Source organism: Pelobates fuscus, chromosome 3, assembly GCF_036172605.1.
Source record: "Pelobates fuscus isolate aPelFus1 chromosome 3, aPelFus1.pri, whole genome shotgun sequence".
Lineage (NCBI taxonomy): Eukaryota > Metazoa > Chordata > Amphibia > Anura > Pelobatidae > Pelobates > Pelobates fuscus.
This window is the reverse complement of record NC_086319.1, coordinates 306,876,613-306,948,701: the sequence shown is the minus strand read 5'-3', so window position 1 is coordinate 306,948,701 and position 72,089 is coordinate 306,876,613.

Sequence of the window (72,089 nt, the reverse complement as noted above, 5' to 3'; positions counted from 1 at the left end):
CCACTTCCTGGTTTGTTCAAACAGCTGGAACAGGTAGTTTAGAGACAAAGATTTCCGTAAAGAAATTAAATAAATTAATGTTTTTGTGCATATAAAATGAATGCATTGAAATAATGCACTAGAATTAGGAGTAAGATCACACCTTGAAAGAAAATGTAATCTTTGACTCCACATTTCAGTTTAAAACATAGAAGTTTCCTGAAACATAGAAATGTCAAAATCTATTGTTAACACATGTGTTGCCAGCAGAACTGAAAATGTAATATATTCCCATCATCAATTTGTTACTGTGCAAATCATGCTATCCCCCTCTTCCTGGACAGGACAGGAATTTTTATAACTTCCATTCATCACCCTGTATAAATATGCAAGTAAAAATAGGAATAGCACTCTCCGTGTCTGAAGAGAGAAGGCATAATGAGTTTCAAATAAACAATACAGATTCCCAAGTGGGAGTAATAGATCTTCAATTTATAAATGATGAAGCGACATGTGGGAGATAAACATCTAACCTTTCACTTGCGTCTGCAAGTTGTATATCCCTTTGTGACCTATTATATATTCTTATAAATTTCACTCGTGTTTATTTCCTTATTTTACACATAGTACTGAAATACATGAAGTTCTAATCATGTAGCAATGTCATTATTTTGACAAATATAAATGCTCAGAGAGTATTGTATGACTAATGACGAGTTTCTAACAGGCTTTGTTGGATTAGGAACATGAACACTATATTGTATTTAAGTGAGAAGGTTTTGTAGATTATGAACTGACATTGCTCTACTTAAAGGTAAAATTGGGAATTATTGAAAGGAAATTTAAGGTTCGGGAATTAATAATGGTACAGTGAAGGTACTAATCAAAGGACAATTAAAATGCAAGGATTAGTTAAGGAACGTTGAGGTGCTAGAATTAGGAAAGGAAACAATATGAATTATTTGTTAGGGAAATATTTGTGAGGGAAATATTAAGGTACATAAATTGTTGAAGGAAAAGTTTTCCCTTCTACTGAGGGAAAGTTAAAGCTGCACTGTCCCCCACCCCAAGGAAAAAATAGTATTTCATAAATATAGAATCTTTATGAAATACAGTGGGACCTCGGTTTACAAACGCCTCGGTTAATATAATTTTCGGTTTACAAATGAAAATCCATTGAAAATAATGCCTCGGTTTACAATTTTTTTTCAAAATACAAAGCAAGTTTCCCCGGGATGCATTGCACCTGGGAGTTTTATAGCACCGCCCCCCTGCATGCTGGAGCCTGTGGGTAGCACGTGGTGTCGAGTGTGGAGGTGTTGGAGCGGCTTTTGCATCGAGTTTTGGAGCTATTCTGGAAATTGTTTGCAGTTGTTTTGGGACTTTTTGGTGCATTTCTCAAGCTGTGGAAAGGTAGGGAGCTGAGCTTCATCATTTGCATGCCTTTTATTGTGTGTTCTGCATTGTGGGTTGGTTTCCATGCCAGCTCATTTTGACTTTTTTCTGACCTCCAGAACGGATTAATTGGTTTTCAATGCATTCCTATGGGAAACCGCGTTTCGGTTTACAAATTTTTCGCAATAAGAAACGTCCCGGAGAACGCATTAAATTTGTAAGAGGTCCCACTGTACTTATTTTGACTGTGTTGTCATTTTACTGAATTTAAACCCAGTCAAGAGATATACAGAGACAGAGTAGGGACTACTCTAGGGAACTGGCTGTGTCAAAGGAGGATCCTGCAAGATTCCCTGTTGAGCAACAAAGAGGGCCAAGGGACAAATTCTTGTAAGTAAACTCAACTTTACCTGCTTTCCAGGTCACTGGACCAATGGCAAGGATGTCACCATTGGGAGTCTTTGTGAATTCTGCAAAGTTCCCAGATGGTGAAAGTCAGCTTTAATATGTCTTACTTATTAAAGGAGAAATAGTTTTTGGAATAAGAGTGTATAAAAGTGTACAATGTAATAACAAAGGGTATACAGGAACTATTGGTAGTAGTGAAGATCTTCAAAACAAATTAAAGAAAACTTGAAGAACCATAACCACTACATGGTACTGTAGGGCTTATTGTGTCAGCAGTGCCCTGGAGAGTAGCTTCTACGGTCTCTGATTGAATGTCTTTTTCCTTCGTAAAACTCAATCTTTATAAAACTGAGCTTCTCATCTTCCCTCGTCCAGGTCCTCTGGTACAAAAACAACCTCAAAACATTAAAGAGCCACCACCATATTTATCCGTGGGCATGAGGTAGTTTTCTGTATGGCTACCTCTCTGTGTGCACCAAACCCACCTTTGGTGTTCAAAGAACTTTTGCACGCTGTGTAAAATGACACAGAGCACTCTGAGTGGGTGGATTTCAAGCCACCCAATCAGGGTGCTCTGTGTCATTTTATACAGCATGGGAAAGCTCTGTGGAATTTTCCCACGCTGTGTAATTTGACTCATAACACTCTGATTGGTGGATTAAGTAACCAATCAGAGAGTTAGGAGTGAAATTACACAGCGTGGGAAAATTCCACAGAACTTTCCCACGCTGTGTAAAAAGACACAGAGCACTCTGATTGGGTGGCTTGAAATCCACCCAATCAGAGTGCTCTGTGTCATTTTACACAGCGTGGGAAAGTTCTTTGGAATTTTTCCACGCTGTGTAAAATGACACAGAGCACTCTGATTGTCTTAAACCAACCAATCAGAGTGTTCTAAGCCTAATTGCAGGGCGTGGCAAGGCTTTATAAGCCTTGACCCGCCCTGCGGAGCTCAGTACGCGGCGTGCCCTCGAAGGGTGAAGAAGGATTAATTTTTTTTGTGCTCGTTTTTTTGGTTTTTTTTTTCAAAGTGCGACGGTTATATTGGCTTTTTATTTGGCCCTTTTGGGGTCTGAAGAAAGAATATTTTAGAAAAAAGAAGACATCTAATGGTAAGTTTATTTTTATTTATTTACAGGTTTTTAGCTTTATTGACTCCCCCCTCATTATTTTTAGGGTGAGGGGGGTAGGTAGGGGGACCATTTTTTTTTGGGGGGGGGGGGAGGGGGTGACTAGGGGTTTGGGGACCCCTAGTCACCGGGGGTGACATTTTATTTAGGGCCCCCACCCGCCACTCAGGGGTGGGGCCGGTGGGGAGGACAATAGGTCCCCCCTATTGGTATTTAGGGCCCCCACCCGCCGCTCAGGGGTGGGGGCCAGGGGGAGGACAATAGGTCCCCCCCTATTGGTATTTAGGGCCCCCACCCACCACTCAGGGGTGGGGGCCGGGGGGGAGGACAATAGGTTCCCCCCTATTGGTATTTAGGGCCCCCACCCGCCGCTCAGGAGTGCGGGCCGGGAGGGGAGGACAATAGGTCCTCCCCCTATTGGTATTTAGGGCTCCCACCCACCGCTCAGGGGTGGGGGCCGGGGGGGAGGACAATAGGTCCCCCCTATTGGTATTTAGGGCCCCCACCCGCCGCTCAGGGGAGGGAGCCGGGGGGAGGACAATAGGTCCCCCCTATTGGTATTTAGGGCCCCCACCCGCCGCTCAGTGGTGGGGGCCGGGGGGAGGACAATAGGTCCCCCCATTGGTATTTAGGACCCCCACCCGCCGCTCATGGGTGGGGGCCGGGGGGGAGGACATTAGGCCCCCCTCTATTGGTATTTAGGGCCCCCACCCACCGCTCAGGTGTGGGGGCCGGGGGAGGACAATAGGTCCCCCCTATTGGTATTTAGGGCCCCCACCCGCCGCTCATGGGTGGGGGCCGGGGGGAGGACATTAGGTCCCCCCATTGGTATTTAGGGCCCCCACCCGCCGCTCAGGGGTGGGGGCCAGGGGGGAGGACAATAGGTCACCCCCTATTGGTATTTAGGGCCCCCACCCACCACTCAGGGGTGGGGGCCGGGGGGGAGGACAATAGGTTCCCCCCTATTGGTATTTAGGGCCCCCACCCGCCGCTCAGGGGTGGGGGCCGGGAGGGGAGGACAATAGGTCCTCCCCCTATTGGTATTTAGGGCCCCCACCCACCGCTCAGGGGTGGGGGCTGGGGGAGAGAGGACAATAGGTCCCCCCTATTGGTATTTAGGGCCCCCACCCGCCGCTCAGGGGAGGGAGCTGGGGGGAGGACAATAGGTCCCCCCCTATTGGTATTTAGGGCCCCCACCCGCCGCTCAGGGGTGGGGGCCGGGGGGAGGACAATAGGTCCCCCCCTATTGGTATTTAGGGCCCCCACCCACCGCTCATGGGTGGGGGCCGGGGGGAGGACATTAGGCCCCCCTATTGGTATTTAGGGCCCCCACCCGCCGCTCATGGGTGGGGGCCGGGGGGAGGACATTAGGTCCCCCCTTATTGGTATTTAGGGCCCCCACCCTCCACTCAGGGGTGGGGGCCGGGGGGGAGGACAATAGGTCCCCCCATTGGTATTTAGGGCCCCCACCCACCGCTCAGGGAGGGGGACCCTTTTTTTTTTTTAACAGTGAGCAGCCACAGGCTGCTCACTGTTTAATAGACATGCCCCTACTCGCGGTATTGGGAGTAGGTGCACAATTTACTAATACTAAGTAATTTTTACTTAGTATTAGTAAATTTGGCTGAAAGACCACAAAAAAAATAAAAAATAAATTGGGGGCGGACCGAACATCCCATATTTTTGCCATCCGTGGTGAACGCGAACACGCTATGTTCGCCAGGAACTATTCACCAGCGAACCGTTTGGGACAGTCCCCTCATGCCTCCCTAAATCTTACTTGTATTCAAGTCTGCAGCTGCTTACTTTGTCCCTGTTTCCTTAAGACCTGCCCACTGCCTGCTAACATCAGCAGAAGTGGTAGCCTGATCCAATCACAATGCTTCCCCATAGGATTGGCTTAGACTGACAGGCTTAGAGGCAGACCAGGGGCAAAGCCAGCACAATTCAAACACAGCCCTGCCCAATCAGCATCAATCAGCATTCCTCTATGAGGAAAGTTCAGTGTCTGCATGCAGAGGGAGGAGATACTGAATGACTTGATGCATTTTAGGCAGCAATGACCCATGAAGGATCTATTACAGCCATCTGAGGATTGGTCTGTGAAGTTATCACTAGGCTCAGGGACGTTTTAGCCACGAGGCAAACAAGGCATCTGCTTGGGCGGCATTTTCCAGGGGGTGGCAAAAAACATGCTGGGCTAGCGGGCGGCGCTGGCGGGCGGCTGGCAAGGGAGCTCTTCCTCTGAGCTGTTTGCTCAGCTCCCTCGCGTGCCACAGAGTGTGGCTGGAAGCCGGAATATGACGTCATATTCCAGCTCCGCCTCCCAGCCTCACTGCGGCGCGCGAGGGAGCTGAGCAGAGTGCTCAGAGGAAGTGCTCCCTCGCCAGCCGCCCGCCAGCCGCCCGCCAGCGCCGCCTGACCGCCCAGCAGCCACTGGACCACCAGGGAGAAAGAGACCCCCCCCAGCATTCTCAAAGGTAAGGAGGCTGGGGGTGAGGTTAAATAAAAAAAAATGTGTTAGTGTGTGTGTGTGTGTGTGTGTGTGTGTTTCTGACTGTGTGTGTCTCTGACTGTGTTTGTGTTTGCCTGTTAGTGAGTGTGTGTGTGTGTCTGACTGTGTGTGTCTCTGACTGTGTGTGTGTGTGTGTGTGTGTGTTAGTGTGTGTGTGTGTGTGACTGTGTGTGTCTCTGACTGTGTGTGTGTTTGCCTGTTAGTGTAAGTGTGTGTGTCTGTTAGTGAGTGTGTGTGTGTGTCTGACTGTGTGTGTCTGTTAGTGAGTGTGTGTGCCTGACTGTGTGTGTCTCTGACTCTGTGTGTCTGTTAGTGAGTGTGTGTGTGTCTGCTTGTGAGTGAGTGTGTCTGTTAGTGTGTGTGTGTCTGTTAGTGAGTGTGTGTCTGTTAGTGTGTGTCTGTTAGTGTGTGTGTCTGTTAGTGTGTGTGTGTGTGTGTGTCTGACTGTGTGTCTCTGACTGTGTGTGTGAGTGTGTTTGCCTGTTAGTGTGCGTGTGTGTGTGTCTGTTAGTGAGTGTGTGTGTGTCTGCTAGTGAGTGAGTGTGTGTTAGTGTGTGTGTGTCTGTTAGTGAGTGTGTGTCTGTTAGTGAGTGTGTGTCTGTTATTGTGTGTGTGTCTGTTAGTGTGTCAGTGTGTGTGTGTCTGACTGTGTGTGTGTGTGTGTGTGCCTGTTAGTGTATGTGTCTGTTAGTGAGTGTGTGTCTGCTAGTGAGTGAGTGTGTGTCTGTAAGTGTGGGTGTGTTTGCCTGTGTGTGTGTGTGTCTGTTAGTGAGTGTGTTTTTTTGTTAGCTAGCGCATGCGTATCTGTCAGTGAATGTGTGTGTGTGTGTATTTAGAAGGCGGGGCGGGGGGAAGGGTTGGGTGAGGGTGGCGCGGGGGGGGGGGGGGGGCGCCTGAGTTTTGTCCTGCCTAGGGAAGCACAAAACCAGGATACACCACTGACTAGGCTGTAATGTACACACTGCTTTTTCTCTGAAAAAACAGTGTTTACAGCAAGGTAATGATTCTACTCACCAGAACAAATTCAATAAGCTGTAGTTGTTCTGGTGACTGTAGTGTCCATTTAGCTCACTGCACAGAAGCAGAGAAGACAATATAGACTAACTGATATGTTGAAGTCAGAACAAGTATTAGATCAGGGTGCTCCCTGGAGATTTATTTAACACTTTTACGTTTCACAGTCCTGGCTCCCATCTGGCACCATAGGAATTTTAAGAACCTTCCTGTTTTTTTTTTCTGTTCTACCCATTGTCACAGATACAGTTTGAGAGGCACTGGATCAGGGGATAACTTATATTTATTGTGCATATTATACAAGCTATTTACACAAGTGTCTGTCAATAAAATGTCATCCATTTGAATCCAGGTAGAATTTGTCAAATGTGAATTCTCCAAACACACTGTTGGCCATAAATAATACACCTTGAGAAACACTTCTACTTCACTGTGAACAAAAATAGTTTATATGTCTGACGTGAAAAATGTCAGTGAAATTTTAAAAGTGTAAAGCTAACTGTAACCATTATACAAATTTTATTGTCGTTTTGGGGATTTGGGAGGATCACAAGTCATTTCAGCAGTTATTAATTTTAACTGCAATGTACTGAACACGCAGTAGTGACATATCACAAAAGAACAAATTTAAGGTTCCCACGGCAAACCACCTCTGCCAATGTTCTACCAGCCCAGCTGGACAGAATTTATCCTTGGCTTGTTCAGTATGAGGCTAATGAAATCCAGACAGAAACCGAGACAAAGGGAATTATATTACCAAAACAACAACTCTCTTAAAACCCCTCATTAAAGCGCTTAGCTAATTTATCTAGACAAATATGGTAGACATGGGATCTGAAAGGGCTGTTGGTAAAAGATAGTGTTTGGCCCTTAATGCCTAAATCCCTAAGTGACACTAAAAAAAGCCCTAATGTGTTACATTGTTGCTGTCTAAGAACATTTATTTTTATTATTAGTATTATTAATATAATTAAACATGCTCACATTTTTCTTTTTAGGAATTATTTGAGTGAAATAATATGCAAAAAAAGAAAAAAATGGTAGAAGATCTATTGGTTAAGGTTTGCAAGTATCCAGGCGAAAACTCAGAGGTTTGGATATACTTGGAAATTTTTTGTTTGTTTGTTTGTTTGAGGGGATTATTTGAATCAGCCTTGAGGTGTTCTGAGCCTATTTACACAGACACTTAATGTGGGTTAATGGATTTTTTTTTTTTTTTTAAAGCTCATTCCTTCCCTAATAGTAAAGATAGTGAGAATGGCCTGGCCACAGATTACTTGGAAAATGTTGTTCCTAGTGATGATTTGCTTTAATCACCCATGATCATGTGGAATTATTATAAGGAAGGGTAGTTAGTGTAAGGCCCAAATAACGTGAAAATATCTGGTTCATTATTATATCTGTATGCTTCAATCTCATAGCACCAAGGTTATGGGTAAGGAAGCAGAGGGACTACCGCATACTGGGTGGGACCATCACGTGACCAATGCATTTAGAGTTGCACAGGGACCTGGTCATGCATCGCAGCCTTTTAAGAACTTGATCGGTACCCTGTATTCTTGAATGCTGGTAGCAAGTGTGTGCAGTTAACTTCCTTCCAGCTTATATAGAAAGTGCCACACAGGAGGGAGGAGGAGGTGGCCACATAGGCAGTGGGGGAGAGGAGCAAGGAGTGAGTTGCTGTAGACCACACAGCATTACAAAAAATAAAAATCCAGAAAGACGCATGTCACATTTAATTTTCCATAAAGGGTAGATCTCCTATTGTCCCTACGTGCAACTACATAGATAAAAACATAATATACACACAACCTCCACCCTCCTTACCATTTCACCTAATATAGCAAGGCGTCACGTACTAAAAATTGGCAGGGAATACCATCTCTGGTTTCTCTAATAAACAATAATTAAAAGGAAACCAACAGTTAATCAACAAATAACAAATATTACTATAGAAATACTGTTGACTAGGGTGATGGCACTGGGGCCCTAACTATATGCCTTAGACCACAAGAGATGGGGCTCCCACCTAGTCCTGCAACAGCGCACCCAGTGCTTCCACCCAAACAGATGATAACCGACCACAGGGGAGATCTTTGTCTTAGCCCCTCACATAGATAATCTGGAAGGGCCCCCACACCTCCCAACAACTTGAAGGAGAAACAGCCCAACCAATACTTGCCAGAACTCCCATCCTTCATCTCTGCATCAGTCTGGACCCACACACCCTCACAGGAGAGGTAGACAAAACAAAACTCTTGCTCAACAGATGCCAGTCCAAATAATCTGACAGCTACCACAGTAGAGTTGAAAATTAAACGGGCAGACCGGTGAGCTCTACTGAGCAGGCCTTTCACCAGACAACTAACCACTACAACTAAAGTGAAGCTAAACTAAGTGTCACCCACCCCCAGTAAGGTAGTCCTCCGCCAAAAATCCAGGATGGGAAGGGCAGGAAAACCTGCAGAGGAGAAAGCAGAGAGAGACTGGCAGGCTGGAAGGGCCGTCAAATAAGGTAAGAAGAGGCCCTTCTCTCCTGCCACACAAAGTATCTACTTAGTTGCACTTACCTCCACGGTGACAACTCTTTAATTTGTTACCTGTCCACTATGGGGCTTTCCCCTCCCATAATATATATTGACTCTTTACAATGAGGGGATGGGAGGGGGCCAAATGTGAGCTTCTTTAATGTGAGCAAATGCCTACCCATTACTCCATCAGACTAGGACGTTGTCCACTCTATACAATAGCTGGGTTAAATAGGAACCTCTCATTCTCATATATGGAGTTTGAACTGCTAGACTTGCTTAAACAGCAATATAGGAGGAAGGAACTGATTAGCAGAAATCAGAGCTCTCTGTGCACAGACTTAGTTCTGTTTAGAGCAGGGGCTTTTGGAACTTGTAAATCACTGGTTAGCATTCTACCTTTAAAAGCTATTAGATGAGCTACAACTCCTGGAAAGTTTCCCTGTGCTTTCCGATGATGTACAACTGTGTTATTGGATATTGCAGGCTGTTATACAGAAAGGGAGCTGTGTGCATGTACTATTAATATAAGAATGATTTTAGAATGGAAGAGGTAGGACAAAGGAAGCAGATTTAAAGGACAACTGTCACCTTAAAACTGCTTAGTGAAATCATAAAAAGATAATGGAATGTTAATGCAATAATACACAACCATAATAAAATCGCAGCAACACCACATGAATACATAGTTCATTAAAATTAACAAATAGCCAAAAAAAAAAAAAAAAAAACAAAGACATAAATATCAAATAATCAAAATATGGCAGAAAAGGAGATTTTGCATTAAAAAAGTCTACAAGGGCAAATGAGTTGAAAATTATTTAAAAAAGCATTTTTTAAATATTATAGGATATTTTGTGTGTACCTGAAAGCTTTTTTTCCCGATAATAATAATTTCATCATAAATAGATTTTATTTTAATTACCGGTAGGTATTTGTAAAAAAGTTAGAAAAACGTAATCCTAACTTTAGTACATTACAAGGTCCTTCAGCCATATGCATATACCTTGGGTCAGACAGTGTGTGAACATAACAGATACTCTCTGTAGTGTCCGTAGTCTGAAGCAGGTGAAATCATGAAGGCTGTCAGTTTTCAAACACTGTCTAACCCAAGGTGTATGTATACAGCTGAAGGATCCTGTCATATACTAAAGGGAAGAGTTTTTATTTTTTACACATACCTCATTTAAAAAAGCTATTTAATTTCAAATCTTGATGAAAGGATTATTATAAATCCACTAGATTGTAAGCTCATCTGAGCAGGGTCCTCATCAACCTATTATTCCTGTAACATCTTGTAATTGTCTCATTTATTGTTTAATTTCCCCCTTTATAATATTGCCAACTGCAGAATAAGTTCGTGCTATATAAATGGCAATAATACTAACAATTAAAAAAAATAGTATGGCTGGGGCAGTGGCACTTTAAGATGCAAATGCTTCAAAACATTTGGCCAATATTTGTAACTAATTACCAGAAACAATTTGTGGAATTTACACACAGAGATGTACACATATACAAACACACACACACACACACACACACAAACAGACAAACTTAAAAAAATACAAAGACATGCATACAGATAAACACACCTACAGATATACACACTGACACACACATATACACGCACAATGACAAAACGGACACATAAACACACAAGAAAACAAACATTCTAGCCACTTTCCTGACTACACTGGCTACACCACCTGAAGTTCTGTCTCTGGAATGCAGAATAGGTCTTGGATTAATTTTTACTGCGACAGAACTCAAAACATGGGACTGTCTCAGCAAATGATATAATATACACATATTCATATATACATATTTGAGTCTGTTAACGAATAAACAGTACAAAAGTTATAAATTATTATAGAAAAAAATATATCAGTCACATAGCATGCGTTGTTATTTCCAAGTCTTAAGCCAGAAAGCTTTGTAAGTATGGCACGTTTTTTTGGGGGGGGTTTAAGTCGCATTCTTACAAGTCCGGTCCTAGATGCCAGAAAATGTACTCCGTACTGTCTGCTCATCTAACATGACAGAGTGCTCACAAAGGGTCCATGCAACACAACACACACAACCTGACCTTCAAATCCTGTGAATCTTAAGTTATTAGTTACAGAATGTTATAGCTACAAACCCAATGCCCTAGTGTATGCCATCAATGGCTGTTTGTCTGCTCTGACCATGAACACATAACAGTGTTGTTTCCTGAAGGCTGATAACATCGGCTTACCCCTTCTCTGCGCTGAAAGCAGAAACAGCTGAATTTAAACCACAGCAGCTTGTCAGAAGCCTCAACATGAAAGAGATTTAGTTCCCAAACCGATGTGGTATAAAGAGGATATGCAGCGGTTTCCAGAGAGTGGCAAACACAGATTTCTTTGCTGGCATTTGGGCCCAATGCCCGAAAGCTTTTAAAATCCCTTGCACTAGTATATGGAAGTCAATATGTTAAAACCCTTAATATTTCAATAGCGAATATGAACATAGCCAGATGTAGAGAAGAGATGAAAAATCAGCAAACACAGCTGCATTCCACAACATAAAAAGATGAATTTATAGAGGTTAACTGGACAGCTGTTCAGTAATTCCACCAGTTCCTATATTTAGAGTATTCTCTGCAAGCTATCACACATTAAAAGACTTACTCTCTAAAAGCCATAGTATGTCTGTGGGGAATAAAAAACATCTTGTTCAAAATGAGGATCTGTGTGTCAGAGCACTGAGGTACCATTCTAAGAGCATTTTACCCATTGTTTTATTAGCTGTTTGCACATACACTTTATTCTTTATGTGTTTGTAAACAGTTGCTTGTGCGGAGGTAGGAAAGATGGACTCGGAAATTCTCTTGATAACAAAGTTGTGTTGTTTGCCAGAATATGCACGGAGCAATTAGCTCTCTGCTCTATTTCCAATCCCGTTAGTTTACTGAAATGAGATATAAACAACAATCTAATGGCACAGTCTCTTGATAGCTAATAAAATGGTTTAGTATTTTTTTTTTTTTAGCAGCTTGCAAAAGTACGTTCTCTGAGACATTTTCAACTCTTTCTTTAATGAACTAGCGATGATATTCAATTATTTCAGGGAATCCTCTTGGTCTTTTCAAAAATATATAATTTGACTGGCAATCATTGATACTGTTAGTACTGTTGGTAATAAAATAATATAACATGGACATAAATATGGCATGGGGTCTATTCACCATATGTTGTATTGCTGTGTTCAGTTTGCAAACTATTTATTCAGTAAGATTTGTAATAGCCATCTTACAAGTAAATAAATAAATCTACTATTAAAAGCAAAAAGAGAGTACTGAGAATGGACAACAGCGCAGGTAGTCTGCCCTTCAGTGGGTCCCCGCTCAGACCTTAAGCTGTTTTTTTGCTCATCTGGACCGCTCTTTTCTGGATCTGGACTCGCATTATGCTCAAGGCATTAGTACCCTACAAAGAGCACTGTTTCACTCTCTACCCTCAATGGGCTGGCATGGAGAGGAACAGATAGCCTGAGCAGGGCAGACCCTTTCTTTCCCCCTCCCGCCAGCATACCGATTCAAAAGACAGTTGGGAGGTATGTTGCATGCATCTATTTTTATGTGTGCGGGTGGATTGGACATGCAAGTCATATGGGGGAGTGGGCAAATTCATGTGGGCAAAGATAGCAAACGTCTTTGACTCCAGTTAGGCAAAGTTTAAAAAAGTCAGTTTGATTTGAGTTGAAATGAGTGTTTTCAACAGAAGTACAACTTAAACTTGATTAATAAGTCAAAATGTTATGAAGATACCATGCATCTTTATCTGACTTTCATCTGTTTGATAGCCCTCTTCTCTATAACGTAACCATCATCTTATTACTACAATATACCTAAACTTATATCGATATTAATTATGTAGTACAGTCTCATGGCTAACTCACTATATTGGCAGTAAATCATTAATAATCAATTCTTGCCATGCTTGCTCCAAAATAAAGCAAGGATCACAACATATAGAGCACTCTATTCACATTATAACATCCTTAGATATAAAGGCAAGATGTACAATACTAAAGCGGGGTCCAGATATAAAGGCAAGATGTACAATACTAAAGCGGGGTCCCTAAATTATGTGGATTATCATTAATAAAGCAAAACAATAAGCAAGAGAAATAAAACTCATATATGTGACTGCTTCCCCTTAAACTGAGATAGAAAGTAATTCTCTGCCTAGCTAATTTGCTATCTTAACATCTTATAGTAAGCTGCTGCAGTTAGAATAACAATGTGGTTTTGGAATGGGCTGAGAGGAGAGAGCATTCTGTCAGCCCTATAACCTGCAGGCACACACCTGGCACTGGGTCATATTACAAGCAGGTTCGTGCACTGCAGGTCAGGACCTATATGATGATAAGCCTCTGGCTCTCTATTTAGCAATCCAGTTTCTTAAATGTTCGTGTGAATATTAAATGTCAGTCTGTATGCTTTAAACGAAGACCGCATCCTTTGTTTTGCTAGTCAGTAGAGACGTGTGTGTTTACACCATATATGTATGTGTGCATATATCAATGAGTATTTAACATATACATAAAATAAGTATAGCATTCTATTAGTAAGCAAACGTGAATGGTTAGGTATGCTTGCAAAGCAATCAATGTTTGTGATTGTGGATTGAAACTGTTCAGACCAGCTTTCTGTGTTCCTAGTAATGTGCACACCATTGTGCTCCACTACATGTCGACTTCCTTGACCCAGTCTTTTTTATATAGGAACCTCTTCTGTCTGGATACTGACCTTTTGGAACAGTTAAAATTCCATATTTCACATTTCTCCTTTTGTGCCTTTGTATTGGACCACTTTAGTCTTGACTTGAATATCAAATACTGCATGTGTATGTATGTATGTGTGTATATATATATATATATATATATATATATATATATATATATAGGGGGAGAGAGAGAGAGAGAGAGAGAGAGAGATAAAGTTGATTTTTTTCAAAGAGCAAGTAGGGTGACTTTAAAACCATTTTGTAAAATTAAAGGAGCACTGAAGACACTACCACAACTTCATTGTTATGCTCTCAGACAATTAGTGACTCCCCTTTCACAAAACTGACTTAAAATGAAATGTACCTTTTTCAAGCCAGTTTTGTGAACAGGGAGTAACTAACTGGCTGAGAGTGTCAGCTGACCATTGCACTCAGTCACTGCCCAGCGGCACTCTGCACTTCCTGTAACTAACAGTTCAGAAGCCGGATGCTGCCTCGGGGGAGTTGAGATCGGCGCTGAAGGCAACTTTAGGGTTACACTGTTTGAGAACGGTTAGAGATAAGAGTGCACCTGGGGGCCTTCTGGCACCAAAAAACTTTATTTATATTAATTTGTTATGGTGTATAAAGGTGCCAATAATGTCACTTTAAGGCTGAAATAACATATTTGAAAAAGATATCCAGCTTGACTGAATTGTAGATTTTATCCATCTAAAATATTTAACCTACAGTTTTCAAATATTTTTTTAAATGTTTAGTGAATAAACATTTGTGCAGTATAATCACTGATAATATAGTAAGTATTTCATGAGAGAAATATCCAGTAATTTATTTCCAAATTAATATTAATAATTAAGGGTAGGTATCTCCCCACTGCCTAAAGCAGGTTATTATGTGATCTGCCAGCTTTATAAAGCATATATATTTAATTACTGGATTTGTATCTATTAGCATCTACAGCACGCATGTCAAACTCAAAGGCTAGCAAGGGTCAAATAAACAAGGATTAACTTAATGTGGGCCGCAAAAAAAACCCAAACTTAAATTTTCATTGAAGCGTAGGTTTGTTTTGAAAAGTACAGTATAAAAAAAAACAGCAATCTCTCTTATAAACCCCAGCAGTCCCCCCTGTATACTAAATCCCAGTCCCACCCCTCTACTAAAACCTGGCCCCTGTTTAAAAAAACAAACAAAACAATATTACCTAACAAGCAGACTCCACTCACATTGCCACTGCCAGTATGCGACTCCGGAGTCCAGGCTCTATTATACCCCCAATGGCGCTGATGTAGAATTATTAAAAAACCTTATTGTACTTGTATTCAATTATTGCACTAACTCCATTTTAACCTTATACTGTGACAATCCTCCATTTTGTCCTCCTAACCTGACTTGTTCATTTTAAAACTACATTACATGACAGTATTTCTCAGCACATCTAATACAATAGACAAAGACTGTATTCTCCATAAGGATATGACTAACCCAGGAACAGTTGAATTTCCCCTAACTCGCAACATAATATAATTTAAAGGCCATGAGAACACAGTAGTAATGAAATGTTCTATTCATAAGAGACCTTGCACCTAACCACGAGATTTGACATCACCGACCGAGTAAAATGACGCTCAAGACCCCTTGTCCCCCACCCGTGTCCGAAAAAGTACCACCTCTTGGTGGGTGGACACGGAACTAACCACTTAGCTTTTGATCCAATTAATTATATTGATAGGTGGACACTAACCCAGACACTTAACAATTAATCCAATTAATGATGTTTATTCACTGATATCTTGATAATCAATGATGACGAAAATGTCTCTTAAAAGGGCCTGCGCGCCCGCTGATTCTGCACTTGCCAATAAATTTCCTCGAAGTTATTTTAACCTGAACTCCGTGTGTCAGACTGAATTACTTCAGCGTATATACGCAATTCAATTCTCTTTAATTCGGACAGGAACAGATAGACACTTAAACATTTTGGTTTACTGAAAAAGTACCATAACAACTTTGGCGCCCGAACAGGGACTCCGGGCTATGTCTGGCCGGTGAGCCGTCCTAAGGAAGACAAGGGTGGACGGAGGAATCCAGGGGGAAGGAAAGGGAGACTGATCACCTCCAGTTACACGGTAGAGACTTCTGCAGAGCCACCGGTACGTTCCGGCCCCTTTGATTGACCCGTCCACGTGTCTGTGACTGCTTCCCGGGAGGACATCAAAGACAGGTAATATCTTGCCCGGAGTCTTATTACCCATTTGTTACCTGCATTTAGTCTATCTGTTGCCTGGGTGTGTCTAGTTTGGTTGCCCGGGCTGAATGTTTATTTGTTTCCCCTTTTTGGGATAGAGGGGGGGGTGGTGGACCAGTGGTAGTTTGCTTGAGGGTCCTGTGTTTGTCTGTTTTCCCCTTTTTGGGATAAAGGGGGGGGTGGACCCGAGGGATTTGCCTGAAGTCCTGTTGCCTGTTTTACTCCTTTTAGGAGCCACGTGTTTGTGGCTGTAGGGAAAAAGGGGGGTTGACCTGTGGATGTGTTCCTGGGGGTCTTCTTTGCCTGTTTACTTCTTTTAGGAGCCTCGTGGCTGTGGCTGTAAGGAAAAAGGAGTTTGTGGAATTGTGGGATCTGTGTAGAATCATAGTTTCCTGTGATCCAATTTTGTGTCACTTTGATAGCCTAGCTAGCTTCACTGTGCGCTTCCGGACCATCCAGCTCTAGTTGAGTTGGGGACGTCCTGACCCGGACCATCCAGCTCTAGTTGAGTTGGGGACGTCCTGACCCGGACCCTTCGGCTCTAGTTGAGTTGAAAGGTCCACTGATTATTTTAACTGTGATAGGAGACTTAGCCTTGTGGCAGGGGACTCAGTTTCCTGGGGGGATTCAGGCAGGCATTGCTTGTTTTCCGCATCACGTGGTAGTGAGACTTATAGAGTGGGTTTTATAAGGGCACTACGGGAGTGAGGGTGGCGTGGCCACTTTAAGTGGACTGCTGTAACGAGGGAGGCTAGAAAGGATTTCGGACCGGTGTTAGCTGTTATCCTTGGCCGCTGGTAGTGAGACTTGAGGAAGTCATTCTCCGAGCGGGGACACTACGAGGTTGAGAAAGGTGACTTTGGAGTAAGCACATGTAGAAGGAAAGGGATTACTGTTGATTTCATTTGAACTGTGATGCATGCACTGTATTTCAACTGTACTGTTGTCTTGTTTGTTTAATGTGGAGTCATTTAAACTCCTGTATCTGTCTCTAAGGATTTTCCTTCCCTTACTCTTTACCTTTTCTACACTTCCTGTACTATTGTACTATCCACTCCCATTCCTCTTAATAGAGAAGTGATTGGTCACACACTTCTCACCTCGCTCCAATCCGTGTCTACCACCCCGGGTAGGCGGATTCAGTGACTAGTCTACGTTTTGGGAAGACGCACTTGAGAAAGACCCACGATTCTCAGGTGGCAGTCGAGCATTGTAGACGTTCTGGTTCAATTTTCCTTATCTTTCCCTATATCTGGGACGCTGGTGTAGGGGAAAAGGGATCATGGGGCAGGATTTAGGTAAGCCCAGTAAGGGCTGGTTAGCATGTGATTTAGTTGATGACAGAGAGGGTGAGGAGATGGTTAAAGGTGTTGAAAAAATTGCAAAAGTTTGTAAAATTGCTGTGCCGACATGTGGTAGATTACAACCAGAAAGTTGGCGCAGATTGTTGATGGAAAAGAAAGGCAAGCTTGCAAATTATAATTTATTAAAAACAGCTGAAGCATGGTACAGAGTAGCAAAGGCTATTCAGCAAGAAGGTTGGGTTGAGGAAGAAATAATTCACAAGGGTGTGAAAATGTTTGTGTACCATAATAATTGTGTTGCTGGGGCTCTTCCTCAGCCAGCGCCCCAAAATGGCGCCCGGGGGATGTCTATCCCAAAGATCCAGTCAGTAATGGGAGATTGCCAGCTGATTAATCCTCCCAATCCCCATCCCGTCACCTCTCCCGTTTGCCCGGTCCTAAATTCTGATGGATCCTACTTTTCCCCTTCTCCCTCCCTAACATTCCCATCATCCTCATCCATCCCCAAGCCACCTTCTGAGTCTAATGCTAACATCTCATCTGCCATTCCTTCCTCACACTTTGTCTCCGTAGATAATCCTACCCTCCCATCTGCATCTGCCCAGTTCACTAACCCCTCCTCTCCTACCACTGTCAATCTTGCTGATCCCACTCCGGCTCCTCCTTCTTCACCCGCCTCTACTGACTCTTCCCCACCCTCTCCCTCGCCCGCCCCGACCACAGCCCAGTTTCCCACCCCCCCTGCTAATCCCTCCCCAACCTCACTGCCCACTCCAAGTTCCGCCCCGGCTCCCACCCAAATGGCCTGGCCATACCCCTTCCCATACCCCTATCCTCACTGGCCATACCCCTTTCCCCAAGCCACTCCCCAGGTTCCGGTCATGCCCAGTCCGGTTCAGTCTGCCCCGGATGTGCCCACATCCAACATGGCCGCCACATCTTCCCTTAACCCCAATGCAACTTCCTTCCCCGCCTCCAATATGGCGGCCCCCAGCCATTCAGCACCCCTGATGCCGGTGCTTCCCGGTGATTACCGGTCCCAAGATTATGACCCAATGGCAACTCCCGCCTCCGGAGCTCCCTCCTATCCCCCGGCCCTGTCTCCTCAGGTGATCCCCTCACGCAGAAGGTCCCAGATAATAGAGCTAGATGAGGGAGAGGATGACAGGCTGTCCCAGGTTTCAATGGAGGCTGCGAGAGCCCACCGTTCTATTGAAGATCCCTTCGGCCATCAGGGTCGGGGAGAACAGGCCCCTCCTAAATATGTCGCTTTTAACCCCACACAAGCTAGTGCTTTAATGAAATCTCTCCCTGACCCAGAGAAACAGCCTATGCCTTTTTACCGAGGGATAGTTCAGATACAAAAGACTTATTCCGCCGCCTGGCGTGACCTACTGAGCATTTGTGCTATTAAAGCAGGGGATGCATATTGGCCCAGCATGGCCCGCCACCTCAGTACAGATCTGCTTACAAGTGATGTTGATTATCCCTCCGGAGTAACCTTTTGCAATCAATTGAGAGATTGGGCTAAGGATAAACTTGCAGATCAAGCTGCTGGCCTTACTGATGTTGTGCAAGACAAAGGAGAATCAGTGGAAAGGTTTCATGCAAGATTATATCAAATGTTTACAGATTTGGGATTTGATCTCACTGACAAAATTCATTCACAAATGCTATCAGGTGCGTTTGTCCAAGGTGTTAAAGATTCCATACGCAAGGGAATCATTGCTGCACGCCCTGAATACAAGGTTGTTCCCCTAGATACGTTACTCCTAGTTGCTAGAGGTTTGGAATCTGCCCAAACCCCCAGAAGACCCAATTCAGCTCCTCTCATGGTGGCCCGTGCCACCCCCATCACCCCTGGCACCAAGGGAGTCAAGTTAGAGGACGTATCATGTTTTAATTGTGGGGCTAAGGGACACTACAGAAGTGACTGTCCAGAACCCAAAAGGGAACCGGGGGAGCCCAAAAAGTTTCCTACAGGGGAGCCCAAAAAGTTTCCCAAGCCTGCCCCGGCCCCTAAGACCATGAAAACGGTTCCAATTGTTGAGGAACCAGATGATGATTAGGAAATTGGCAAACCTGTGTCATTAACCCCTGTCATGGCAGTGTTTACAGGGGATAAGGGAGGGGGGCCACTTGCCACAGTAACTTTACCCATTGAAGGCCAACCTACCACATTTCTTATTGACACAGGCGCAGCCCGAAGTGTTCTCAGAGAACAAGACCTGCCAGACCCATCTTTCCTGTCAAGTATTGATGTCTCCTGTGTTGGAGTGGATGGCCAACCGAGACACAGTCCTCTAACAACCCCTCTGCGGGTTGGCACAAGCTTACTTGCTCGTTTTGTAGTTTCCTCCACATGCCCAATTAACCTGTTAGGCGCTGATGTCCTTTCACGCCTGCAGGCGTCTATAACCTTCACTCCAGGTGGACAGGTAGAAATGTCTACACCTCTATCTGTTTCTGACACTTCAGCCCTGTGCTCCATACCTTTGATGCTGCAATTAGATATACCCAATGAGCAAGCAGCAGAACCTAGGTCCAATTTCCCAGATGAGTTAAAAACTCAGGTGCCTGCTAAGTTATGGTCCTCAGGTCCAGAGGATATAGGTCATCTAAATGTCCCACCTGTGGTGGTTAAGCTCATCTCAGGAGCTAAGTTACCAAGGAAACCACAATATCCTCTAAAACCAGCACAGGCTGCAGCCATTTCTATTCACATCAAAGCGCTCCTGGAAAAGGGTGCTTTAGTGAAATGTAAATCAGAATGTAATACTCCATTATTTCCTGTGAAGAAGAGGACTCTAAAAGGTGAGCCAGTAAAGTACAGGATGGTTCAGGATCTCCGTGCAGTCAATGAAGCCACTGTCCTGGACACCCCTCTTGTACCAAACCCCCATACCCTGCTCTCTGGCGTCCCACCTTCTGCAAAGTATTTCACAGTCATTGATCTAGCTAATGCCTTTTTCAGTGTTCCTCTAGATCCATCCTGTCAATACCTGTTCGCTTTCACCCATGAAATGCAACAATATACATGGACTGTCATGCCCCAAGGGGCACAAAATTCTCCAAGTCAATTTGCCAAAGCCATGTGTACTATTCTTGACCCATGGCAAGCTGAACATCCAGAAGTTGTTTTACTCCAGTATGTGGATGATTTGTTGCTCTGTGGAGATGATATACCCACTACTGAAAAATGTTCAATCAGTCTGCTTTGCTATTTGGCAGAACAAGGATGCAAAGCTTCACTTCTCAAGCTGCAATTCTGTCAACCTTCTGTGATTTTCCTTGGACATTGCCTATCTCAAGGTACCAGACATCTCACTCGGGACCGAGTCAGAACAATTCTGGACATTCAACCCCCAAGGACTTCAAAATCTCTTCATGCCTTCTTAGGCCTCATTTCCTACTGCAGAGCATGGATCCCAGAGGCCTCTCTGCTTATGCAACCTCTCTACGATGCACTCAAGTCAGATCCATTCGGCCTGACCAACGAAGCTCTGGACAATTTCAAATCTCTTAAGCGTGCCATTGCTTCTGCTCCTGCCTTGGGCCTACCTGATTACTCCAAACCTTTTAAATTATTTGTCTCTGAAAGACAAGGCCACGCAACAGGAGTTCTCACCCAAACTAATGACTTAAGAGGCCGCCAGAGGCCTATTGGATATTTCTCATGTCAACTGGACATTGTGGCCAGAGGGACCCCTTCCTGTCTCAGGGCTGTTTTTGCTGCAAGAGAGCTCATAGAAAGAACCTCAGACCTGGTCCTTGGCCACCCCCTGGTTGTTTTGGCCCCTCATGACATTTCTGCCATCATCAACCAAGTCCAGCTCAAGCACGTGTCTCCAGCCAGACACCTACGCCTGCAGTGCCATCTTCTTCTACCTGACAACATTTCCATCCAAAGATGTCAAGTTCTTAACCCATCCACTCTTCTTCCACTCCCTGAGGGGGGTATCTATTATGGATTTATCACAGATGAAACCTACATTTACCTGCTTTGTGGATGTATCAAGAAAGTCATGCATCCACATTTGACATTTTATGAAGATGAAAAGCCTCTCTGTGAAGGCCCAGATTACGCCTTCTGTACCATGTGGTACAAACCAGACATTACTCCCGAGCCTTGCTATGAAGATGAGCTCTACCATTGGACTGATGTTAAGCTCACTGCTCAAGATTTCTATTGTGACTCTGAAGGCAATAGCATGGTCTTGGTCCAATTACCTCAACAACTTAACTACCTTTACCGCCATTGGGATACTGCTATCCCACATATTCCTGTTACCAAATTGAAGACAAAGTCATGGAATGATCTTGGGCCCATGGCAAAGTTATGGGCCACCATGGATGAAGAACAGCTACAGGAAAATGGTATTGTCAAATACCCAACAACTGACCTTCTGGAAGCATGGCCACGCCACTTCCTAGAAAAAGAATTTAAAGACCTAGTTATAACAAATGACTATGACCCAGAAACTCCTCATGACTGTTTCGAACAGATGAGAATGGAAACAGTACACTTACCAACTGTGCATGAGAATCCATTACCGGATCCGGATTTTACTCTGTTTGTGGACGGTTCAAGGTATGCTGATGAAGAAGGAAAATACCATACAGGATATGCCGTAACCACAACAGGGGAAGTTCTCAAGTCATCACCTCTACCGCCAGCAATGTCTGCGCAAGAAGCTGAATTGCAAGCCCTGACTTCAGCATGCAAGATTTCCAAGGGAAAGCGTGCCAACATCTATACAGATTCAAGATATGCTCTGGGTGTGGCACATGACTTCGGCCTCATTTGGAAGACAAGAGGATTTCTTACCACTGCCGGTACACCAGTCAAACACAGCTCTGCAATCAAGGAACTAATGGATGCCCTCCTACTCCCTGAAGAAGTGGCCGTCTTGAAAGTAAAGGCACATGGGAAATTGGATTCAGATGAAGCAAAGGGCAACCATTTGGCTGATCAGGCTGCTAAGCAAGCAGCCAGAGATTTGCAGGAAGTGGACGAAGAAGTGTCCGGTCAAGAAGAAGAAGTTCCTATCTTTACCTTACAAACTCTTCCTACTGACCTAAGAATTCTACGAGAACAACAAGCTACAATTACCCCTGAAGAAATCCAGAAATGGAAGAAGAAAGGAGCTGTCCTAAAGGACGGAATTTACTACAACAATTCTAAATTTTGCCTTCCAAGAAGCTTATACCCAGCAGTTGTCCAATGGGCCCATGGGCCTGCACATCTGTCAAAAGACCTAATGGCCGCCCTCATTCAAAAATATTATGAAGCACCTGGAATCACAACCCTGATCAACAGCTTCTGCAGGGCCTGTGTCATTTGTGCAAAATGTAATCCAGGAAGACCAATCAAGGTGCCTGCAAAGCACCTAGCAAAACCCATGTACCCATTCCAGAGAATTCAAATTGATCATATCCAAATGCCCAAGAGTGGGTCTCATGAATATGCACTAGTAATGGTGGATATGTTCTCAGGCTGGCCAGAAGCCTACCCTGTAGCCAATATCACTGCAAAAACAACCGCAAGACGCCTACTTACAGACATTGTATGTAGATTTGGACTTCCAGAAGTCATTGAAAGTGATCAAGGCCCAGCCTTTACAGCAACAGTGACTAAAGAAATTTGGACTGCTCTGGGAGTGACCCTAGCCTTCCACACCCCTTACCACCCACAAAGTAGTGGTAAAGTAGAGCGCATGAATGGCACTCTAAAAGCCAGAATGTTAAAAATGTCACAAGAAACGAAAATGCCCTGGCCAGAAAGTCTGTCAATAGCTTTGTTCAGCGTTAGGCACACACCTAGAGGGAAACACTCGTTATCCCCATATGAAATTCTATTTGGGACAGCACCCAGGCTAGGTTGTTATTATCCACAGCAGTTACAGCTTCAATCAGATGTTTTAGTAGACTATGTAACTGAACTTGCAAGTGCCTTGAACAAAATACATGCCCAAGTTTTCTCTTCAATTCCAGATCCTGATCTGAACACAGGTACCCATAACCTGCTTCCCGGAGATTGGGTTCTGGTTAAGAAGTTCGTGCGGAAAAGCTCCCTGGAACCAAGATTTGACGGGCCATTCCAAGTTCTCCTGATCACCGCAACTTCCGTCAAATTGGCCGGCAGGCCACATTGGATCCACGCTTCCCACTGCAAGAAGTCTCCTGCCCCAGAGGAAGCAGATACCGCACAACCATGTACCTCTGGTACATTGTCTCCTTAATTAGTTTAATTAAGGCCCAGCAAGTAGCCATCACTAAAGATGCTAGTGGGTACACCTTCTGGTATAATTCATCATGTACCCGTGTGGCTACCTATACCTTTGATTATTGTGACATCGTAGAATGCCCATTCACTACAACACAGATCCAGAATATCTATAGAGATATCCCTCATGTAAAAGATCCATATGTTTGTGTAGTTGACAAACAATGGGGACATGATTGTGGCCATTGGGGGGCGGCGGGATGGAATGCCGGGCCTTCCTGGGGCTACAAGCCAAAAAGTGCCTTATCTAAAGTAGATGATCATGGTAGGTCCCTCCTTCAAAGAATGACTCTGAGAAAGCCTGGAGGAGGCACACCAATGAAATTAATTCTTAATGTTGAGCATCCAAGCCCAACAGATGCAGACCAGTATGTATTGGGAATGTACTGGAAAAAGGGTTCCTATACTAAATTAGGGCATTTCTACCTTAAAGATATGTGTAATTCCCCTGAGTGGCGAGGAGCTACTCATATGGTCACAAACCCATTAAAACCACACATCCAGTCCTTTAAGGACATGATGGCCATTGCTAACCCCACCTTCGAAGATACTATGGCCGCTGAAACAGGTTTTAATGATGTTAACCTATGGTTAGAATGGATGAAATATAATGCCAACAAACATAACCGAACCGCATGCTATGTGTGTGGTGGTGCCCGGCCTCATCTGGGCACTGTACCTTTAACCCTGCCAGTAGATGATGAAAAATGCATTTTAAGTCTTTTTGCCTACCAATATAATTTCAACAGGTCTCAATGTCAAGCATGGACAACGGAGTATCCTCTTATAGCCAAAAATGTAAGACCTCCTCATGGTGTTACTGTATATAAAGGTAATTACACTTGCTATGCCAAACATGATGGGATTGGTAAATTTGTGGGTAACTTTCGCGCAGGTTATTGTAGTACATATAGAACTGTTCCTGTACGTTTGCTGCAGCAGCACACTAGGTCACTGGGAGATATTTACTGGTTGTGTGGGGATTTACAGTTAAGATCCAGAATGGACACAGAGTGGTGGGGGGAGTGTACATTGGCCAAGGCCATTATGCCTATACACATTATTTCTGACACACACACCAACACCCATGAGTCCAGCCACACTAAGGCCAAGCGTGAAGCCCCAGTAAAAGGAAGTTTTGACCCTCACATTTACATTGATGCCATTGGGGTGCCTAGGGGGGTACCCAATGAATTTAAAGCAAGAGATGAAGTTGCTGCAGGATTTGAATCAATTTTTACCATAGTTACTGCAAACAAGAACTTAAATTGGATAAACTACATTTATTACAATCAACAGCGTTTTGTTAATTACACCAGAGATGCCCTCCAGGGATTAGCCGAACAATTGCAGGCAACATCCCAAATGGCCTTCCAAAATAGAATAGCCCTGGATATGATCCTAGCCGAAAAAGGAGGGGTATGTAAAATTTTGCCCGACACCATGACATGTTGTACCTACATCCCAGAAAACACAGGTCCTAATGGTAAAGTTACATTAGCCATAGCAAAATTAAATGACCTCTCAGAAGAATTAAAAAGGAATTCCGGGATAAAAGATCCCTGGGACAGATGGTTTGGTTGGATGACGGGTTGGAAAAAGGCTTTAATGTATATTGGTATGGCAATACTAATTTCTTTTTTTATCTTTGCTCTTCTCTTTTGTTGTGTCTTCCCCTGCCTAAGGAAAGCTCTCACGAAGACTATTGACCAAGCGGCACCCACTTTCACACTACTTGATGTTTATGACCAAGATTTCCAGGATCTCAACTCACCCTGTTTGCCGCTGCAATCCATCCCTTTTGATGATAAAGTGCAGGAATTCTAGGAAGGGACTAACTTAGGGACAGCATCTGTCAGTGAATGGTAAAGACCCCGTGTTGGAGAAGTGGTGGATTAGCTGCCATGGGATACCCATGGGTGTGAAGTGTTCGAGAGCCATACTGACGGATGAGTTAGCCTATCAGGGTCAGAACTAGGGACAGCCTTGCACTTTGCATTAACACCTAGCTAGCGACCACAGGGTTTCTGTGCCTTTGGGTTAACACGTCTTCCTGGTACTAACTTAATAAAGTTTTATCTCTTAGAATCTAACATTTCATAGGGGGGACTGATGTAGAATTATTAAAAAACCTTATTGTACTTGTATTCAATTATTGCACTAACTCCATTTTAACCTTATACTGTGACAATCCTCCATTTTGTCCTCCTAACCTGACTTGTTCATTTTAAAACTACATTACATGACAGTATTTCTCAGCACATCTAATACAATAGACAAAGACTGTATTCTCCATAAGGATATGACTAACCCAGGAACAGTTGAATTTCCCCTAACTCGCAACATAATATAATTTAAAGGCCATGAGAACACAGTAGTAATGAAATGTTCTATTCATAAGAGACCTTGCACCTAACCACGAGATTTGACATCACCGACCGAGTAAAATGACGCTCAAGACCCCTTGTCCCCCACCCGTGTCCGAAAAAGTACCACCTCTTGGTGGGTGGACACGGAACTAACCACTTAGCTTTTGATCCAATTAATTATATTGATAGGTGGACACTAACCCAGACACTTAACAATTAATCCAATTAATGATGTTTATTCACTGATATCTTGATAATCAATGATGACGAAAATGTCTCTTAAAAGGGCCTGCGCGCCCGCTGATTCTGCACTTGCCAATAAATTTCCTCGAAGTTATTTTAACCTGAACTCCGTGTGTCAGACTGAATTACTTCAGCGTATATACGCAATTCAATTCTCTTTAATTCGGACAGGAACAGATAGACACTTAAACATTTTGGTTTACTGAAAAAGTACCATAACAGCGCCATCTGCACCCTGTGCCAAAGCGGATCCTCCCACTACTACTTGAAAACCTGCTCATGTGACGTGGCGTTGCGTGATTCTTGCATATACTCACATCATTTTATTTATTGTTCCCTACCATTGGGAGCTGGTGTAGGGCCTCTCCCAGGGGTCCAGTGGGGATCTTTTCTCAGGAGATCTCCCTTCCTGCTCCTCACTGCTCCCTCACCCGCATAGTTTAGTAATGCTGGGCCGAAATAACATCATATTCCGGAACCCGGCATCACTACAGAGAGCAAGCGTGAGGGACCAGTGAGGAGCAGGAAGACTGAGCTCCGTCGCTGCCGCCAACGTCCTCTCCCCCGGCTGGGTACATTTTAGCAGAGTAGGCACCTGCAATATGAGGAGAGCAGGTGCCTACTCTGCCTTAGTAAACATGTCAAACGCGCAGCTCATCGGGCCGCAAAGATATTCATTGTGGGCCGCATGCAGCCCGCGTGTTTGACATGTTTGGTCTACAGATATCCCGAACCTTTGAGTTTTATGGAGTTATTCATTAAAATAAGAATTGTTGGAAATGCAAAGTGATTTCAAAGTAAATTTCAAATTTAAGGTCAAGGTAGTCAAAAAATTCTCCAAGTCATCCACAAACCCTTCCAATCTTTCCTGCCCACCTTCCATGATGGAGATGGGCAGGCAAGAGAGAAGACTGCACAGAGCACTGCACAGGAGACAGGCCAGCCCAGCCAAGGGACCGACCCGTCCTAAACAGCCTGACCTCTCAAGTAGACCATGCATGGAGTGCAACTGAAGTGCTCTGTGCATAGTCCTAGTGTAGGGATAGACAACCTTAATGTTATGCCAGCATTATGGCTGTAAGAGCATCATGGGAGATATAGTCCAAAATATCTGGAGTGCCGAAGGTTGCCTACCACTGGTGCCCAATCCCCTCCAAGATTTTGAAATCTACTATTAGATTTCAAAATGTTGTATAGATCCCTGGGGCCTATTTTTGCTGGGGCAGTACCCCAAAATACAGCAAAATCATTCCCAGCTAATGCTGGACTGTTGGCACTTATGCATCTATCTTATAGTGTTAAATTTGAAATTCACTTTGACAATGTAGTGCATAGCCCTGATAATATCTTTGGATGCAGTGTTTATTCAGCAAAGAACACTTTTTTCTTTCTTATGAGTGATTCTTCCCCTTTAAAATTAGTTATTTAATGATGCTGGGTATAATACCAGATCTGCAAGAAATTCCCTGATAATTTAGCCCTTGTAGACTAGAGTTGAACAGCATTTTAATTCATTGTAGCTAGAGGCTCCGCTGCTCACACAATAGTTTTTTTTTTTGCTTCACTCATATCATTGACGTAGCGCAGGCTTAGGTGCATCCACAGTGTGTATACATTACCCATTTAATTTCAACAAAAGAAATAAATACTGCTTTATTTCCCATTTTGAATCTCAACATCTGCACAAGAAAGTAAAAGTAAAATTCAATCAGTGTAAGGAGAATATGCTCGCTGGAGATGCTAGTGGACCAGATGTTACGGCTGCAAAGAGAAAGCTTTGCAAGCAACATCTGCAATATTTTCCATCTTGTAAAACCAGCCACTGGTAAAAGAGATTCATTCTATTCCCCACCAGCCATACAAATACTGCTATTTGTGCCGTTACATTATATAGTTATTTATTTATTTTCCTAAAGCAGAAGCATAAAGCATGCTAATGCAGAACCGAGCAAGTGTTTTTTTTTCTATGTATTTTCTTATTTTTTGTTTGTTATACGGTGCATTCCTCTTAAATATTTATTGAAGAAAAGCATGCCTTTACGGCATGCTTTTATGTTTCATAAATGGCTAAGACCCTTAATAGTATGTTGAAGCTATAACTGCAGCTGAATACAAATGCACTTTCAGGGTTAAGCACTGAAATCTGAATGGCAAAATAGAGTCAACAATAGCTGATTTGGAAAAACTCTCCAACTCCGTTACAGTCAAAGCTTGGCTATTTTAACCTCAGCTTTGACATTTTTGATTACATTTTATTATGTTCAAAATTTAGTGAGTATCCCTGCTTTGTTAAAGGAACACAAACATGTATTCCTGACACTCAACTGGTAAAATAACTGTTTAGGTCCTCGGCCTGCGTTTACTACCTTTTTTTCCAGTGTAGCGCTGGTCTCTCAGATTTAACGTTCTCAACCAATCCAATACTTTCCCATAGGGGAGCTTTGGGAGACAGTTGTGCATATGCGCCAAAATACTATGCTGCACCAATCAGCATCTCTACGAATCAATGCATCTCTACGGGGTACTTTCAGCATCTCCACACAGAGAGTGGAAAAGCTAAATGCCAGTGCTGCACACTGTGCAGCATTAACCCAGGGAGCACCCCTAATGGCCGTCTGAGTGACTACCGCTAGAGGAGTTAGTAGGCAGTAAGAAAAACATTTCCTTTTCTCTGGAAAGGGCAGTGTTTAGAATAAAATCCCGTAGGGACATACTATACACACCAGAACAACTAAACCAAACTGTAGTTGTTCTGGTGACTATAGTGTCCCTTTAAGTATGAAAAATATGTTGACTACCATTCTGATAGAAACAGTCCTTATAGTGCATATAGGTGTGTGCAACTTTTACTCTCAGTTGTTACCTCTATTCTTTTTATACAGAGACCCCTTTCATGTACAAATTTAGATCTTCTTTCTACATTTTGTATATTGGAGCTTTACAAAGTTCATTTAGTTAATTGAGTAATCTGAGAATTGCGGAGAGCTGACATAGGAATTATAAAGTTTAAGCCAAAATAGCCATATTCCCTAAAATAGCTGTTTTTAATCTTGACTATTTGGCCCAACATTTCTTGTGTTTTTATGAATTTCTGTATAGTTAATAATTTAAATAAGAAAAAAATATCAAATAAAAATATAAGAATGAATTCCAAGTACAATGGTTTTCAAGTTAAGTAATTTAACCAAATACAGAAAAAGGTTTAAACAATCCTGAAACTTCCGATTGCTTTCGTGTGCATTCCATTGTGACCGGACAGCTAAAGAGCCGTATCCATGCTGCCATATCCTTCCTGTAGCATCACCCGTGCTGTAAGAGGAAGAAATGTCACGAATATATGCTTGTAAATAATGGCTAAAAGTGAATTTCTGTTTCAAATAATTCATTATAAAGTGGTTGGATTTGATGCATTGTCAGATATCTATTGTGTGCAAGTCAATAATTTCCCCTGTTTATATTCAAGTCTGAAAAATGATTTCTTTCTCTTGTATGCACTATTAAGAGAAAGCACAGAAAAATGTGAGGTGTGCAGGAGTATATATGTGTGATATTTTTGTGGGCGCCTTAGATGCATCACCTGAAAATTATCAGGGCCTTAATTGGGAGGGGGGTTAATTTGTATACTGCCACTTTTAAACCTGCTTAAATCAAAATATATAAGATATAATAGAAGATAACTCCCAATAGACAGAAGCTAATATGTCTGCTGGCAAATCCAGCTCTGATTGGAGCACACGTTATTTGGCCGTAAGTGAGCTTAGCATTTAGTTACCTCATTTTGAGGTTACTGGTAGTGTAAGGATTTAGTGAGAATTTTTTTTTGTTTGTTTGCTTTTATTATTATACTGATCCAGAAACCCAATTGATCTAGTAATAGCAGCTGGATAGAAATATTATAACAGACTTGGCATCTCACAGATCATGTGAGGTATATTACCCATCGTTCTATTAGGAGGATAAAAATGAAGGATGTATGCACATTACTCAGTATGTTTCAACCTTATATCAACTGAACTTTGATGGCCAAAGTTATCATAATCAATGCCCTCCAGTGTAGTATTAGGGATTAGATGTCAGAAGTAGTGTACAGTTTATGTGTATGGATATATTTTGACATTTTCTTGCAGGTCACACATTGCTTTGCAAGTTGGTAAGACTTGGTTTGTTAAGTATTGGCAATGGTCAGTCGCAATCTTCCTTTTCCCCAACCCGCTTTAAGAATAAACATGTTGTTTTTCTTAATAAATGATCCATTCGGAAGCAACTGAGATGTTTTCCGTCAATCTCTTATCCAGTTATTATTTTAAAATACTGTCCTGTTCCAGTTTGGGCTAAGATCAGGAAATACAATTAGATCGGAAATCTAGAGGAGGAATCTCAAACTCTACACCCCAGATGCGGATTGCCTACACCTTTCAGAATTCCTTGAATGCAATAGGTGGTCAGAGAATCATGAAGAATGTAGTTAAGCAACATTTGGGGGGGTGGGGGGGCTGGAGTTTGAGATGCCTCATATAGAGATTTTAAAATGGGTGTAATAATCTGGTTTCCAGTTTGTCAGTAATTAGATAGATAAATAGATAGATAGATGTAACTTAATTCTCTCTCAATACATGGGGAGCTATTTCTCAATGGTTTATAATGTCCTGTTATAATGATCTGCTGCACCTAGAGGCTTGCCATGCACTGATCCTCTCAGCTACTGGCACCTTGCCCACACCACATGTCCACACCACAATAAGTTAGACATGTCATTGCCATTCATATCATTATTTGCTTTAGAAGACAACTGTCACCTCAAACCTATGTTTTCATAAAATCTTTCAAGTTTGGAAAGAAAACATAGATCTCTAAATTAAGTATATTTAAAAAAAAAAAAAAAGAATCTCTACCTTTTCAGCCACAGGGAGAAGTGGCAAATATTCTCCCCTATATAGTTGTTGACGTCAACCTTTTTTTAAAAAAGTACAAGTTTTCAAGGTGTTGTTTTCTACATAAATATTAAGATCTAAAAAGTCCACTGATGTTTTGCTAAAATTACTTGTGAGCTTAACACCCCAATTATTACAATTTGAATGGGTTAAAAAAACTAAATAATGATGACTCATCACCTTTTCTTACAGAATCAGGGATTTTTTTAGAAACACAAATTGATTTTATTATTGAAGGAATAAAATGGATTTTATCAAACAACTATTTCTGGTTTGGTGGACAATTCTTTTTACAAATATGTTGGATGACGATGGGCATGAGGTTAATGCCCAGTTATGCTAATTAATTTATGGCACTGTGGGAGCATATATTTATCCACAGTGACCACAGTGTTATATCGCCGTTACAGAGACAACATATTTTTTATACGGAAACGTGATGAGTCATCAATATCTAGTGACTGTTGAACCTACCTAAAGCACAATTACTACGCGTAAAACGCAATTGCACTGAGGAATTAAAGTTTCAAGAACAAGCGAATAGAATAATCAGTGATTTTAAGGACAAAGGATACCAGGATGGATTATTACAATCAGCATTTAATGAAGTTAAACATAAAGACAGAGATTTATGATTAAATATAAAAATTAAATATAAAAATAAAAATACAGATTCAAAATATCAATACCTTCATTTTATTTGTGATTTTAAAAGAATTACAAACAAGTATTGGCCAATTTTAGAGAATGGTAATATTTTAAGTGGTATACTCCCTGATAAACCTATGATAACCTATAGGGACGCTCAGAATCTACGAAGCAATGTACCATTAAAAAAGACTACAAATAGATTATTCGATTAATCAAATGGAATTTATGGCTGTGGCACTTGTGGAGCTTGCAGAAATAAAAATGGAAATAAAAGAGTATTTAGTGAATTTTACCACCCACAAGATAAATAGAAATGCTTCAAAATTAAACAATTGATCACGTTATTCTACTAAAATAATTTACATGTTAAGGTGTCCCTATGGCTTAATATATATAGGTAGAACCACTTATGTGTATTGTATATATGATATATCAGAATTGATTTAACTGTTTTATATTTTTCGTATTTGCCTAATTTTACTTTCTGTTCATTATGAGCCCATGCATATGGGTTCCAATATATACAGACTATCTTAGGTGGACTAATATGAAATAAACAGCTTCCAGTAATAAAGATTGGATTAAAGGGAATACGAAGGAATTGACTCCAATGACAGAAAAGGAAAAATACTATTCCGGAAAGGAGGAAGTGAGTGATGGGTCATAATTTAACCACTTTCAGGTCACGGAGAGTTCTGGAAGACGTTATGAGCCAAAAATTACCCACTGGTGATATTGGGCACCACGTGAGGCGTGCAATGTCACCAAGGAAAAGGGGCAAACTATCCAGCCACTGCTCCAGAAACATTGCTCGCGAATGGCGGTATCGTGGGCAATGCTTTACCAATTACAGGAAACCCAGTGATATTTAAATTGAAGGACCTGCAGCAGCAAACTACCGATTGATAAAGCTGGGCTGTGACCGTCAAAACGCATCTCGGATGATACACTACAAGGCCTTTTTTTATATATATGTTTTTATTTAATACATTTCTGTTACTACATTTGGAACAGTGTCCTGTTGATCATCTTTGATGCTGAAGTAAAGAAGGGTTGTATCTCCTTTGTACATACTTATTTACTAGGTGCCAGGTCCAGACACCTTGAAAGGTGAGAAGCAAACTATACACTACAGTTCTTACCTGTTGCTGTGAAGTTAATGCACTAGAGCTGGCTTTGCTCCCCTGTTTCTCTTTTGTTTCTTTTGCTATGAGGATATCGTTTTCTTTAACATTATCAGAAAAGGTCAAGTGTCACCTATGTACACTTAAGCTAAAGTGACCTGAGCCTATCCATACAGGGCTCTTTACCACGTGAGTGGATCCTTTTTTAGTTTTCCACTGACTAATTATCAACGTTATTACACTATATGCGTCTTTCTTTTATTTTTTACAGTGTGGTCATTTTTTAACCCCCTAGGGGGTAAGTGTGACACCATTTTAAGCGCTACGCACTTTTTTTTTACAATTGGTATATTTTTACCATTTTAGTAAATTATTGTATGATTTGTTAACGTAGGGTGGGGAGTTCCTATATTTGTATCGAAGCTGCTATCACTTTACACTTTTCTATTTCTGTCTAAACGTATTTACGCACAGAGCACTTTATTTTTTGTTTTTGTTCAAGATATTTGTTCCAAGTTACTCAGGTTGGTGGAATATTGACTGTGTACTATAGCAATGAGACTTTAGATAGGACACTGTAAAATATGGTTTTTTATGTTCTTTAGCCACTATAAAGTGGCTTTGAACTTTCCCTAGGAAATGCTATGCTGAGGAAAAATAACTTTTGTCATACTTAACAGTCCTAATGGTGTAATGCATCAGCACATAGTGTGTTCACTCATGTTAAAATTCTGACATAGAAATGTTTTCTTGAGAAGGGTTACAGACAGTGAAATAAATAAAAAAATAGCAAGGGGAAAATACAATTGATGACCAGTGCATTGGAATGAGTATACAAACATATCTAGTAGTACAGGCATTCCCAATAAATTAATCATGGTCTACCAGTCGCAAATCACAAAGACTATCCTGGTAGATTGCGGCTGGATCTTTAATTAGTTACCAGGGCCGGACTGGCCCACTGGGATACCAAGAAAATTCACGTTTGCTATGAGCAACTGCTGCAGTGTTAAAAAAACTGAAATTGAAGAAGGAAAGAGGTTCCATAGAGCAGCATTGGCGGCCGTTTTATTGAACTAGGTGAGTGGCTACTGAGCCACCCCTTAGCGCTGCACTACCACTCCTGCGTTCTTCTGATTTGGCACAGAGCAACCACTAGTATAATACGCTACCCGGCACCGACTATCAGCTGCTGAGTGCACAGGCTTACTGCTATATAACCCCAGATTTCAAGCAATTAACACAGCTTGCAGCAGACAGGAGATGCTGGAACTGGTATCCGGGCTGCCCCCATCCTGTTAACTGGAGGTCCTCCAACGAGCGCAGAAAGGAGCCTGTGCATCACAGAGCACAGCTCTCTTGGTTCCCCCCTGAGCTGCGGGTGTTTTGTGTTTATTTTTTAAATTGAACATCTGTATTTAAATTAAAAATAATTCAATATGAAGATACAAGCAATAGTCCCAATAAGAATTTTAATGTCTTGGTTTTTTTTTTTGTGTAAGAAAATGTGTGTTTTTTTTATTAGGAAGATCTCATTGAGCTGGTCATGTGAAAAGTAGATCATGACATAAAAAAAGTGTGGGCACCCCTGTAGCAGATCATAGAAAAACACAAATATGATTGTTTTGAACCAGATCTTTGACATTTTAATGTCCCAGACTTACAGTGTAGCAAACATAAATAAAGTTTAAGAGTTATGTCTAGTTGAAGAGTGGTTACTATGTTTCTGAAGGCTCAGATATAATCTATTTAGTAGGATGAATTAGAACTGTGGGGTAGGTGGGGGTCAGAGTGTTGGTACATTGATGAGCAGAGAATACTAAGAGGGGGAGATGACTCGACGTGAAACGTTAAAGAATGCATTTATAAAGAGGTGGATCTTCAGGAGTTTATTCTACTTGCAGTGGACTAAGTGTGCATATGAGTGGAATCATGAAAGAGTACTTAAATATAAGGGTGGGATAAGAGGTATGGCATTGAGGGGGTCCAGAGATCTGTAGGGATATAGCAGGAGATAACTGAAAAGAGGTAGGCAGGATAAAAGTTGTAAAATAATTAATATACAATGTTAAGACATCTGAAGTGCTAGCAAATTGGAGAATAATTGAGTTTTTAGAGTGGATTTTGTACAAGTTGAAAGTATTACGCAACATATTTAGGATTTGTTAAAGCAGTATGTTGGAGTGTTGAGGAAGACCCGTCTGTATGGAATTGCAGTAGTCAGGTCTGGTAGCATTACTTTACCGTTAAGAGTTTGATTAAAGAGCCCTAGATCATATTTGTCACAAGGTTGCAAAACATTTTTTCTCATCACAGCTGTGGCAATCTAATGCTGTTTGCAAAACTTCAGAGATGCTTTCAGGTCTTTTAGATAGCTATTGTTGAGTAACATCTTCATCTTCGTAATTCTCCCATACAAGCTAATGTTAAGCTCTTAATATGATTTAATCATGAATCCAGACATCACATACTAATTTCGTAATGATGGTTGACCTCTCTATGATTTGTTTGCAAGTCACATATTCTAGGTGTGTATATATATATATATATATAGTGTTCAAGTAGAGAATGTATCTCTCTCTCTCTATATATATATATATATATAGTTAATACAATGTTAAACAGAAATCTGCACACCAGTCAAGCCATAAGACTTGCTTTTCCCACAGAAATCCCAAAACTGCAGCGATGTTGCAACCGCAAAGGACTCTGGGTCAACATATGCAAATTAGTTTAACAAAGAATCACATTTTTGCCTCATTCCATTTTAAACATGGATTCCTTTTAATCTGTGTTTGCAGTATACAACTGCTTGGAACACAATTTAGGAAAAGATGCAAAACCAGTGAACCACTCATGGACAGCTAGTTTCGTTGTTAATGCAACTCATCAGCATGAGGTTGGTTACTGGTTTGCTTATTGAGGCTTGGTAGTGCTTGGGAAGCAAAATCCAAAAAGGTTATGGTGGGGAAAAAATAGTGATTGAAAACCCCTTCCACCTGAAGTCTGTGGATAGTTAATACAATGTTAAACAGAAATCTGCACACCAGTCAAGCCATAAGACTTGCTTTTCCCACAGAAATCCCAAAACTGCAGCGATGTTGCAACCGCAAAGGATTCTGGGTGGACATATGCAAATTAGTTTCTTTGTTAAACTAAAAAATTATTTGTTAAACTAATTTGCATATGTCCACCCAGAATCCTTTGCGGTTGCAACATCGCTGCAGTTTTGGGATTTCTGTGGGAAAAGCAAGTCTTATGGCTTGACTGGTGTGCAGATTTCTGTTTAACATTGTATTAACTATCCACAGACTTCAGGTGGAAGGGGTTTTCAATCACAATTTTTTCCCCACCATAACCTATTTGGATTTTGCTTCCCAAGCACTACCAAGCCTCAATAAGCAAACCAGTAACCAACCTCATGCTGATGAGTTGCATTAACAACGAAACAGCTGTCCATGAGTGGTTCACTGGTTTTGCATCTTTTCCTAAATTGTGTTCCAAGCAGTTGTATACTGCAAACACAGATTAAAAGGAATCCATGTTTAAAATGGAATGAGGCAAAAATTTGATTCTTTGTTAAACTAATTTGCATATGTCCACCCAGAATCCTTTATAAATAAACGCATTCTTTTTTTTTTTTTTTTTTTTTTTACATATTGTTCTTTTTTAAGATTGTAAGCTTGCTTGGGCAGAGCCCTCTTCATCTAGTGGTCCAATTTGCCAAATGTGTTTTGTCAGATTTAATTGTTTGTCTTAGTTTATCTATTGTACAACGCAGCAGAATATGTTTGCATTTTACAAATAATTGTAATTGCTCAGAAATTATGGTTAAAGCTAGGGTAATTGCCCTTGCAAGAGATATTACTTTTATATACGTGATCTTGGAGCTTCCACAAATCAAGATTTCAATATGTATGTATGTTTGCATTTTCAGAGACATTTTCAAGCATAAAACCAATGTCACCTTAAAATAATTGATACAGAGTTTCAGTGCGTTGCAATAAAATATCACAAGATTTCCCTTTACCGTTTGTAATTCAGTGATATAAAATAATTGGTATCAAGACCCAAGAGTGCATCATATATGTATAAATAGAGATCTAGTTGATTGATCTAGGCTTGCCCCTTTTTTCTTCTTTTTTTTGGGGAGTGTGTATGTCTCCCTTACATACAGAGATAATTTCAGAGAGCAAAAATATTTCTTAAACCTGCACAACAGGATTTCTTCTATAGCCTCTTAGGGGAAATCGTTCATGTTATATGCATTTGTTTTGTATTCTGTTTGACTTGTGAGCAATAGGCATTTAATAGTTTAATTTATTCTGCATTCAGAACAGGGCACCACAGATGTGAGGTTATCTCAGGGTATAGCCAAACTCCTGCCGTGCTTGGGACTGCAAAAAATTAAAGATGAAGGGATGACTCTAACCACACACATAGTAGGAATGTAAGGGAAAAAAGGAGTGTGCTATTTTTTAATATTCATTGCTCTCAACTTTGTGTTTATCTGATCACAAAACATGTGTACCTGCCAAGAATAACAGGGGCTCACAATTACAGAACCGCTCCTTCCCAAACTATCAAAAGAGTCCAGATTATTTGAACTAACTAGCAATTTGTCTTAACCATGTGGACCATGATATTGCTGTGGAAGAAGGTAACATGAACATGTTTACTAAACTTCTTTTCTGACTTTGATGTATTTATTTATTCAAGTACATTATCTTTTTCAAATAAACCCCCCACACATATACACATACAGTTCCACTATCGAATTCTGCTATGGAAAAAAAGGGCTATGCCTTGCCTTTATTTTTCAAACATTTAGAAGTTAGTGGTTTTCCTGTTACAAACTACACACAACAAAATGGCGGAATAGAATCACATCACCAAGTTGTACAGTGTCAAAAGTTCAAATATCCTTGTGATAGAAATGTCTGTAACGTTAATTTATCAGAAATTTCCATTTAAGGCATTTAAATTTAGAACCTACCATGAATATTTTTCATTGGCATTATGCACCTTTTACTTATGTCATGGCAGGTTCACCTTAAAAGATAACAGCTCTATAAAAAATGAATATCATTTATCATGGTGATAAATTATATATTTAATTGCTTTAGGAGCTGTTTAAGTAACTTAGAAACACTTCCTTCCTATCAGGGCAATCCTCCCCCATGATGCCAACACGCTAGTATCATAAACCAGTATATCAGCATCAGAATGTTTTGACATCTGTTACTGCATTACTATAGCAAGCACAACATACATCTGTAAGAGGAAAACCACAGCAACTACAGTGCATGCACAGCAGTTTCTGTGGAGCGCGCAAGAGAACAACCTGTAGGAGGGTTCTCCATTATTACTCTGTCACTCAGATATTGACATAGACCAATGCCATCAGCATAGAGCTCTATGCCACCAATTGATTGTCCTGTATGGAGTCGGATATTTTAGACAGATTTTTCTGAAAATGTATACATTTTAGCAATTCTAGTAGCACAATATATATATATTGTACCATGACATGTGCACTTTCATTTTAATAACATTTTAGAATGTTTAATGTTTAGAACATTAATGTTTAATTTTTAGAACTTTTTTTTAGATCTATTACAAAATCTCCAATGCAGCTAAGTTAGAATTTCTTCTTTATTTTGGCTTTAAAGGGAGACTATAGTCACCAGAACAACTACAGCTTATTGAATTTGTTCTGGTGAGTAGAATCATTACCTTCAGGCTTTTTGCTGTAAACACTGTCTCTTCAGAGAAAATGCAGTGTTTACATTACAGCCTAGTGATCACTTCACTGGCCACTCCTTAGATGGCTGTTAGAGATCCTTCCTGGGTCATGGCTGCCTAAAATGCATCCAAACATTCAGTATCTCCTCCCTCTGCATGCAGATACTGAACTGTCCTCATAGAGATTCATTGATTCAATTCATCTCTATGAGGAGATGCTGATTGGCCAAGGCTGTGTTTGAATCATGCTGACTCTGCCCCTGATCTGCCTCCTTGTCAGTCTCAACCAATCCTATGGGGAAGCATTGTGATTGGATAAGGCCACCACTTCTGATGATGTCAGCAAACAGCTTGGTTTTCTGAGGCAAACAGCATGCAGAACTACAGCTTTAGGTTTGAATACAAGTAAGCTTTTGCTATGTTTAGGGAGACATGAGTGGGCTAAATGGTGGTTTTAACACTATAGGGTCAGGAATACATGTTTGTGTTCCTGACCCTAAAGTGTTCCTTTAATTTTATTGAGTTTAAACATTTGGGGAACAAGCTATTTTTCACTTTCATTGTTCTTCATATGGCTATAGGGAGCATTTGAAAGTATTTAATGTAGACTTTTACACCCATCTGTACTTCTTGTATGTTCTATTTTAACAAACGTTTGGGAGCACATTTTAATGATTCCTTGTCAGGGTTATTTATTAAAGTGTAAATTTTGGGGAAATATTTTAGGCCACAATAGTTGAATTGCAAATATTCTCCAACTCAGCTTTCATTTTGAAAGTTTTGGCTAAAAAAATAAAATTCAGTTTGTATTCACTTTACATTTCCACAACTTCACACATTCCGAGTTTTTCACTAACAAGGATGTTTACCAAAGTGAGAATTCAAATTGAGTTCAAAGTGGATTTCAAAGTTTAGGCCAGAATAGCCAAACTGGAAAAAAGTCAGCAATGCTTTCAGTTCATCTACTCTGGCCTTAAAGTGATCCTAGATAGAACCTAGAAAATATAAGTTTGCCGTTTTCGAACCATCTGACTGACTCATCTTATACAATTCCGTATTCTTTACCTTTAAACTGTTATTTAAACTTATTTGGATTTATTCCAATTACCCCTGTCTCCTGCAGAGATTATCCGTCATGTTTCAGTGGGTGTTACAGTTGCTGTAAGATACAGCTCTCCTGCATACCTCTGTTTCGGATGCACATACTTGTTTCCCATAATAGGTTAAAAGTGCTCAACGCTTTATGCTGGCTTTGTGTAAATAAAAGGTATCTGTTCTCTCACTCTCCATTCTCTGACTTTCTGTCCAAAGATGCTGCAATAATCATTCTGGCTTTTTCTCTCCTCTTTCCATGCTTGCTGCTGATGCTGCTCTAAAACAGCCTGCCCCTCCCTTCTTCTTCCAGATATACCTAGATTATGGTATCCCTGGTAACAGACATGCAGAGCACAGCTGTCTTATATCTATGCCGAAAGGCACCAACTGAACTGACTGAGAGGATGGGGAAGGGCTGTTTTAAGCCTCTGCTTTTAGAGAAATCCAGACATTTGCTAGCAACTCTGTTAGCACAATGTATAGACAAAATCTGATTCTCTTTCATTTAAGATTAAGTTGTATTATCATGACAGGTACCCCGTAAATTAGAAATTTACTTTAAATTCTAACTTTAGTAAATAACCCTGTTTATAAATATCCCATGTTTCTGGTTTTTGTATGCGTATCAATTGTACTTTAAAATTAGATTTTATTTTTTTTCTCTGAACCCTTTGTTTTGGTTTATGCACTGGGAGTCAATGGTTCTTCTAGTCCTATTATCAGAAGCATGCCTTCTTCTATAGAATATATTCAAAAAAGTTACATTTAAGAGTTTTCCTATTTCCCCCTTTTAGATACATTTTTCCTAGACTTTGCTTTGTCACTAGATAGATTAAACAAGTGTGTGACATTAACCTGTGGTTTTTGCTTCCATTTTAAGGTAAAAAAAAAAAACAAAACAAAACATGTTGAATGTGTTTATTTTTAAAGTGCTGTCTGAATTAATATGTTTCAGCGCTAGACTACATCATTTAATACATTTCCATCATTTGATTAATTCCAGTAACTTAACAGAGGTTCTACAGAGGCTTCTCCACCTTCATGGGGACTAAAGAAGTAGCAAACAACCCCTGAAATCTGCATGGTAATCCTGGCTGTACATACAGTATTTACAATGCATTTATAGACTTTTACTTTTAACCCCCACAGATCTTAACAAGGCCCTTTCACCTTTAGTGGTAATGATCACAATGCTTTGTAACATAGTCAAATAACAAGTTTCAAAAATCCAAACATCACAGATGTATGCACATTTGTGGTTAGTAAGGAATCAGTCTTTTTTTTTTTGGCAGTGCTAGTGGGGGTTTGCTAGATTGAATATATATTTGAACGTGCTATTCCCAAAAATATGTATTTCCGGGTCTATTTCCTTTTATAATAAACGGAAGGTTTAAGGGATTTTCTATTTTTTTGTGGGAAGTGAAAAGATTCAGCAGGATTAGCCCAGACAATTTGTTTAATTACAATACATCCCTGGGCTTTTATATGGTTTTGTAATAGGACATGTGGTTTTATTGGCAGTTAGACACTGCAGGAGTTGGCGTACCTTCAGAGAATTCCCTACCAGCAGACATATCTTACTCACTACGCAGTATGCCTGTAACTCCTTCAGAACTGGAGAAAATTACCACTTTCGAAATCTATAGCCTGAATGTCTCTAATCCTTAAAGTGTCACAGGCATTAATATTTTTTCGGGTTCACAAAGGGTTAAAGCCATGCATAGCCTGTTCTAATCAAACAACAAACAAAGGATGCCAGCATTAAACCAAACCATTATCTATCTATCTATATATATATATATCTATCGTATCAATCTATCTATCTATCTGTCTATCTTATCTAACGATCTATCTATTCTATCTATCTTATCTATCTATCTATCTTATCTATCAGAACAGGAAACAAAATAACATTTTTCCAGTGTATAACTGGAAGGGTTTTGCAAGTGCACTCTCTCTTGTTTTTTGCCCTCTTTAGACTTCACAAAGCAATGAATTAATCACAAGCCTCCTCCCCATTAATTCTATGGAAGGAAACAGCAGTTATTTTGCAGAGTGGTTAGGAGACTGCATATTTATAAGATATACATTTATCAGCAAATATCTCAAGAGAGCTCCTGCATGAAAAGAATAGGAAGGATTAATTTATCAAGACACTGAAATGCTTGGTAAATGGCTACATTAGCAAAACAATGTAAATTTTAAAGTTGAGTATGGACAATGGTTATAATTTAGAGCTGAGGGACTTAACTCTTTGAGTGCAAGATGGACTTAATTATTCAAAAGATTTCTAATCTTCGCTCATCTCCCTGGAGTGTAAAAGATAAGGGTTTACGATGGGATTTGATCTGTTTTTTTTTTTTGTCCAATCTGACCCCTATTTCTTTTATTGAAGAAAATATTATTATTATTATTATTATTATTATTATGATATTTATATAGCGCCATCAAATTCCGCAGCACTTTACAATGAGTGGACGAACAGACATGTAGTTGTAACCAGACAAGTTGGACACACAGGAACAGAGGGGTTGAGGGCCCTGCTCAATGAGCTTACATGCTAGAGGGAGTGGGGTAAAATGACACAAAAAGGTAAGGATAGTAACACAAAAAGGTAAGTATAGTATATAAAGGTAAGGATAGTAAATATATATATTTTTTCAATTTCTGTTTAGGAAATAAATAGAAAAAAAAACAGAATGGGAATGTTTAACCTCTCCACAATGATGAAGGATACCTTGAAATGTTGTCAATAAAAAATAATAATAATAATAATAATTATCATAACATAGTAAAGTTATGAATTATTCACAGATTTCAGCATGTATAATATACAGTGTATATAAATATATATGATGTGTGTGTGTTTTCCATAATCACCATAGTGTAAATAAATACATCGTTTTGACATCCCAATTAACTTCAAATGTAACATGTAAATAAGAAACTTTATTTTAATAATGCCAAACAGGAATGCAAAAATCACTTTCTGTATTATTCAACAATTGAAGTGCATTAAAAATATTTACGAGTCAGAATTAAATTATAAGAAAGGATAAAGTTTGATATTTTGTATAATATTGGCATGTGTATTATGATTTTATTAAGTAACGCTATGACAGAACTTTGAACAATGTCGTATTGCAGTGTGCAAACCACCAGGGGGAGCAGTACACCAGCAGAAATAGATTAGTGAAAGCTTTTGGTAGCTAAAAATCTCATAAGGAACTTGGATAAAGCTCTCAGGTTAAACCATGCAGCTGACAGAAAATAACCCTGATTAGATCAGTTCTTGCAGCTAGATGTGACTCTGACACAGACATTACTGCTTGTGCGAGATAATCATATCTATGAACCGTATCTATTTACAGAAGGGAAAACATTTAAAGTTTGAATAAGCTATTTGTGGATATTTTTTCTTTCAGTCGTTATTTTGTTAAGCTATCCAGTTTCCAAGCTTTACAGCAGCTGTTACAATAATTATCTGAATTCTAAAATGATGCAGTTCTAGAGCCAATCAGACTTTGGTTTTGTTCCATTGGCCCATTTGCATGCTGGTATTTTTGGGAGCTCAAGGAAAAAATATATCTGCCAAAATGTTACCATGTCTGCCATTTTATAACCTATGCATGTGCTGCACTGTGCGGCTCAGTTTTATAAAAAGAAAAATATGTTCTGGATGTGTAGGCCTTTCTCAAATATATTATGGAGTTTTTACAGTAAATCACAAATTGTTGTGAATTGAAAAGGGGATTGCACAATTTAAATCGAGACAATACATTTTAGGAGAAATTTTCCATTTTGGATAAGTGAGTCTAAAATTTAAAATTCCACTGTCAATTCTGATCAATTAATAGTTTAGTAAAACTACCCTGTATATTTTAATAGATAACTTGTCAACAGCAGATATCTATTGCTAAGGTCAGATTGTAATCTCTAGATTCTAAACTCACGTAATAGGGCCTTCTTCATCTTTTGTATATGTTGTGTCTCTCAATTACATGTTGTTAATTAAACCCACTGTATGACTGTACAGCACTGCTGCAATTATTGACAGTATATAAACGATAGTAACACAAATAATAGCAATAATAGCCAGTTAGGCACTTCTATGCTGTCCAGACAACAATCTGGAGTGCAACTCTCATCATGTTTAGCATGAAAGCATTACAGCTTAAGTCACTTATTTAAGCTTTAAGGCACACACGTTATACAGTGTATTTATAAAGCAACGTTTTGTTTGACCCATACATTGCAAAAACACCCTCTTAATCGTGAATTTGATTCACTATGGTGAATTAACCTTTTACTGTTAGAGGTGATCTCAAGAAATTTCTTTACAGTCTACAGCACATTCATCAAATGGTTAACAATATATAGTAAAGTTATTATCATCCTTAATATTAATCGGGAAAGGATAATAAGATTGCTTATGTATTCTCACAAGACCTGATGCAGTGAGAATTAAACTGAAACGCATTTAACTTTATCTAGGTGGAGTCATGAATGTGTTAAGGAGGATCAAGGCAAATGGAGGTGCAGGTTTAACAAACGGCATGTGCCATTTGCTTTGCTACTCTGAAGCTGATAAAGATAAAGGCGAAAAATAATATTTTTGGATGAAGAAAATGGCCTGTATTAAACAGTAGAACAGTACCGAACAGTACCGAAGCAGTATCAAACTGCTGTTCTGAAGATTTAGGATGTAAATTTGACAATCACAGGAGTTCAAGCTTAACTTTATCAGATATTACAGCACATTCTATGGATGCTTGAGAAATGAAAGGTTTTATTTTTGTTTCTGATTGCAACGAATATGTGGACACTATGGATCTATGCGATCTCCAGTTTGACCCAAGGCAAAAGGATCAGCCTAGAACAAGTTATACTATGTTTTACTAAGGGCTTAAGAAAAGAACTCCACTTTATCACCAACATACTATTTCTATGTGAAAAATACATTTTCTATGTGAATAGTGCTGTATCGGTTATTCTGTTTTTTATAGCCTTTTGTAAAATCGCAAGCTTCATTATTATCCCTATAATACCTGGAAGCATTGGGAGCTTTCCAGAAATTAAAACATTTGGGTCAAAAGAACCAAATTGCAAAAGTGGATCTACTTTCCCAGCTCACCTATTTTGGAATATTTTGAAATCCCATGACTAATTCCTGACAATCCTCAGTTTAGATAGCGGTTATAGATGTTCTCAAGCCCTTAGCCTCAAGGCTGTTAAATTTATTGATGGCCATTTTTTTCTATGAATATGAGAACATTGTGATCTCCGTTACACAACCTTGATCCAAACTATTCCAAAAAAGTGAAAGTTTGAAAGAACAACTTGTAACTTGTTTTGTAGCTACAACACAGTGCCAGTTACATGATTCCAAATGCAGGGCTCAGCCATTTTTGAGCTATAACTCACGTTTAAATGCATACAGGTTTGCAGATCTGATTTAAATCAGTGGCCATGCTTAATTTATAATATGCGAATGTTGTTTCTGAATAGATGACACTTATCGGAGCCTAATTATTATCTTTGAAAATGTTTTAAAATTGTACTTGTATAACAAAGGGAACAGATATATAAATTTAAATAGGAACATTTTCATTTATAAAAAAAGTCCTACTTTCCTAGAAAATACTGATCACTAATACCATTTAAAATGCATTATAATGTATTATATTTGCTGTAATTTTAGTAATACAAGAACATCTAAATTATCCTATGGTGCAACAAACCTTTGCAAGTAAATACACAGCTATTTATTGAGAAATATTTATATCCATGTAGAAAGATTTTCAAAAATTACACGTTGTTAAAATTTAGACAGACAGACATATTTGGTAGCCACAGGCACAACTATTGCATTCTGTGTACACATTTTAAATGTCACATGCACCAATATTTTTCATCCCTGTTTGTAAAGATCCATTTTAGGAAACATTCTTTAACAAATGGAATTCTGTTCAGAAAACAGAATCCTTGCTAACAGTAATGCTGCATCTTCCATTCAATTATAAAGAAAATAAAGGAAAAAAAACAATACAGATTGAAAGAAAATTGGACAGACAGATATACAAATAAGAAGATAGATAAAGAATATTAGGGCTCGGTAGTTAATGCTCTATTTAATTTAGTCTGCAGGTTTTAACTTAATTAAGCCTGGTGTGTTGAGCTCTTTTAATTGATTCTGCTGTGTGATTGTTTCCAAGTGAAAATAAAACACATTACTTCTTTATGGGTGGTCTTAAGAAAATGAGGAAATTATTGGCTTGGTTAAATCATTAAAAAATGGGAATCAATATTTACTTTGGACCCGTATGAGCTTCATTCCTGCATACTTGCAAAGCATGTGGGGATATTTAGGGAGGGTATTAAGGAGTGCGTTATTTGTCATTCTTTTTTTTTATTTTTAACATCACAAGCTGTGGAGTGTTGTTTATACCAAGAAGAGAGGTGACTGCAATACATTACTATGCAGCACACTGCAGAATCCGCAGGCAGTTCTGAATAGCCAGTAGATGTATACATGATCCCTTTGCCCATACATAAATAAAGAGATTCAGCTTTAGAGGATGTATATGCATTTGATGTATACGGCATCGATCTATCCATCTTCCTATTTATGTATCTATCTATCTATCTATCATCAATCTATCTATCATCAATCTATCTATCTATCTATCTATCTATCTATCTATCTATCTATCTGTCTATCTATCTATCTATCTATCTATCATCAATCTATCTATCTATCATCAATCTATCTATCTATCTATCTATCTATCTATCTATCTATCAATCATCCTATCTATCTATCTATCTATCTATCTATCTATCTATCTGTCTGTCTATCTATCTATATATCTATCTATCTATCTTTCAATCTTCTTATCTATCTATCTATCTATCTATCTATCATATTTATCTTTGTGTTTTAATAGTAATGAAGGACAGGAACATGGAATTGTGTGTTTTGACCATCAATGTTTGAATGTCTTATCTCTCTAGTGCTTGTCAATAATGTATAGTGTAGATTTCGTGTACCACAGGAGTATGGTATAGTATGGGCTGCGCTACACATAGATTCGTAATAGATTGACATTTTTTTATAGTCGGTTGCAATGTCACTAAGTAACCTTGTCTTGGTGACATCTATACTGAAATAAAATATTATTCTAATGGCACTCAGGCAAATTCCTTGGCCGTAAAATTGGGCTGTATGGAGCCACATTTTAATAATACTCTTGAGAAAACAAAATAATTATCACTGTGAATATTCAGCCACGAATTGGCTATATAGTAGCAGCAGGGGTATGACATTGGCAATATGTATGCTATACATGTCATTACCTCTGCCTAGACTAAAAACTGGAATGCATTTTCATAGTCCACCTTCTATTCAATGGTCGTGACATGTTGAGCATGAATAATTTAATACATTTTTTTCAATATTCACATATTGGCAACCAACTAATGATTAATGTAAAGACTTTGAGTAAAATAACATCAGAGATTTTTTTTCTTTTTGTTTATCTTTTGGTCTAGTCTTCCATTAGAGATGTTTTGCTAGTTTCTCCAAACTGTGATATTTTTGTGGAGATGGTTGAATTTTGCTAGGTACATCTTAAGATGAAGTTAGAATATTTAAATATACTTTTATTTCTTAGACTTGAACATACCATACAATTGTTGTCAATATTAAGAGATTTCAGCCTCCCTACAATATGATAACTGCAAAAGCAATATGGCTTATTACCAGTTTGTAACTAAAGATATTTTTCGGCACAAATGTATAAAAGATTCCATTTAAAATAATAGATAAAGGATATTAATTCATGAAAATTAAATACTGCTAAACCTTGAGAATTATTCATTTGCCAACATCCAAGCCAAGACAGGATAAGCACCGTTTATTTATCGCATTATATTTAAAATAAATTACCTTAATCAATAAACTGGAGATATAATTTATCAATAGATTTTCCAAGTACTTTTATTTGTAGCCATTTTTTTCTGGCATAAAGACCTGATCTTGAGAATTATTGGATTCCTACTGAGTTCAGAATTAATAAAATAAACATGGCTGGTTGTTGCATTCTCTCTTTCTCGTACATATTCTCGGGCAAGGTCAATATATTTCATAAAGATTCATCTGATGTCATCACACTGTCAAAATTGTGCATCGGTTAGATGGAATATAGTAACATAATTTTCTTTGAATCGACTGATAACTTATTGTAAAATGTATTTTGTCTTTGGTTTGGTTCAATCAGAGCAGTCAATCACGAGAAGAACGAAATTAATCAATCAATGCTAATTATTAAAATATTTTTTTCGCACAAATAGAAACAGTAAAGGGAATTTTTCATTAAAACTAAAGCCAAGTAAAAAGGGAGAGATAAAGGCCAAATGTGATGTACCAGCTTTTTGCTGTAATAGTACAAAAATAGCCGTATACAAACATACATGACGCAATCATACCATTCTCACCTAAAAGGCACCTTAGATGAAGCAATATATTTACTCTTCATAATATATAATACCCTTTTCAGTAAGATATGACCCTAATCATCTTATTATCCTATGTTCCTAAATAGTTTCTTGCCCTTTTGGTTAAGATCAAGTATAGTAGTCAGAGTTTGACATTGGAAAAGACAGAATTTCTGGCCAGGAATTGAGGTGTCACTGAGCCTCTTGGAATGGTCACCCTGGTTGGTGTTTCCTTACATGTACAGTATGGGACACGTACCTGGCTATGCTGCTACTGGAGCATTTTTGGATCCTTTCGAGTCGTTTCATTTACGAGCCTCTCATTCCGATCTTTTGGTTGGTGAAGTAGAATTTTTTGACATTGTTATCCTAGTGCTGGTGTCAGAAATATAATATTTTATAAGCCAATGTACAAAAGCAAATAAGACACATTGATTATGTGAGTCATGTCACAATTGTTTTGCTATTTGTAATGCTACATACTGACACTGACATCTGCAAGAAAGGGGCCAAATTCAAAGAATGCAAGCTTATTGTGTAAGAATATGCCACTTCTCTCTCAATACCTTCAGAATCCATGCAATACAAGGAGTAGCAGCAGAAGACACCAGCAGCAAGTCCAAAGTTCTTGTCTGATCTCAGGCGGCCATATTGGGGATAATTGTTGGGAGCCTCAGACCCTTAGAGTGTGGGGCTTCCAAAGAATGAACTTGGCTGTCCATAGTAGCTCATCGTGGAACAAATTCAGAGTTGGTGAGCACTGGATTCCACAAACCTGGAGCATAATAAAAAAAGGAATTGTATGTCTCAGTTTGTTGATAATCAGCTATGTATGTGTTTAGTTTAACCATCTGAGAGTTGGGGGATATGTTGGTGCCACAAAAATAAAGCAACAGTTATAATAATGACATTGGGCTTGGGCATACACTGGTCTCATCTTACTGACAACATACTAGATAAAGAAAAACACATGAACAGCAGCTAATCTGAGAATACAAGACCTCTCTAGCCACTAATATGTATATTCTCACCATGAGTGTGGCTAAATGTTTACACTTGACCCTTTCTGACTCTACGGCTTCTATAGTTGTCAGCATTAAACCACATTAGTGAAGTGTACCCGCACACTCACTAATATCACGCATTACATATGTATCTGCTTAAAGGAGCATTCAAAGTACCATAACCACTATGATCCTACAAGGAGAATCTGGAAGCAGGATAGTGGTCTCGTCAACCCAGCACAAATCAGGTAAGTTGTCAAACCATTCCAAGATGACTAATTATTCTAATACAGCGGAATGTAGTAAAAATGTAATTCCTGTAAAAATTTAACAAAGCATTTTTAGTATTCCACATGATAGAAAAAAAATCTACAAATTATACTGCTCATGTGATGGACTGCATTACAATGCTTAGCAACACACCAGTGTGAAATGATATGAGAGATCGATAACCATATCACCATTTATCTTTTTAATGTTGCGCTATGTTTGGGCTAATCAGTTTCCAATATTCATTACTGAAAAAATATATAAAACAAAATATAGTATTAGTATAGTCCACGGGTCGCCCATAAAAATCAGAACTGAAGAAAAGAATTCAAGGTCTCCATTCATCCTCCACTTTAGTTACAGGGAGCTTCATTATTTTACATGGTTACTTACTGATGTTCCAGCAGCTTACATTATTTCTCAATTTTAGATTGTTTTTTTTTTTTCTACTTTAGAGCCAAGCAGTTTGTATCCTACTTACCACTATGCAAAAAAAAAATTATATAGTGGTGAGATCTTTGGAAAGTTTTATAAAAACAAAATAAATTATATCTGTAATATTAAATAATTTCATACACTACTTACATTGTATATTATTGCCTTATACATATGCCAATCTTCTACACTTTGGAACATGTTTTAATCTAACAAGTAATTTATCTTCCAATATAATAATTTGAGAAAAGAGGGTAGGTAAATAGTAACCATTTAAACAAAATGATTTAACTCTTAGAAGGCAGTGAATTGACCAGGAAGAGCTCAGGGACATTATCTGTTCACCAAAACATAAACCACTTCATTAAGCTTAAAGTATTACATGAATTTCTGTCTGCTTCTAATTTCAATCTAAAATTTAAGCATCAGCCTCTCCGATCATATCTTTTGCTTATGTCTCTCTTGATGTCTGTCATGGTCTCTGTGGCTAATATTCTCCCCTTATACAAGTGTTTTGGTCAGTCAAAATTCCCACCTTTAATTATTGCCCCTATCTCATAGAGGCCTGATAACCCCTAACCTGATCTCCCATTCTTTCAGTTGATCATCTCTATCTACATATATAATATCCATTAATAACTGAACAGAAATTATCTTACATGTTGGAAGTAATTGTGCAAATATAGAAGACAACACTGGTCCCAAACCGTAGTGCTTTAGTGTTATTCCTTCGGAGCAGTGTTTACCTTAGCAATAAATAACAACTCTGACTTTTACTGAGACCAAATATTAAATAAAAATATTCATTTAAAAAGTCTAGAAAATCAACAAAAGTGAAAAATATCTGGAGGAAAAAATATAAGAGCTCCTCCCACAATATATATCTTATTATTTACACACAGAGAAGTCAAGGTAAAAATAGGTGTTATTTTTGATGCAAAGTGTTGAACGTTAAAAGACATTACATTGTATCACTGATCATTGCTCCTTTAGTAGAGTCAAAGGACCCAGAATAGCATCTATTTTGCATTGATAATCCTCCATCTTACATTTTGTCCATGCTATTAAAATTTACAATAAACAGCATGAAATGGCTGTTAGTTACAGGCAATTTACGTGTTTGCAAACAGGGATTTCTATGCAAGAAACTCAATGCAACATGCAATAAATAGTTATATTTTGAATTTTGATTGTATCTCCATATAATGACCTCTGTTAGGAACACAAGATGTCTGTTCCCAGCAAACCTATTTGGCTGATATTACTTACATATGTTAGAAGAGGGTTATCATCTTTTACCGAGAACATATCACTCCAAAAACTATGTATCACTTCTTTACCTTAGTTTTGATGAGGTGATGAACTGGAAATTTATCAATTGCCCTTTAGCAATTTTTAATATGGTGTTATTTATAAGGCTAATGCTGGCCAGTTCTTTTGTCAGTTTCCAAAGTAGAATTACACTCAACATATCAACATTTTCCGTATTTGTAGTCTTCTTTAAATACAATATATGTTAATGTTAGTATAGCTAATTAAATATATCAAATGCAGAAATTAGGTAAAATCACCATTCTGTTTCCCATTTAGATATGTATCGAATTATATGAAAAGTATATGTACTATTGGAAAAAAATGTTTCATCCCAGAATTCTTAGCACTAGAGTGAAAAAAGATTAGGCTTATATCATAAGGGCTTCTTAATCTAATATGTAGGCCTGTCAATAGGTGTCTCAGCTAATTAGAGCTGTAATACCCAATGGATAAGAATATATCAGCTATTCCATTCAGCAGATACATACTTAGATTTGACATTATGTTTAAGGGTTCTTACAAACAGATATCCTTTGATATTTCTGTTTGAATAGAATTGCACCTTTTTAGATTGCATACATTAGAGACTCATTTTCTTACATAGTTTCTGTACAATTAGTCATGTATATCCTGCTCTGTTACATGTCATGTAGCTGGACAACTACCCATTTATAGGTGATGTCATGCAAGAAATCAAAGAGTGAGACCTTACAGACAAAACATACTGTCTAGGGACTGGTTTTGAGAATGCATGCACTATCCTGAAATTCTCATGTTATTAGCTGAATGTACGCTCCACCATGCAATCCATAAATGATGATATCAGACTTTGCTTCTAATTCTTGGTTGTCAAGTCTTACATGGATACAATTACCAAAGACCTCATTCATTATATCTAAAACATATTTGCCCAAGCAGATGATTACAGTAAAGCCGGTTGAAAAAAAATCTGAAAGACATAGATTATTTGACATTTACATAGTTCAAAATGGAAATTTCCTCTACTCTTTCAAGAAACACTGAAGTGTTAGGAAATACATATCTGTATTATGCCCCTTATCAATTAGGTGTGTGTGTCTCCTAAACCCGCCCTCCCCCCCCCCCAACGCCCCATGTAAAAAAAAAAAAATACATTGTAAAAATGTAAAAATAAGAACATTACTGACCTTCTCTCCGGCGCTGAGTCTCTCTAACTGCTTCCACAAGCTCCTCCTCAGGTTGCGTCATCCTGGGGGAGTGCCAGGATAATTGACCAACCGAATACTCCTCACAGAGGAGCATTGGGGGAACATATGCATTTGTGCTGAGCTTGCTGCAATCAGTGGTGTATTTAGATTTGGTGCTGTCCTAGGCATGAAAAAAATCGGGCACCGTCCCCCCTTCAATCTAAATTTCTCTTCCTTTTTAAAACCAACACGCTCTTTGTCTGACAGACACACACCCTCACTGATGCACACACTGACATACACTCACTGGCAGACACACAGTCATTGGCACACACATACTGTTTAACTAACACACATTTTTACTGAAACACACACACTCACTGACAGACATACATACTTACTCATTCACAGTTACACTCACTCAAAGTAACACACACTCACTGACAGACACACATATTCACATTCACTGACAGACACACACATTCACCGATAGACACAAATACACTCGCTGACAGACACACATACACACACTCATAGACACACATGCAAACACACTGACAGACACACACATTCACTGACAGACACACACACACACTGACAGACATACACATTCACTAACAGATATACACATTACTGGCAGACACTCTCAGTGACACACACACACTGACAATGACACACAAACTGACAGAGACACACACACTGACAGGCACACACATTCACTGACAGACACACATACACAATCAATGACAAACACACTCACTGACAAACACACATACATTCTCACTGACAAACACACACACTCTCACTGACAAACACATATACACACTTACTCACTGACAAACAAGCACATATATACTCTTACTGATGAACACACATACACACTCACTGACAAACACATACGCACTTTTACTGACAAACACTGACACTATTTGACAGACACACACACAAACACACAATATTTTTTTTAAAATTTCATTCCACCCAGCCTCCCTACCTTTGGGAGTGCTGGCATGGAGTCTCTATTTCCCTGGTGTCCAGTAGGGCTGCTGGGCTGAGTGGCTGGGTGTGCAGTCAATGCAGGTGGTGAGGGAGCTCTGATCTTCCTGCTCAGCTCCCTCGCGCGCCTCTCAGTGATGCTGGGGCCGGAGGGACGTCACATCACTGAGCAGGAAGAGCTCAGGAGAGAGTGCTCCCTTGCTGCCCACCTCATTCATCAGCAGATGCCAGCCTCATGGGGGCCCAAAGATGGCCAGCCGGCCAGCTCCTGGGCCCCCAAGGACAAGAGGCTGACATGACATCAGCCAGGGCGTTTGGGTGGCGGATTTTTTTGCTTCCCTCCTGAAAGTGCAAAGGCAAATGCCATGTCAGCCTTTCGCTAAATACAGCGCTGACTGCGATGCATCTACAATTCCTTTCAAAGAGAATCATTTAATAAATATCTATGGCCGACCATGACGGCACTGTGCATACACACATAACATCATGGTATGTTACGGTATGAGAACCGGGAAGTAAAATTCCCTGCTCTCATACAAAGAGGGCTTGGAAGCATGGCTAGAAGCTATGCTTCCAAACCTTTTATTTCATTTAATATTGGGTTTTGGTGGTATGACAGGGGGAGCAGGACTGTAGGCACTATATCAACTTCAATAAGGGTGTCTTATTTAGTGAATATGTGCAACACAGAAGTTGTTATGCATCACTCATCTCTGGCTTCCTTGGATCCTTTGCAATCATAACATGTTTCACATTTATAAATCAATATGAACTGTTATAACAACTTACTAAGTTTTTCCGACATAAACAGAGGCATTGCTGGCAGTGGGCTTGAGGGACTGATTGTCCAGATGTGGCATTCTTTAGCCCTGGATTCATAGCCCTGCATCTCTCGTTGAGTTTTGCTTTGGGATCAAGGCCCAGGTGTTTTTAGAAGCTAGCAATGCCACTCAATGTAAACATTCCCAAATGTAACTCACTACATGTTTTGTTTTTTTTTAAAGTATACATTGTCAAGTTTTAGAGCTTCTTTATAAAAAAATTAAAAAAACTCCCAAAAAAAGAAATAAAAAAAATAGAAAACATAGGATATTAGTCATCATATTGATAAAAAAAAAAAAAAAAGAAAACACTCACAAAGACAGCACTTATTTTTTTGTATGTTTCATGTAAACTACAGAGAATAGATATTTACCATTAAATTATGTAATCACAGGCTCTATATGTTAGCCGGTAAATATTTGTCTTCTGTCTTCTCCAGGGGATTGTGGGTAGAACGTGAATGTTACAAATGGTATATAACTATGCCAGACTTGGCTGAGCCCAAGGCTTGTCAACTGTGGCTTTGATAAATACAAATCAACAGTCAATCTCATCCAGCTTCAGGGTGTATGACATGAAACAATTGAATTATACTAAATCAAACCCAAGATATGAGTCGACTTGATATTGCAGTACGAAGCACAGTCTGTTAGAGCCTGACAATCCACACAGGAAATAGTGCACCTGGATGTCTTCTGAAAATTAAACAATTATTCCAGATTTAAAGGGATTAGAAACTAAACAGGGTAACCTTCTAGTCCTTTTAAGTACAAATTATGACATTTGCTTTTAATAAATGAATTAATTCAAAGACAAGTCTAAACACAGATGATAAAACCACACGAAAATATTTAATTTAGATAAAGCTCAAACCTGTTTTTATTGAGGTGTAAACTGTACATTTGCTGGTAGTAACATGCTGTGTAATAGAAATAAATGCAACAACTAAACAGGATGAATATAAACTGATACTATCGAAAAAATTGCTTTGCCAGAAAACAATAAAAGGAAGGAACTTTAGACCCAAACCTGCTCTATTTGTTCCAATACCTGGGCACGGCAGGGGATTTCAAGGTAGTTAAAGATGTTGCATGGTGTTATAGCACACATGTGGCAGATTGCAGCCCAAACTGAGAATTTCCTTCCTTTTATTGTTTTCAAAGCTACTTTCCCATTTTAAAGTATTTTTTTAAAAAAAAAACTTGATGAATATCTTCCTATAATGAAACGTATAAATGCTGATGATTAATTAAACAATTTGCTATTTTTTTTAATCTGTTGAATTGGTTGATTAATTGAGGTTACATAAATACTTTTTTTTTTAATAAAGTTAGAACACCACAACATTTAATAATTTTTATTTTTTAGCATAATTTCCATTAGGATTATGTTGTTTTTTTTTTACTTGTAAAGGGTCAAAGTACTTTTAACCAAAGATTTAAAATAACAAAAAAAAAAAAAAAAAAAACAGACTGATCATAGATAGTTCATAGAGCATAATCTTGCAACATTTAAGCGGAAAATACATTGTAGTCCATTTTTGTTTTAAGTTGCCACTTATTTATCATGTAATGTATCTAAAATTAGACAAAATCTTCAAACATAGTAGTAATGACATAATAAAGTAAAAACAAATACAGGATAAAAACAAATTTGCTAAAACTTGTATTAATATGGAATACAGATTTACTGCTCATACATTCATTTAACTGAACTAGTAAAGGCATAGCCATGTCCCAGCTAAAGTCCTGAGACTATTTTAATAAGTAAATTGAAAAACATGTTTCTTGGTATTTGTTCATTTTTCTATTTGTGTATTATGGCTGTATTATACATAAAGCATGTTAAGGTAGCTATCTAGGCCCTAGGAATTAGATACGTGCCCTATCTCTGCAGGTGATTGACAGTGACCTGTACCTGGATGAAGGTCTCCCTCCTCAACTTGATGTGGTGAACCCAATGAATAAGGACACTGTAGTCACTATAACGTGTCATCTCATTAAATTGCGTATGGTGCCTGAAGTCCTCTACGACTGTCCCTTCATTCAGTGTTAAAATATTTTCCAGCTGTTTAAAACTGAATGAGGGTCCCTGGCTTCCCACAGCCCCACTCCCACTGGAGGTACGGCTAAAGCAGAGCTTGCACACTTACTTGTAGAAATACCAGTTCATACTTGCAATGGCACTGCAATAGGCTGAATGCAGTCTGCTGACAATCTCAGCAAATCACAGCCGCCCACTGCTGTTCATGCGAATGCTTCCTCATTACCCCAAGCAGCAAAGAGGGTATGGGTTGCTGGGGACTCTTGTTCAGCATTAAAACATAAAAATCTTTTTAATGTTGAATGGAAGGACAGTGCCAAGTGGCACTTGACCCTATAACCACTTTGATGAGATGAATCTGTTACCGTGCTTACAGTGTTCCTTTAATGATTGGTCAGAACAGGCCTGTGTGTTGCTATGGCAATAGCCTCAAAAAGTGACACTCATTGAGGGCCAATATATTCCACAGAAGGTCGACAAACAAGCAGTTGCAACAAGACATGTTAGAAATACAGGAACAGAAGGTGCTGAGGGCCTGCTCAAACAAGCTTCCATTCTAAGAGGAGTGGAATAAAATGACACAAGATGAGCAAGATGGATTTCATACATTGGATAAGTAGGGTACTAGAAGGTTTACACTGAATACTTTATTAAATGATGCATTGTAGGAGAGACGGTGGGTTAGTGAGTTATGGGGATGAACATTTTAATTATTAGGCCATCTGGAAGGCGTGCATTTTCAGTGATTTGTTTAAGGAGGGGAGACTTGGTGATAGTCTATTGGATTAGGAAAGGAGCAGCACAATCCTAGCGAGGTCTTGAAGGTGAAAGCTAGAGTATGAATAGAGGATATACACTGGTCTTTGGCACAGTGGCCAAACTGAGGACAGGTAGACAGGAGCAGTTGCATGAAGAGATTTGTAAGTGAGAACCAGCATTTTAAATTGAGTCCTACTTTGGAAGCCAAAGTAAGGACCAACATAGGGGGACAGGCATGGGGTTGAGTGAGGACACCTTGCCTTCCCACAACATTCATTAGAGATGGTAACAGGGTAAGCTGGCGGCACATAAGATGAGTGAGAAGCAGATTTGTCTAGGTGGAAGACGATAGTGTCATCCACACTATAACAGGATTTGGCAATTGACTGGATGTAAGGGGGAAAGGAGATAGAGCTTGTAGAAGTGCCATTGACTTGGAGGACGATTGACACAGGAGTAGCAGCATAAGAAGAAGAAAAGACAAGAAGTTCTGTTTTGGAGAAATTGAGTTTATGGAAGTGAGCTGCCACACAGTGAGATATAGCACAGAGGCAGTCAGAGACACAAATTAAGAGGAATAGAGAAGGATCAGGAGGAAACTGATAGATTTGCATCTTATCAGCATAGAATATTGGAAACCAAAGAAACATATAAATTACCAAGGGAGGCAGTACAGATTAAGAAGAGTAGGGGTCTGAACATTGGGAAACACCAACAGAGAGGGGTTGCAGAGAAGAGGAAGAACCAGAAAAGGAGACACTGAAAGAGTGCTTGGAGATGCAGAAGGAGAACCAGAAATGAGTCTGGTACACCAAGGCTGTGAAGGATGAGAAGGAGGAGTTGATGGTCAACAGTTTTAAAAGCAGATGAGAGTTCAAGGAGAATTAGAAGGGAGTATTGACCACTGGATTTTGCAGCAATTAAGTCATGTGATACTTTGGTCAGGGCTGTTTCAACATAGTGAAAAGAGCAAAATAAAGACTGAAACTGGTCAAGCAGAAAGTTAGATTTTAGGAAATCAGTCAGTCTCTTGTACACTCTCTCAAGGATCTTGGAGGCAAACTACTGTATGGAAATAGGGCAGTAGTTGGATGGGGAGATCGGGTAAAGGTTTGTTTTTATTTTAGGAATTGAGATATGGGTACATGCTTAAATGGTGCAGGAAATACACCAGAGGAAAAGGAGAGATTAAATATTTTAGGGAGGGACAGAGCAAGAGAAGGAGGCAGAGTGCAAATAAGATTGAGAAAATAGGATCAAGGAAACAGGTATTGCATATAGATTTTCATATACATACACATTAGGGAATTGCATATACATTTGGTATATTGTCTTTCCGGAAACTGGTTATAGCAATGGTAAAGAATTGTTTCCGTTACGATAATAATCTTGCTTGCTATTTTGGAATGCATTTGCTGTAAATATGGTTTTAAAGAACTATTAAAATTGAACTTAATTTTGCCAATTCTTGGGTTTCTGTCATCCAATAAACACACGTATATCATAAAAAAAAATCTCAGTACTCTATCTTCTCAGTGTACCTCGCAGGCCTTCAATTTAGCAGCATTACCCCACTTCCTGACTTTATTTGTCTCTCCCCTGTGTATAAACTATATTCTTTGTGAACATAGTCTTGTTTTTACAGCTGTGTTGCTTTATACAGGAAAACAGAACTTGAATTTTTAACATTGTTATTCCTCTTTCTTGCCTGAAAGCTGCAGCATCTCACTGGCTTATTTTTTTTTTCCTCTTTTTTTTCATTATCTTCAGCTCAGTCAAACTATGACCAAATTTAATCCAATCAGTAGAAGACTGGATCTTGGCTCCCCAGGCAGACCAAGGTCTTCCCCAATACTGAGGCTGCGAAAGCCAAAAGGCCCTTTCATGCATAATACCGCAGGCATCTCAGTGGGGTTCAATCATTCATCAGAATGTTGCTGAAATAAATCTATCAATCATGTTAAATGACAGTCAGTAAGTTTTGCAAAAAAAAGACATACATGTTTCTTGAAATTGGATGGTCTACTAAACAAAAAAAATGTACAAATGCATTGGGTCTTAGAAAAAAAAAACACACAAAAAAAAACCTTTACGTTACTGTTATCATTAGAGAGAATTTGCTGAAAGTGGTCTCTCTTGCCCACGTTAATAAAACGTGCCCAAAAATAGTAGGTTGTGAAATATATTGCAGTATTATTGGAAAATGGAAAGATATGAGATCTGTATCCGTGCACATGCAGGAGCAATACATTGATGTGCTTGTGTTATATAGCATTACATAAACATAGGGATTGTGTTATATTTTTTGTATAATAATATATAATATGTACTATGTACTAAATTGCTCTTCCAATGCAATTTCAGTGTGTCTGTACTATGAATTCCTATTAAAATACATGGATGAAAAGTATACAGAGTGTTTAGCCAATTAAGTCTGCAAACTTTATTTTTTAATGTCATACACAGATACAAAAGAGTTTCAGCAGATCTATTTAAAGGATGATTTTAACCAAGCTGGAGGATAAAGATGAACTATATTTTTGTGTTGTCTTTTCTTTTTTTTTATTTCTTTTTTGCACCAGATTCATTTTGTGAGTTAGGGAGTTTTTTTAATTTAACATAGTTGTTTTGTAATGTGATTTTTTTTTAACATTTATTTTGTTTTGCCCTTTTGATAGTTGAAGAAAAAAGATTAAATGAAGGTAATCTTCAGTCTAAGTCAACAGGTAAGTATATTTTTACAGGTATTTTTCTTTTTCTTTAAAGTATCTGGGCCCCCATGCTATCAAATATTAATAGAAAGGTAAGTAGTAGTGGCCATTTATGGGTGAGATTCAGGATCGCTGGCCAACTTGGGTTGTTGATTGAAGAGGCTAGACATTACTTGATCTTCTTGAAGCTTCTGAAAAGACGTGTCTTTACCCGTGTTTCTCATTTCCTCAATTCCAACTCTCTCCTTGACCCTCTTCAATCTAGCTTCCACCCTCTCCACTCTACTGAGACTGCGCTTATCAAAGTTACTAACGACCTAATCGCAGCTAAATCCAAAGGCCACTACTCCATACTCATTCTTCTTGACCTCTCTGCAGCGTTTTACACCGTTGATCATGCCCTCCTTCTTCAAACTCTTCAATCACTTGGTCTCTGTGACTCTGTCCTCTCGTGGTTTTCCTCTTATCTCTCCCAACGCTCATTCAATGTCTCCTTTTCTAATGATACTTCCTTCCCTCGTCCTGTTTAGGGTGGAGTACCCCAAGGCTCTGTCCTTGGTCCCCTTCTATTTTCTCTTTATACTGCCTCTCTTGGCAAACTTATTACCTCTTTTGGATTCCACTACCACCTGTACACTGATGACACCCAGTTATATCTCTCCTCCCCGGACCTCTCCCCTGCCGTCCTGCAATGTGTCACTGCTTGTCTTTCTTTCATCTCTGACTGGATGTCCTTCCGCTTTCTGAAACTCAATCTCTCTAAAACTGAGCTCCTTGTCTTTCCTCCTCCTAATACTGATCCTCCTCTTTCGCTCTCCCTTCAAGTTTGTGGTACCCACATCAGTCCATCCTTGCAAGCGCGCTGTCTTTGCATCATACTTGATTCTGGCCTTACCTTTGAGCCTCACATCCAGCATGTTGCCAAATCCTGTGGATTCCATCTTAAAAAACATAGCCCGCATCCGCCCCTTCCTTACACAAGATGCTACCGAGGAGCTTGTCCATGCTCTAGTAATTTCCGGATGGATTATTGTAACCATCTCCTGATTAGTCTTCCCAAAAGCCGTACTGCACCGCTACAGTCCATAATGAACGCTGCTGCCAGACTGATTTTCCTCTCTAGTCGGTTCTCTCACACCTCACCCCTCTGCGAGTCCTTACATTGACTTCCTGTATGCTATAGGAGTCAGTTCAAGGTACTAATTCACACCTATAAAGCACTGAACAACTCTAGCCCCTCTTATATCTCCTCACAGATCCATAGGTATGTCCCTTCTCGGTCTCTCCGTTCTGTCCGTGACCACCTCCTGTCCATTGTCCGCACCCCTATGGCCAACTCGCGCTTGCAGGACTTCTCGCGGGTGACTCCCTTCCTATGGAATAGCCTGCCTACCGCCATCAGACTCTCCCCTAGTCTTGCATCTTTTAAGAAGTGCCTTAAAACCCATCTCTTTAGGAAAGCTTATGGCCTCCAAGACTAACCTCTACTTCACATACCCGTCTCTTGCTCTCTCCTAAAGGGCAGCCCACCTTATTTGACTGCAAATTCATGTCCTAATGTGTTTTACACCCCACCTCCCATAGACTGTAAGCTCGATTGAGCAGGGTCCTCTTCAACCTATTGTTTCCATAAGTTTTTTGTAATTGTCCTATTTATAGTTAAATCCCCCCCTTATAATATTGTAAAGTGCTACGGAATCTGTTGGAGCTATTTAAATGGCAATAATAATAATAATAATCTGATATGTAGCATTAAAGAGATTAATACCTGTGCGTAGTTAACTATTGGGTTCCAGAAGACTTGACATATTCTGTTTTTATTATTTTCATTAAAGGGATTAAATCATTAGTTTTAAGTCATTAGTGAGGCAGGGGCTAGCCATTTCTGACCTAGCATTGTAATCCTCCACCCTGCAGTCCATAGTGTGGAAAAAAGATAGAGGCTGCTTGCCCCACATTATTTATTTATGTATTTATTTGTTTATTTATTTATTTATTTATTTATATTGCTTCAGAGAGGCAATCATATATCGAGCTTTCTTACATGGCTAAAAGAGTAGGACTTGGCCGTTTATCAAGCACTCTTAATCATTTATTGTACCACTCAGCACTACAAGTGTGACTTTCCCTACTTACAAAACTTTTTCTGAGCTGCCCTATATCTTTGCAACTCATTGTCACCATGGGCTCCCTTTCTCCCTCATGATGCTAGGGTCATCATTATAGAGGCATACTAATCATTCAACTGTTTACCTTTAGCTCTGTAATTAGAACCATCTAACTAACACATTTCACATTTTACACAGCGTGGGAAAATTCCAAAGAACTTTCCCACGCTGTGTAAAATGACACAGAGCACTCTGATTGGTGGATTTCAAGCTAACCAATCAGAGTGTTGTGACAGGTAAATGTGGAGACTTCATTTACCTGTCAGAGCACTCTGATTGGATGGCTTATACCCACCAATCAGAGTGCTCTGAGCCTAATTGCAGGGTGGGGCAAGGCTTTATAAGCCTACCCCCGCCCTGCAGAGCTAAGTCTGCGCGGAGCCCTCCATGGGTGAATTTATTATTAATATTTTTTTTTTATTTTTTTTTAAGTGCGTCGGTTATTATGGATTTTTATTTGCCCTTTTTTGGGGCTGAAAAAAGAAGAGTTTAGAAGAAAGAAGACATCAAATAGTAAGTTGTTTTTTTTACAGGTATTAAGATAATGTCCCCCCATTTTTTAGGATGAGAGGGGTAGGTAGGGGTTATATTTTTTGGGGAGGGGGTGACTAGGGGTTTGGGGACCTGGGGGGGTTACATTTTTATTTAGGGCCCCCACCCACCGCTCAGGGATGGGGGCCGGGGGGGGGGAGTACAATAGGTCCTTTTTGAAATATTTGGCCAGACAAGAATATCACTAATAGTTTCAGGAACTCTTTACTGAGCCATATATACATTTTATCCTCAAATGAACTTCTAATACCTTCTAATAACTTCTAATACCATCAGTAATCCCTTACACCTACTGGCAGATGTACATCTGAACATCACGCTGAAAACCCAGACCCAATGGTGTATTTTGGATGTTTGCTGCCCTAGGCATGATGGCACTCGGGCACCACTAATTTAAATTTGACCCACCATTTCAAGGTCATACTTCTTCCTGTTAAAGACTAACACACACTTTGACTGACAGACACACACTTTCAGATACACTGATACACACACACACACACACTCTCACGGACTTGACACAATCTGACATACACACAATCACTGACTCACTCACAGACACACACTGACATACACACAATCACTTAGACACACACTGACATACACACACAATCACTCAGACACACAAACACACACATTTACTGACAGACACACTCACTCACTCACTCACAGACACACACTGATAGACACACATTCACTGACAACACACACACTCACTTACAGACACACAGTGACATACACACAATCACTTAGACACAAACACATTCACTGACAGACACACATGCTCACTCACATACACACACTGACAGACATACAACACACACACATTCACTGACAGACACACACACATAATCACTCAGACACACAGACTCCCTCACAGGCACACACTGACAGACATAAACATACACTCACTCACAAACACTCATTTACTCACTCACTCACTCACTCACAGACACACATTCACTGACAGACACACACTGACAGACATGCACACATTCACTGACAGGCACACACATTCAAAGACAAACACTCACAGATATACACACACAAACTCACTGACAAACACACACACTGAAATATATACACACACACTGACAGCCACACACACACACACACACACACAAGCACATTCACTGACTGACAGACAGACAGACACACACACATTTCCCCCCCAACACTCACATATTATAATTTTTTAATTTTAGTTTAAATCCACCCACCCTCCCTACTTTTGAGAGAGCTGAATGGATTTTTTACCTGTGGTCCAGTGGGGCTGCTGGCCGGACTCCTTGGGCTGCTGGGCAGGAAGACATGAAGGTGGGAAGACATGCAGGCAGATGGGCGGGTGGCCACACTAAGCTCAACTGGCCACCTGCCCCGGGGGGGTTCGAAGGTGGCCAGTCTTGGGCCCCCTTAAACAAGGCATTTGCCTGGTCATTTGAGGGAGGTGTTTTTTGTCGCCCCCTCGAAAGTGCCACCCAAGGCAAATGCCTTGTTAACCTCGCAGAAAATACATCGCTGTGAAAACCTACTCTGCACCTACACTAGAAACATAGAAACATAGAATGTGACGGCAGATAAGAACCATTCGGCCCATCTAGTCTGCCCAGTTTTCTAAATACTTTCATTAGTCCCTGGCATTATCTTATTGTTAGGATAGCCTTATGCCTATCCCACGCATGCTTAAACTCCTTTACTGTGTTAACCTCTACCACTTCAGCTGGAAGGCTATTCCATGCATCCACTACCCTCTCAGTAAAGTAATACTTCCTGATGTTATTTTTAAACCTTTAAACTATCAGTCTTTAATATTGGTAAACTTTATTCCAATCAATAAAACTAATTCAGCTTTATTGTTAATGATTATTTACATTGGTTTTCAACTTTAACATACGTTTTTATTTTGCTTGAACAGTAAAATATATAATTATTGTTTATATAGTCTTGAAACAAGTGGGAGGTTGGATCAAGATCTTAATATATATATATATATATATATATATATTCCATAAATACTATGGTTTGATTGACAAGTCATAACCTTTTAAGGTGCAGACATGGCACCCTGGCCCAGCAATCATTCATGTGAATGGTGGCATATGCCATCAGACATTTTCACTAATCAGGGTGGACATGGGACCAATGCTGTTCTTTGCTAGTCTAAGCCTGTTAATGGCTGTTAAACAGACTCACACCTAGTAAGCACTCTCTGCCTATCACACATTTTTGTACATGTGAAATTATTTGACAGATGGGATTTCTCACACATCCGAGCCCTCAACATACAAGTGAACATGGATTCTGTACCAATGCATGCTCCTGTGGGTGCTATTGATTTGATGCTGATTCTCACCAACTGTGAAGCAAAATACCTTAATCCCACTAACAGATAAAGCCACTTTAACAATTTCTGTGAATAATTTAAAAAATATATATTTCATTTTTTTCCCACTGCTTTGTTTATTGTCCAAATTTATGATTTCGGCAACACAGGGAAATCGTTGGACTATTTTGAATATATCTTCAAAAACAGGTGTTTTTTTATTATTAACATAATTGAATTAGTAAGAAAGAGACACACGGGGTTATTTACTGAGAACAGCCAAGAGAAATGGAATAACTTAGAGAAAGATAGGATATCACAGAAGAATGCAAGACCAAAAGAAAGGAAAATCTGCCAGAGAAAGCTATGGTATGAAATGGAATGGATAACTCTAGAATTGTTTACATTTAGCTACATCATGTTCATTTGTTAATTTAAGAACAGTTTCCATAGATAACATGTGCTGACAACTAGACTGCAATGAGTCCAGGATATTATTCTAGCTGAAAGGTGAGTAGTTCAAAGTAAAATTTGGTGGCCAGTGTGGTGAAATTAAATCTCTTTTTGGTAGTAACATATATATGTATATATATATATATATATATATATATATATATATATATATATATATATATTAAAAAGCTTTTTGATTTGTTTACTTCCCTTTTGATGCTTAAATTATCTTTTTTTGGTAGTAATATATATATATATATATATATATATATATATATATATATATATATATATATATATATATATATATATATATATATATATAAATGTTAAAAAGCAAAATGAAACATGCCAGATGACAATTAAACACTATTGTATTAAGGTATGTGAATAAGTGAGTCAATTTTAAGTAGTAAAGGGAGTAGGGTAGTAGGTGGAAAGTGAGTGGGATACTTGACTTGTAGGGCAATGGAATAAAATTGCACGATACAGTAGTTACGGAAAACCTGTAGTATGAATGGATGATCATTTTTTTTTTCAAGTAAAACTACTAACAAATTAGGAATTGAATTTGCCTCTCTCAACATTTGATATTTTGAACCAAAAATTACACCTGTTTTGCTTTGATTCATCTCCCCATGTAGAGAAAGTGTCCCCAAAACAATGACATACGAACAATGAACTACGGTAAATGAAAGTTATTGAAATAAAGGACAGCATTGGTTTAACACCCAAAACAATTCATTTCAAACTAAATCTACGCACTGTATATGTCACCATTAATAAACAAAGCACCTCTAAATAAAAGTCAACTCAAAAAATATCTTCTTGATTCACATTTTATGATTAGTAATATATTTAAAGTTATTTGACATTGAAAAAATACATTGAGAGTTGAATATCAGGTACAAAATATAATAAGCACTTTTTACTATGCATTTTAGTGTTTTTTGCCTTACACTAAGGCATCGTTTTGATTTGTTTATTTCCCTTTTGATGCTTAGTATACTCACAAATGCATGGAAATCTTGTTTGGTGTTAGTGCCGAGCATAAGTCTTTGCAGATTTTGCAAAACTGAGCAATTAAAAAAAAATATATATAAGAACACCAATAATATGAGCGGCAGTAAATAGGACTGCAGATGCTTAGAATGCCAGACATATGCAATTAAAGTAACCACCGCACATAACACAGTCTGCCACCTAGAGCAGGTATTTAAATCTGAATGTAACATCTGTGATCTTCAACATTTCTCACAACAAACCAGAGTAGGTGGGAGATTTGGTGGCCCTGGCTTCTCTCCATCATCTTAAATCACATCAGTAATCAAGTATTAAAGCAGTCAAACCCAATGCTAACTCTCATCTCTTGTCTTTTGACCACCTATGTAGCCTAGTCATCAAATGTTCAGAGGTTGTAAGAAGCTGGATGCCACGTTTGAAACAATGCAAAGGGTTAGGAGAGAGATTTAACTGCGCTGTTAGCTGTTGCATGGATGCAATAAATAGATGAATACATAAATAGTATATTAATCTCTTCATTTTGAATTAAATTCAGAACATTTTCAGAACGTTTCTGTTGAACATTCTCCAAATTAAAGAATACAGAGCAACATATGTACGTGGTTACAAAATTACACAGAAGAGTTTGAATACAAGACAAAATAAATGTTACAAATTATATAACGGTCTTCAATCACAAGTCAAAACACGCAGTCACTATTTTTCTTTCATAACATATAGGAAACTTAACATAAAAAGTGCAATTTATCCACATAAATGCTAGCCAATTCTTCCACTTAAACCATTAAAGCATTAAGCTGTTAATCTGAAACACAATACATTAGAATATCCATTATTGTCGCCACCCATAACATGAAAAATTACAGAGCCAACTCCTGCAAATCATCACAAGTGCAGGCAGTGTGCAACAATCCTTGTGTGCATGCTCCCAAATCTACTTCTTTCATTTTAATGGCCTAATAGCCCCCTACGAGTTGTGATATTCAGCGCCTGTTAGGCCTCAGCTAATTAGAAAAAGGGCTTTTCCACTCCTTTTTTCCCTTTCATTCTTTAGCACCTTTTTTTCAGCATTTAGTCTCTGGAGGACTAGTCAGACACTTGGCTGGGCTGTTTTGAAAACATGCCTTTGAATACCTCTCCCTAATTCACGCCTTTTGTTTTTAACCTTTTGTGTTTGCCAGTTTGACCATTTAACATTATACATCTGGTGTATAGATTGTTGGGGGCTTTTTTTCTCCCAGGGCTGCTATGCATTGCCTATAGGACCCTCCTGGGCTTCAATTTGAGTGATCGTGTAACATAAAGAAGACTGGAGTGGGATGGGGAGGTGTGAGAAGGGGAGGGGGGAGAGAAATGAAACATAAAAAAAACAGGCTGAAAAGAATTCTCCTGCTCTCTTCTTTTCTTCTCTGTATATTTGCTGGACCCTGCGTCAGCCAAAGACAAGTCTTGTGTGGGAAAATGAAGCAGTCATAGAACAGATAACTAATTTGAATTCTGAAGACTCATTTGTAAATAAAACAAAAGGTAGGGGTTGAAAGTAGGAAAACAAGAAATGCCGATATGGCATTTGTTGGAACATTAAATGATTTCCATTCCTTCTTTTTGCAAGCCATGTGTTGATTACATGTACCGAACCAAACTCTTACAAAGTGGTTGGTTCACCTGACCAGGTAGTGGCTCAATTTACATTTCTTCATATCAAGACAAATGCATTTCTTGCTGGTACGGCTGCAGTGGCTTCAACATAGCTGTATAAAAAGGATATAACACATATAACAGTTCTACATTGATATAATAAAATAAACAAACACAATCACCTGTTGTATTATTGGTGTAAAATCATAATGTTGAAGTACTTTGAGAAAGGTGCTAGAGATGTCGCGAACATAACATTTTCCATTCACGAACGGTGACCGCGAATTTCCGCAAATGTTCGCGAACAGGCGAACCGGGCGAACCGCCATAGACTTCAATGGGCAGGCAAATTTTAAAACCCACAGGGACTCTTTCTGGCCACAATAGTGATGGAAAAGTTGTTTCAAGTGGACTAACACCTGGACTGTGGCATGCCGGAGGGGGATCCATGGCAAAACTCCCATGGAAAATTACATAGTTGATGCAGAGTCTGGTTTTAATCCATAAATGGCATTAATCACCTAACATTCCTAAATTGTTTGGAATAACGTGCTTTAAAACATCAGGTATTATGTTGTATCGATCAGGTAGTGTTAGGGCTACGCCCGCTTCACAGTGACAGACCAAACTCCCCGTTTAACGCACCGCAAACACCGCAAACTGTTGTCAGAGGCAGACACACCAAAAAAATGCCACACTGCTGAGCTCTGCAATGACTGCATTCTGGTAGTGGCAACAGCATGCATTGATTGGCGTGCTGTCTGGCTGACCCCGGGTGCCGATACATGCTGTCTGACTGTGCCACTAGCTCCTTGCGACGACCTCCCCATGCTTCCAACTCGTCTCCTCCTCCTCTCTGTCTCCCCATCTGAACTTTCCCCCTGTTCTTCTTCTCTTCTAGCAGGCACCCACGTGACATCCACGGACGCATCGTCATCATCAACCGCTTCACTTGTATCTGACAACTCAGCAAAGGAAGCAGCAGCGGGTACAACATCATCATCATCACACCGTACGTCCATGTGTGGAATGCTGCCTGACTGAGACATTTGTTATCTACATCCTCTGGCAATAATGGTTGCGCATCACTCATTTCTTCCAACTGATGTGTAAATGACTCCTCTGACAGATCAAGTGAAGTGGCTGTGGTGCTAGTGTTGGTGGTGGCGGCAGGCGGGTGAGTGGTAACTTGAGAGGTGCCTGAAACTAAGCTGGAGGAGGATGGTGCGTCAAGGTTCCGAGCGGAAGCTGTAGAAGATTGGGTGTCCTGTGTTAGCCAGTCAACTATGTCCTCAGAACTTTTCGAGTTCAGGGTACATGGCCTTTGAACACTGGACATTATTCTAGGGCCAAAGGGAATCACAGCACCACGACCACGATGGCCCCTGCGGGGTGGCCTGCCTCTGCCTGTCATTTTTTTTTCAATTAGTGGTACTATGCGTGCAAGCTACTGTGACAGTAGAACGCTATTGTGACACCAGATATGAGTGGCACTGTGCACTGGCAGAAGTTGGCAAAGTAGATGCTGTAGGCCTGACACACACGCTTGCAGACAACTAACTGCTATTCAATCTATTACAGTCAAAATTATTATTTTTTTTTAAAATGTACACTACTGTTACACCAGATATGAGTTGCACTGGTGTGACACTGTGCCCTGGCAGGCCCTGAAACGCACACGTGTGAAGGAAACTGACTGCTATTATTTCACAGTCAAATTTCTAGGTTTTTTTTTAATGTACACTACTGTTACACCAGATATGAGTTGCACTGGTTTGACACTGTGCCCTGGCAGGCCCTGAAACGCACACGTGTGAAGGGAACTGACTGCTATTATATTACAGTCAAAAAAGTTTTTTTTTTTTTTTTTTTTAAATGCAAGCTGTTGTGACACCAGATATGAGTGGTGGCACTGGGCAAGTGGGCACAGTATACACTGTGAGCCTGACACACACGCTGGCAGGCAAGCAACTGCAATTAGATTACACAGGAAAAAAAAAAGCAGACTGATGTTCTAGCCCTAAAAAGGGCTTTTTGGGGTGCTGTCCTTACAGCAGAGATCAGATGAGTCCTTCAGGACTGTAGTGGACACTGAATACACTAGCCTAGCTATCGATTTCCCTATTAAATCAGCAGCAGCTACACTGTCCCTCCTCTCACTAAGAATGCAGCTTCCGGGGGGCGGGGCCTAGCTGTCATGGAGGAAAGACGCACTTCGTCTAAGCTCCCTCAATATCTCACTTTAAGCAGCTATCAACAAGCGAATTTCACCCCAGAAGGGGATGACTCAGCAATGTTGCTCCTACCTGACCGACCCGACATGCTTAATAGCGGTCAGTAACTCGACAGAGTCTTACTTACCTCCGCGTGGCAAGTGTGGCCTGGTGCTCACCGGGCGGGAGAGGCGGCCGATCTCCCGATTCTGGGATGCCCAGGAGCAGCTGCTTCCCGGCAGGAGCTCCGTTACCCCACCCTCGGACCGGTGGGGATTATCCCAGTCCACCCCTGAGAGCCTGTCTGGAGCTAATGGACGCACAGAGCACAGCCGCCCAGGCTGACATACTCATCTGCGACTCTCCCAATATGGTGGCAGCCGCCTGTCCTCCGGGTACCAGCAAAGCATGGCAGGATATTGAGTCTAAGCTGGACAGACTCTTTAATCAATTTTGGAAGCAAATAACAAGCAGGAAGCCCCAACAAGCTCCACCACAGCCCCAACAAGCTCCACCACAGCTAAGCGAAGCAGTCCCCATTAAAATCCACCAACGCAAAAGGTGTCAAAGACGGGACCGGAGGCACAAACAGAAATGCAGAGCCTGCCCCACGTCAAGCACTCGCCTCCACCTTAAGCCCCCACAATCCCGCACCGGACGTGAAGCACCACCGGGACAGATCCGACCACCCGACAAAACAAGCTTCCACCACCTCAAGCCGCGAACCCGGCACTCAGCCAGAGACTTGCCTTTGTTGTTCCAGGTATCAGGGACTCCCATGGTCTGCACCTGGCGCCCAGAAGGGATCGGATGAGCACAAGCAGTAAACAGCAGCCTGCCAAGCATGTCCCACTATAACCGATCCTCCACACCATGCCTTTGATCACATGAACTGCTCTCTGCACATTAACTAATCGTAAAGTAGCAAGCGTTTAAACATGTCATTATTTCACCTCCTAAAGAGTTTATTGTCGTAGTTCCTTACATGCCTTTACCCTAACCGTTCATGTATTATGTTATTCACTAGTCTCATCTCATGGGGCGACTCACACTTGATTTATAACTAGTGGTGGAGCTGCTGATATAAATACACAGTTGATAACATGCAAGCTACACCCTAAACATGACAGCCATCTTTCACAACAATGTACTGCTATATACTCATACCCTCAGTGCAACTAGCCATGATATACGCACGTTCAGCCTAGCATGCTCAAATATAACACACTTCTGTCTAAAAAAAAAAAAAAGAATGCAGCTTCCGAATGAATCTAAAATGGATGCTGTCCAGGAGGTGGGAGGGTCTGGGAGGGAGGGTATGCTGCTGATTGGCTGGAATGTGTCTGCTGACTGTGAGGTACAGGGTTAAAGTTTACTCAATGATGACGAATAGGGGGCGGACCGAACATCGCATATGTTCGCCGTCCGTGGCGAACGCGAACAAGCTATGTTCGCCAGGAACTATTCGCCAGCGAACTATTCGGGACATCTCTAGCTATAAATGCTTAAATAACAATTCCTTATCAGGTGCAAAGCTTGAAAACGTATTAAAATGATGTGAATTAGAACGATACATAGGGCATTTTGAGAATACGTTTGTCAAATGTTCTTCTCTTTGTTTAATTAAAAACAGAAGCCTTACGAAGTTCAACTCTTCTTCATCTACATGAGCTAAAACAAATATCAATGCTTTTTCTGATTAGCAACCTCAGTATTATTAATATTCAGATCTGCTCTCTAACATTTTTTTTCTGTTTGCTAACTGATGGCTTTTAAATGACCAATACATAACACAGAATACACAATGCCCCCTTATTGAACACTCACAGCTGCAATGATTCCTAAGTTGTAGTGGTAAGTGACATGAAATGAGAAGTGGTGCAGAAATATCTTTTTTAGTGTGCCTTGTTCCTTTCACAAACAGCTTTATCTTGATTTTACTTGTGTGGATACGCTGGATTTGACAGCTACGTGGGGGGTCTTT